Raw genomic sequence first — 72,089 nt, 5'->3', positions numbered from 1 at the left:
GGAACACGTAAGCAAATGCTGGTAACAAGGGATAAATCTCATTTCAGCCTTTCACTTGTTTGGGCTCTTTCCTGTTGAAAAACTGTAAGCTATGCACATAATTAGACATTCATGCTGCCACAATAAATCACTTTTCTGAACACACTGATGCACCCTGACACACTAAGCCCAAGCTGGCAGGTCCGCTCTAAATAAGGATCTGCTGAGTAGCTGACATGAACTTCTGATGCATTTCAAATAGAGACAGTGAGAATCCTCTAACAAGCATCGTCTCTGTTTTTCAAAGACTCCCACAGAGTCTGAATATTACTGATTTATCAGAACAGTCCTGTGCATATACTGTACATCAGTGGAACTATGTTCATCACAGCATTTTGCTGATGAACTATGACTCCTGTTCTCCTAATTTTCTGGTATTTGTTTTTATTTCCTGTAAAGAGTTTGCAGCATGCATGAGATGTTTCTATAAATGCAAATGCTTCTTCATGCACACAGGGAGCTCTTCAACCAGATGACACTCAAACCGAATAAAATAAATACAGCTTTGGAAAAAAAAAAGTTTAACAAATCTTTGAAAGCAAATACTGCAGTTAGAAATGTTGAGCATGATTACTTTCAACTTAGCTACATGAAAATCAGTTCAAGTCTTGCTCTGGAAACAAAGAAGTACTGAAAAATACATTCGTATGGTGAAATAGAGATCTAGGAGAAACTCTTAATGATACCTTAACAATTAAAGGTGTTGCTGGTGCCTAAGGTGTCAAATAAGTTAAATGCCTCTATAGGAGAAAAGGACCAAATGTAGTCCAGTAGAACAAAGGCAGTGTGTGTCTTTGTGTTCATAGGCCTTTCTTTGATGTTGTGTAGAAGAACAAGTGGAAGACTAATACCTAGTCACAGCTATATTTGGCTTCGCTAGAAGTGAGATGGGAAGACTGAACATATTTGCCAGCTTGGCATGTCATATCATATAATCCAGTTGTACTGCTCACTGATACATTGAGGCTATAATCAACCAAGGTGTGTTGGCTGGTGCCAGGCAGGTAGGTATGGCTACAGGAATAATAGGTGAAGGAGGAGGTGATAAAATGCAGTCATTTTAATTTGGAGGCACACCTTGCTATGTGCTGTTTTGTGGAATGACTCCAGATTTGTATGACAAAATGTATATTAGACCAGTTATTCTGATAATCCTTACGCTACTGCTGTTTAAGGATTAGTTTTTTATACGTTACACTGCTATTCCATCTCTCTGACCTGGAGACAAAGAACTACCGACCAGTTGTTCTAGCAACATGCTGCACCATAATCCAGACTGTATTTTTTTTGTCCCTGTTTGTCAATGTTCATCATGCTCAGTGTTTCTGAGGAGGCTCTTTCCCTACAACAACCTCCAAACAGGCTTGTAGCTTTATAAATCAAGGTGTATAAAAAACACGTATTAATGCGTTGATGAAAGAACTAAATAGCAAAAAATTTTGATATGTAGTTTACAAAAAGGAACAGAAAAGCCCATAGGCATTTTCAGAATGAGATTTCTTTTGATGCCGAACACCATTATTTCAGCTGCTACGTATCTAGTGATTCATGTCCCATTGTATTTTTATTAATTTTTAATTAACAACTTACCTAGACAACAGATTATATTTTGATCTAGGTTTCGAAATAATTTTCCAGAAAGTGTAGGTTTTCCTTATCAGCTCACACCTGCCTTGAAGGCAGAACAGAGTGGTGCAAATCATTTAATAAAGAAGAAAACAAAGCTACTAACCCCCTTTTATCTCATAATCTACAGTCAGATGGTGACTCTCGTCAGTGCTGGCAAGAAGAAATGAGGCTGACGGTTGATTGATTGGAGAATGCTTTGGCGATTGGACAGTGTTCTGAGGCAATGCGGCAAGCAGCTTTGGTCTTAATAACTTTCTATTACATACACTTCTTGTGGCACAAGCAAAATAAGGTTTGATTTATTTTTGATGGATCTTCTCCACACCAGTTTTAAAGCTCATTGCTTGGGAAACACCTGAAGTTATTTTATTGCTTCCATAAAAGCATTAAATGGTTTCAGGTGCAGAATCCCTCCATGTTTTATTGTTAGTAAGAGAACTCACTTGCTAAAAGGTGTTTTTCTGCTATTTTAACTTCAGACAGACACTCAGATAATCTGTATTTTTTGGTGTCCAGAAAGTAAAAAAATTGAAAATGCACAAGAGACTTGAGGTTATTTTGGCAAATAGCTGCAAAAATTTTCAGGAATCTTCTGGTTTATATTAAGGATCCATAACAATATACTGCTATTCTGTCTCCAGTAAGATGGCTTCCAATGAGCCATCTGTTAAGCTTTCATTTTTAACCTGATAAAGGTCTAAATTCTCAGCTTTGATATCAACCAATCTATGTCAGTTTATTCCAAAAGAGAATTTTATCTTAGTTTCACTATTGTGAACTGGTGGATTGCTTAACTGTCTCTATGTGAAATCCATACTCATGTCAAATGATACTTATGTTGTATAGCCTTGTCGAAACCTTACTTATGCTTATGTAGAAAATCAGCAAGGAGTGAAAAAAGAGTGCAGAGAAGAGAAAAGTTTGGATGCTGACAGACTGACAGGGAGAGGGTGACAGAAAATTTGTGTGGATAACCATTAGACACATTTGGAGCAAATAAAAAAGTGTCTTCCATGGAGTGTTGTCATGCAGGGTGAAAAAGGAGGGATGAGTGGCTTTCATTCCCAGCTAAGGCTGGGACTGCACAGTTTAGGAGCGGGGATGCTGGGGAAGCTCCTTCCCCAGGGACAAAGTGAGAGAAAAGCTGATGGGGACATGGGAATGAACAGACAAATACATTAAGCAGGAGGAGATTATTAGTGGAAGACTGTGGAGCTGAACAGATACAGAAAGCATAGCAGCTAACACTGGAGGAAGGATACAACAGGGCAGGACTGACAAAACTGTGACTCAAAGGATGTTTGCATAGGAATGGACCTGGGTGGAAACACTTTTACGGGGGATAAGGCTGAAAGAATCTTAACTGTTAAGATTACTGGCATCTGGATAGCAGCATGCAGTCCTGAACACACATGCTTTGATGCAATCCCCTAATTTACAAACACACAGCAGTTTTTCCACTCCCACATGGGTTCTTGGAATGAATTGGGGTATGAAGTAAGACCTGGATTTGTAGCCTTTGTACCCTTTGTCAGGTAACATAGACATTTTCTGATCTTTTTCACTAGTGATGGAGGAAATTAAGCATCTCTTAAAAATAGTTCCTATTTTAGGTGAGTTAAATAATCCTCAGTAGATGCCTATTTCCACGGCTGTAGAAGGTACCTTACAGTCAGGAGGCTACTAACTTGGCCTCAGTTATTACATACCTAAAGCTAGAAGTGATAAATCCTGGCCTGAATCAGGCTGTGGTTTCCCTCTCATTTGTGAGAGAAGCTGAAAGAAAGAGATCACCACAGGAGAAAAGACATAGCCTGGGGGATTAGATTATTTTCATTCATAGAGATCACTACTTATTTATACCAGATTTTTACAGCTGGACAAGGAACTGTGTGTCCTTCTGTCTGCATGACCAGCAGAAAGCTCTTGTTACCTGCTCTGCACAAGTACTGAGATGTCACAGTATGCATGAAACTGTGCTGTGAACAACCAGCTATTACGAGTCTCAGGTGGGAAGAACCCATCATAATGGTATATTTCTGACAGCTACATCAGAAGTTTTTTAGGTTTTGTATGCATTAATGGGCACTTAAATAGCTGGCTGCACATGGAGCTGAACTTGGTTCCAGACACTGCCCATGCCTGGAGCCAACTGGATGCAGAGTTTATGTAAACATAGCCCAGCACCGTGAAGCAAGTGGCTACCTTGGTGAGAAGAGCATAGAAATACCTGTGAGAAAGGTATATATTCTTACTTCTGTCTTGTGTGAGGATACATGTAAGAGGTGAAATACTCTTTGGTGAAAAAAGAAGAAAATGAATCTTCAATTTAATTACATAATTGGAGATTTATTTTCACAAAAATAAAGTACTGTGATTAAGCACACATGGAAGATTGTCAAAGAAGATTGTCAAACTTTACACAGGCAGTCCTAGTTGAAAGTCTGGACTTTCAGCTACTTGTCTTTGTATCGTGTGTACAATGTAGGAAATGTTTATGGTTTTAATATGCAAATTATTCTGAACATACAGCTACATTATAATTTTCTACCATGACAGCTATTGCTGAATTCCTCCACAATGTTCTCCATTTTATGTAGGAGAAATTTTAAAGGGAAGATATTCTTGTGCTCAGTTCCTAATTATGATACCTAGAGCACAGGGCTCTGATCAGGGGCAGCTATTTAGTGAGAGGAACAGTGGATACAGCCATCAGTAATGTGGCTCTTCCGATAACTGAGATCTTAAATCATATTTTTTATTGCTTATTTTTTAAAATATCTGTTTAGTTCACAATTTTCCTAGTGTTCCATTGATTTAATTACTTTGATTTATGCATGTTTTGATGTCTGATTAGAGCACTTCAAATACATTCGGTCCTCAAAAGTCCATTAAATGAGTCTTCAATCGATTAAATCAAATTTTATTGTACAAGCAACTGCCTTTGTAAATAAAAATAAATACGCAATCATTCCATTTAATTACAACTGAGAAATCAAGATAATATGGACCTATTAGATGGCAGACAAAAGCATTGATATGCCTAGAAAATACTCTTCAAGTTTTATATTCATATAAGGATGGAATTGAATTTGGTAGTAGGATTTGTCTTTATTCTGTAGAGGCAGTGACAACACAAATAACAGCCTTAATTTAAGATAACTGGTGATGGTGTGGCATGTTGGCTGTGCAGATAATGTGGCAGAACCTTCCTTTCAGGATGCAACAGAGAAGAAAACTTGTCCTAGAATTAGTATTTGTGGGCTTTGATTCAGTTCCTGCTCTGCCAAAGATTTCTTTTTGACTTTTGACTTGCCACATATATCCATACTCTTAATATCTATCGCTTTTTTAAGTAGCCAAATATTTGCAGTAATCTGGTCTTCAGTTTGTTCACCTGTTAAAAAAGGAGAGACCATCCACTAGCAAGGTTAATAAGATATAGACTGCAAGGCAGTTTAGGTATTATGATAAGAAGATACATATAAACATCATTGATTGAACTAAAGAATGGAAGGAAATAGTGTTGCTGAGGGATTCTGTTTCTCTGCATGAGCTGGAAGGTCAACCAGCAAGTACATTTCATTGCTGCATTTCGCATGGTCCTTGGTCTAAATTAGAACAATGTAAATGTGGATCCTGTGTTTCTCTATTGATGTCTCCCAAGAGCTATCACAGCTATGGGGAGTTAGGGAGTCACCCCTAGGAACAGGTGATCCAGCACTTGCTTTGGTGAGTGCGTACTGCCCAGACACTGGACAAGTGCTTTGAATGACTTGTCAAAGTGCCATTTGCATAACAGAGGCATGAAACATTCCTCATGCAGTCTAATTCCAACTGACATTTGCATTCTAATCAATATGAACTTCATATTTAAAGTCTGATTATTCATTTACTCTGCTAACATCCATATGGCCTTTGAGCATTACCTTTTATCTAGCATTTTGAATAATCATGTCCCATCCCTGACCTGACTATCTCTCAGTGTAGCTACAACTGTGACCATGTCCACAGCTCTGCTCCTGGTGACCTAAGCAGCTTCTTTTATGTTCTTAGCAAGAAAGGATGGCATATTATTTTCCCTCGTGATAAGTATTAATCACTCTGTAGTAAAGTGGTTACGGTGTGTGAAGTCACCTGCTGGCAGTCCTTGTGAGCAGTTTATCACTTTGGCTCCTGCTTTGTTAAATGTCGGGGCTTTCAAAAATAAATTAATCTCTTCGTTCTAATTACACATTTACATATTTGACTCTAAGACTGTAAATTCTGTGGGGCAGCAGAGGAAGGTAGCAGATTGTTCAGCACCCAACACTTTTTTAGTCTCTTTATGCACTGTGCTTGGTGCAAGGAGTTTCAGTTCTGGCTAGGGCTGACTGATGCTGGCACATGATATCATCCATTGCTCTAAAACAGAAAAATTGACATAGACTCAGCCTGTTCGCAACTAGACCTAGGTCTAACTGTGCCAGAAGTTTGACATTATTCATCTCCAGAATTTGAGTTAGATCTTTTTCATACAATGATTGAACTTCAGGATTCAAATACAAATATGAAATTACAAAATACTTGTGTGTGTGTAGGCAGTAGATAAGACTATAATGTACTAGGAGAGAAATGAATGTGTGTAGAGTGTGCTCAGATTAACTGAAGCAAGAGATGTGTTCAATTTAACTGAAGCATTACAAATGAAAGTTGATAGATAAATATAAGATCTTAAAAAATTATTGTATTACTTTTTTCACTAATGAGTTCAGAGTTTAGAGACCAATTGGTATTTTGAATGAAACTGGCTCCAACCAGTAAATCTCCTAACACTGCAAAGATGAACATACTAGTTGACTTTGACAACGCATGGTTCATTAAAATTACCAGCAATATTCTCAAGAATAATCCTAAAATACAGAGTTAAAAAATATAAAGCCTTGGGGCTGTTGTCTGACTTGAGCTAATGTGATGGATTCTCTTAATAGGAAAATCATCCTTGTCACTACTAATTTTCTGTGATTGATATCATGATTGATCTTGAAAGTAAACATAAACATTTTAACTTTTCATTGATACAACTCTTGTCACTCAGAACACTGAAGTCAGTAAGATTTTTTTTGAATAACAAATGGAATATGACTTAAATATGTTGCTCTTCTGCTGTGGTATACTGTAAATCTACAAATCACTGTACTATAAATCTATTTTTCTTGATTAAGTATCACCATAATTTGTTTGCTATTGTAATTTACATGCTGCAAGTACTATATTGAGTTATGTACCCTATGTACTTGCAAAAAAAGTGTAATTTAATTTAAGAATTGCTGTAAAATGCAAAAAAGGTGCAGAACAGCATAAATGTATGTAATAAAATGTAGTAACCGATGGCAATTCAATTTCAGAATCAGGTAATTAATCACAGTAGTTCAGTTAGGTATCTACTGTTCTTTGTATGCATAATATGGGACTGATCATACTATCCATTCACCAGTGGTGATGAGAGCAGGGTAAATGGATTTCAGTGGAAAGATCCCTCTCTTTTCCTTCCCTCCCTCCTTCCCTGTCAAATGAAGCCAGAGTGTCATTAAAACTATACGGACTTCCTATTCTACTGATATTTTCAGTTGAGGTTGCACTGTCCCCTACTTAGTTGTATCTTCATATTTGTTGCAGATGTGGAATTTCTTTGTAAGGCCACATCAGCTAAACATCCTGAACTTTGATGTCCGTCCGTCCCCCCCACCCCTCCCGCAGGGGTTGTGCTGGGATAAGGACACACTGACACCACACCCTGGGGGAGGCATGGGCAGCCAGACGCAAGAAAAGAAGCTGTAATTGCTGCCAGAGTCCCAGTACAATGATACTATTCCCTTAGGTTTCCAGGAGCAGTATGAATTCTTAATCATCCACATTGCACTTCCTCTGAGTAATTGGTAGTAGTCTGAAGCACTCTTCTGAGGTGTTCCTCTTTGTTTGAATAGTCACAGAAAATGGACATCCAAAGAAAGATCGGTTTTGTATTTTTCTCAACATGTGGCCTCTTGGGGTGACAAAAGATTTCCTAGACAAGAAAAAAAAAAAAACAAAAACCAACCAGTGAGAGTATGGTTGGTACTCCACATGTTAAAGTGTACATTTTCCAGAGGAATGGCTATCTAACCCCATTGAAAATCCTGCACCTGTTGTTACCAGTTGCTTTTGTAGCTCTTGGAACTTAGTTGTCCGACTGAAGATCCAAAAAGACTTGTTATTTACATAGTTAAAGAAAGAAAGAGCTGTAGGGTCTGTGATTATTTTTTTTTTTTTTAAACCAGCTTTGGTGAAGTTGTCCACTAAGGTCCATTGGGGTGTATGTGCTGATGCTTTGCTTTTCCTGCTTCAGGTTCCATGTGGATAGATAAGAAAACTTTTATTTTGCTGTATATGCCTTTGCTTGCTGGGGACAACAGGGCAGTAACTGTCTGTAGCCTGGGGTGTTCAGTTATTGGGTTTGAGAAATCTAAATGAAGGAATAAAATGCAAAGTTGTTTTTAATAAGCTCACTGCCAAGTCTCTAGCCACAGCCACTGTGATTTCAGAATGAATAATCTACTTCCCAAAAAAGCCTAAGGGATGAGTGTGTGTCCTGGTACAAGAGAAGAGAATTTAACTGTTTGTGATGTTTAAAAAGACAATTGTTTTCCTTTTTTGTTTGTTTGGGTTGAAACCACAGAGCTAACAATTTTTTCTTCTAATCCTGTACTGAGCTCAAGAACAGGAGTGGGAATTGAAATGTCTTTAAAGCAACTTTGTACAGACCTTGGCATCAATCAGGCCACTTTCACAGCTACTTTAACTTATTCCCTGCTTCCTAGGACCCATTATACTCACATTTAGCAGAGAATCACCATCATAGCAACAGCTGCACTCTTCCCTGTCATTGATGCTTCCATTTGGCCTACAAATGATCCTTTTTCACCAGGGTCCAAGGCATTGATTATACCCCATGGACTATTTTCTACCATTTTTATGACTTTCAGAAAGGCTCATTCCTTGGGCTTAGCAGCACTGAGTGTTCTGTCGTTGGTGTGTGAAAGAAAATTAAGACCACTAACTTCTGTACATGTAGGTGAATGAGAAAATAGTATAGATCCCAGTCTTTTGGCCAATATTCATTTTTCTTAACTTTTGAACAAACACTGACATTGAATAAAGTTATTTCTGTTATAGATCGGTAATTTTCATTTTATAAGTATCAAAAAGGAAATGTGAGAGAGGTTCACTGCTAATTAAAATGGATTCTGTGAAGCAAATATGGATAAAGATGAAAGCTCGTAAAAAGGAACTGTAGAAATGCAGAAAGGTACCTGACTTCTTGCATGTTGATGAAGATCCAAGCCCACTAACTGCATGTGACATAAAGTGTTTCTAAGTTCATGTCAAAGAAAATAAACAGCACCCTGTAGAAGGAACTTTTAATTATCTCCATGATAGACAGTGATGATTATAGCCTGGTCTTGTCTGCCTCTTGCTCTTTTCAAAAGGGAAAGAACTTTCAGATGAGACTGGTAAGTCACATAGATATACATCTGTTCTTGGAGTCCAGTGATTCATTCGCTGGAGACACAGTGTAGCCCTGATGCCTTTCAGCAACACCTATGTCTTTTTCTTTATTTTGGAGACTTCAGGTACATTGTAATGGTGTCCCTCTGTTTAGATGGTTTTGAGTGTGGGGCAGAATGAGTGAAGACATGGGTTGCAGGCTCATCATTCCCCCTCAGCAAATACAGGATATGGGTCTGGATGAACCTGCTGTGTCCGTGTTCAAATACATTTGCCATTGTCAAACACACAAGCCATTTCTCAGGCTTTGTTCCTTTGGTGGGCTGTTTCTAAAGGCCCACTGGACACCCCAGGAAGACAAAGTGCTGAAGTACTAAGTTATTTTTTTTACAAATCTGATGTTAAAATGTAAGGAATATTGACATCCATTCCTCATCTGGGATTTCTGTGAAGTTTTACAAGTGCTCTAAACACCTGAGGACAAGGTCACAGTTTGCACTTATTGATAAGACAGACTTTGAAGTGTCTGTTAAGAATAATGATCACAGTTTTTATAGAACTATCTTTTATGCGGAGTAACTAAGGGTGTTCACTTTAATTAAGCAACAGTATATGGGATGGAGAGAAAAGTGAGAGCTAAAATGAGTTCTGAGCTGAAATGAAAAATAAGTATTGGGAATAATGAGATAAAAAGATCATAAGAGACTTTTTGCACCTTATTCCATCTCAAGGAAGAAACACTAGCCTAGTAGATATAACATTACAGTAGGAAAAATTGAGCTTCAAGTGCCTGTCACAATGATTATTATTTGTATAAAGCTTCAACAGGAAAAGCTAGGAGAAACTCATTCCACTGTATTTCAGTTTCCTAGACAGAATAGTTAAGAAAAGGGTGATCTAGAAATGGTGAGTATCAGAACAGCTAACCAGAAATTCTCTTCTGGATCTGAAAACCCTTTGTTTAAAAATGCAGTCTCAGGGATCTTCTGTTGTCTATGCTTTCTGTGCTCCTGCTATCTATGTTTTTGAAAGATATTTTGTTTTTCACTAGTTGATATTTTCCAATATAAACTTCTTCCAGTGAAGAGTAACTCCCTATACTCTGTCAAGCCAAACTCTAAGTAAATCTGTTACAAATTTAGCTCTTCTGTATGGATGCTTTTTCTCTAAAAACACATAGGTGTTTTTAGTTGGTGGAATACAATCCCATTTGGGTTGGGTTTGGGTCTTGTTTGTTTCATTTTTTGAGTGTTTATTTTTTTCTTTTAAAATATGTTCTGGATATCCCTGAAAGGATGTGTTGGAGTCATGTCTCATGACTCATGTGTTGGAGTCTGAAAGAGGAAATCAGAATCTGTCAAAAGTGTTTTCACAATTTGAGAAAGCAAGCAAGCATTTACTGCATACCTGAGGATTTTGTTTCAGTAAAATCCCTAGTCAGCAAAGCTTTTAACCTCAGTTTTCATATCTATTACTCTGCAAGAATTATTACTTTGTAGTATTAAACATTTCCATCTTGCAGTAAGGCAATACTCAATATAAAAGGCTGGGACTGAGTCTGGAACAGTAGAATGCTATAATTGCTTGCCACAAAATTAAATGATGCACTGTTGAATTGAGTATGAGGCAGAATATAAAATAAATAATAGATAATTGGTCTTTTTCAAGTATTGGACTGTAGGATGAAAATTTTAATGCAGCAGTTTGCAGAAAGAGGAGAAATAAAATCACTACACATGATGTGTTTGTGCACATATATGTATGCTGATATACATGGGCAAATGTGTGCACACATTCAGGGACATATTTTGGTTAAAATGGTAAGCAATTATGCCATTTTTCCTGTGGACAAAGTTAGATAGGATAGTAGAATATTAGGATTCTCCCTCTCCCTCATATGTGTAAAAATGTCCACACTATATCTTTACATGAATGTGCAAAGGCATGTACATATTTCTTCTGTTTTCACATCTATGTGCATAGGTGTGCATATATACATCAAAAAATCCATAAGTAAAAGAAATACTCATGTCCACCTAAGTCTATACACATACAGAATATGTCCCAAAACAAAGATGCAGGCAGTAAAAGGTATCAGTCCTGACAATCCCAATCATTTTGCTTCTCAGAAGTTTCTTTTCTGATATCCTGTTACACAATTAAAAAAACCCATGACTGAGGGCTCCCAGCCAAGCTTGCTTCAGGGTTACCAGTGCAGCAAAGCTTGACCTTGTTATGTAGGAAATGTGTTATAAATTAGAGCTTGTTCATAGCACTGCACAACCCATGTAACAATTAAAGTTCTTGTAAGTGTAGAAAAAAGGAAAGGGAAGGAAAAGAAAGAAGGGAAAAGAGAAAACATTAAAGAGAAGATAATTTTAATTTGAATGCCATTAGTTATATTTTCTCTGGTTGTGTGAAGGTTCGCCCTACATTGTGCTTTAATTATATCCACCTTCCTGACATTTTCCTCAGTCTTCCCAGAGTCATTTGCCTCTTGCCAGCTGCCATAGGCCTGTGCCAAAGGAGTTGAGTGCCAGTTATTTCTTGTCTGAAAGTCAAGGCCATGTAAGAACTGTCAGGAAGCTCATTATACTCAGTGTCGCTGGCAGGTTCCTCCAGTGCAAAACATTACCACAAGTCACTTTCCTGACTAGTCATCCTCAGATATAGTGAAAGAAGGTGTAATATCCTTGTAATCTTTATTTAGTGCTGGTTAGACTTGTTATTTGTACTGGTTCCTTGTTCAGGTCTAGCTGCCGATGATAAATAAATTACTCCCCAGCTAATAAATTGCAGCACTCTCCTGAGGTGTGCGGAGCAAGAAAACAAAGTGATAAATTGGTAGCCCTAAGAGGTTTATTCATAAATATTCCCTCCATTTCATTCAAGACTTTTTTTTTCTTTTTTTAAATGTATTTACTTAGAGGTTTATTTACATCTTTGGTGAAGCTTTTATATGGAAGGAAACTATAACGTAATAGTCCTTGTAAGTATTATTATCAACCTGAGAAACAAAGTGAAAGAGAACAGTACAAGAAAAGATTGAGACTTCCCTTCTGCTGGGAAAAGAAGAGGATATTTAAAGTCTCTGCCCTGAATGTTCATTTTTTACCATCCAAAATGGAACAAGCATGCTTTCCCCCTCTTTTTTTCTAAGCTTTATTTTTGCCAGAAACATTTACGGATTTTCTGGGACCAGAGCAGCTCTCCAATTGTTCTTCTTTAGAGAGAAAACCAGAGAAAGTTCTAGTAGTCAAGGCTATATATCTTAAATGACTCAGACAATAGTTTTTAGTAAATGCCTTTTTCTTTTCATATTCAAACCCAGATCAGCAGAAACTAAAATGCCTTTCCTCTCTGACAATGTCTGAGTTCACAAGGGAAATAAATTCTGTCACCATGAACCAATTCCTAAGTGGGATAAAAAATTCTTGACTAAAATTCAGATACTTAAAATTCAGTTTACTGAGATGTTTTATGATCACAAAGCATAAAGCTTGGCAGCAAGGCTGCCCAGAGGATAACTGCATTAACTTTTATTCTAATTTGGTTTTGGGGAAGTAGTTTAGAAAAGAAGATTCTTTCCTTTTAGGCTTCTTGTTCAAGAGGTTAGGTCATGTTATTTATGAAATTCATGTTAAAACAAAAGAATTAATGGCAGAGATGAGTTGAATTAATGTATTATACAGTCCTATGATCATTTATAGCTACTAATTAGCAACATGCTCTTCTATTTCTCCTCTATGAGGCCAGCTGGGATTGAAGATCAGTTCATTCTTTCCAGTGAAATTAAAAAATATATTGATTTTAAAATTCACAATATAAGTCAAAATAAACACTTTCTTCTTCTTTAAGAGGATTACAGTAAATTGAAAATAAGAAGTCAGTCCAAGAGCTTCACTACAAATTCCAAATCAAATTTTTTTTTCTTTTTCTATAAGTCAGTGAGATACACCACAACAAATTGATGCTTGTCTTCACTGCTTTCACTGCTTTGCAGTTCGCTTTGTGCTGCTGTAAGCAATGCACAAATCAGAGCAATAAAAATCAGGATGCCTTCCTCTTCTTCATAATTTCTCTGTGTTTTATTGTGTCTTTTGGTTTTCAGCTCACTTAACTCCTGTTTTTTTTCTTCTTTCCCGTCATCTACACTGATGCCAAACAGAGTCCTTAATTCAATTATAATGCCTTACAAAATCCAGCTGTGCAGATACAAACTTAAAAAGAGCTGATTGACCTTGGGCCCTGTTAGTTTCAATGGAGATTGATAATATCCTTGTGTCAAAATCCAGCCATTTAAAAGTATTGATAAAAAATTCCCTGAGCTATGTTAGCTGATGATGGAGGGAAGAAAGGGTAATCTTGCATGAGTTTATTAAGGTTTTGCAACACAAGCTTAAAAAATGTAATTAAGCATATTTGGCCTAGAGGTACTGCTGTTTGAAAGTGTTGGGTGAGAATTGGAATTGGAATAGGAATATGTCAAAGCTACTGTGAAAGTGTCCAGGTATTGATTTCCAAAAATTTATTGTGATAATGTGCACTTCTGGGGGGAAAGAAAGCATGATGCTTTGGATATCTGTAAAAGTGAACAAATGCATATTGGACTGGGTCTTCTGACAACTATTTCTGCAGTCTGCACCAAATTTATGTGGAAGTTTGTCAGTGTCCTAGTGGGTTTCTTTCCCCTTTCCCAAGGACATTTTAATTGAACTAAATTTGGAGAAGAGTTCCTTATTCTCTTCTAATAAGGATTTAAATTTAAAATTTAAATATGAATAAGATTTTATTTCAACATATAGAGCAATAGAAACTGTCACCTGAATATTTCATTCTGTATCTTGTCTGTCTCTGTCTCATCATTTGTTTATCTGGTTTACTACTCTTGTGCACAAAGGTTGTGTCTCTGCCTTTAGTTGAAAACAAAGAATTATATAATGGACATAGACTCTGAGACACCCAAGATCATGTGAAAAAATGCAGGAGCGGAATGCAGTTTACATATCTGTTGATTTTGCCTCAGTATGTCTTCATTGTACATCGCCAGTCCATCAACTATGCATTTTCTTTTCCATTTTAAAATTCCAGAAGATGAATTTAATGCAAATAAGAAGCTACTGAATTTAAAGCAGAAAACTCTAGAAGGTTTGCGGTCAGAAGCCAGGAAGTGATGAAAGCTTCCCATCTGTTCCCATCCCCCTTTTTTCAGTTTTGTTGTGTGATTAGTTTGTATGTAAATGGAAGAGTAGCTTAATCGTATAGTAGGAAACACAACAAAAATCTCAACATGCTATTTTGACTGCTGCAGAGTGTGTGACTGTGGGTCTGGTGTGTGGCATTGCTTTCCTCTCATGTAACACAGTAGCAGAACCTCACGCACTGTTAGTACATGATAGGACTGGGAAACACAAATGAAGATCACTGGTATTTAAAAATGCAATTTCCTTTCTATTCTACTTTTTAGTAAAAGCAGGCAAGATTGAAAACTTTTGACAACACTGATAGTAAGATCCATAGCGGTGTGACAAAAGGGACATTACTTCAATGTAACTTAATGTAGTTTAACTAATTGTATCGAAGGAAATATTGACATTCATGTCAGGAAGCTTGATGCTCAAATGCATCATCTAACCGAGGTTTTACTTCATTAAAAAATGAATAAAGGACTCGAAACAAATAAATAAATTAATGTGACAAGTCCAGAAATGAGGCTTTCAACATGAGTCTAACATTTTGTTTAAGATTTTTCTTGGAGAATTTGAAGGTGGGCTTATTTATAGATGGTCGCTTATATTATTCTTAAGAATTTACAGGATTCCACAAGGGATTGCAAAAATCAGACTGCTTCCAGTCTGATTTGAAATCAAATAGATTCTTAGGTTTCATGGTGAAGCAAGCTTAAATTTTTGAGCAAGGCTTAAATATGGTTCATTTCCATGTTTCCTGGGGACTCTCTGTTGCTATTAGATCTGGTTCATCCAACTACATTTTAGTCCTCTAAAACTTAGATCATCATGTATCAAATTATCATCATATTCTAAAGTAGGTATTTAAGACAGGTGGAAATTCTCTCTGGGTGCCTGTCTCTCCTTACTGACTGTAAGGGGATTCAGATCACTCATTTGTACTAGGTAACTAACAATCTTAAAATTAGTTAAGTGAGCTGACTTTGAGCTTGGTGTATAACTCAAAATTTCTTAATAATTAATCTCAAGTATTCTCACATGCTTCTGGTTTTCACGTTCATGAATATTCTACTTAATGTTAATTAAATGTTCCTTTCATGTAGTGACACAGCCTGGTAATGATATAAAATTGGACATTCTGTTCAGCTACAATGGATAACTGAATACAGGTAGATTCACTCCCCCTACTTAGAAATCAGCTTTTGGATCTGTGAATTATTTTCCCAGGGTACTGATTAGGTGGGGAGGAGGATTTATCAGTATTTTAGGCCTGACATTTAAGAGTATTGTGGAACTGGAACCAAACTGTGAGATGTCTAGGCTAAACTGAAAGGCCTCTACCCAAAAGTTGACAGTATGGGGTATATAACACTGTAAAAGCAACATGACAGACTAATCCTGGCAAAGAGAAAAATGAAAAAAAACTTAAATTTTCCTTAAATCCTAATATGTATGTTTGAGTACTGCAAGACAAAACTGACAGTTGCTGCCAGCAGACCTGCAAAGACAGAGCACACAGGCCCTTTTAGCCCAGGCAGTCTGAAAAGAAACTCTTTGCAGCCTGGGTTGCAGCTGAAACGGTGAGAAGGCTTAGCACAGCTACCGCGCCTCAGCTGCTACCTACACCTCCCCTCTGCCTGAGCTGTGGGACCTAGGAGCACTTCTACAGGCTGCGCGTCGCATGTGCTGCTTCCTCTGCTTAGTCCCTCAGTTTCTTGGGACTGTAGGTAGATCGTACGGCCTGGAGAGAGGTTGTGCCATGCTCTGGTTAGGTTTGGATGATCAGGCAGCCTGCCCTGCAATCGCAGACAAGGGGGTTCACCAGGTTATTAGTCAAAGTAGTGGCATAGTTATAAAGAAAAGCTTACAGGCTACGCACCGAGTTTATTCTAGTGTCCAGATAAGAAGTAGAATTTCTTCCAAGTATTGTTTCACAAAAGATGATGGCATAGGCTGCCTGTGGGGTCCACTGCATTACATACATTGACTGTAGATAGTAAGTAAAGGTTACTTACTTACTTTCATGGAAAACAAAACAAAAAAAAAACAAGGGAAAGACACAGAGTGAAAGAAAAGGGAAATTAACAACTTTCCGCGGTGGCCAGATGGACAGAGAAGTGACAGAGTGCACTCTAATGAGTGTCCTCTCCGGTGCAACAGAAGGTCCCCAATCGTAGTTTTTCCTTAGTACTATATAGTTTTCACAGGGGCCTGGCCAGGCTCCCTCCTGGAGAACCTGTTCCTGTTCCTTTCCTGTTCCTGCTCCTGTTCCTGTTCATGGTGCTGCTGGTTGGAGCATGCTTTGGTCACAAATATTTTCTGCTACGTTGTTCACTAGGCCTCCTTTTCCTTTAGTATAAACTAGAAACTACAAAACCAAAAGTATGAAAAGGGATGGAGAGAAGGGGTGAGTCGCATGTCAGAAACAATCACTTCCCATGAGAAGCCCACTGTAATGTCTGGGTATTCACAGAGGCAAGGCCATGGGAACAATGTCACAGGAACCAGACAAAAACACTGGAACAGCAGCTGCAGAGTCCCAAGTCCACAGCTGAAAGGTTTCACAGTGTAAGTGGAAGACAGTGTTACCAGCTGAAAACTGTATGTCATACAGGAGTTCCACAGTAACATTAAAAAAAATGGACTAAACAAGAATTGTCAATATGAAATTAAACTGTAAAATGATGAATTGCGTTTGTTCCAAAAATAGGAGAAGAGAAAAAGGACAGTCTGTTTGACAAGTTTCACTTTTGCTCAAAAGATGAAATAAGAAATCAGCTGTCTGCCCCACAAACAATAAATATTTTGAGAAAATTACATAAATATTTGGAAATTGTCTTAACCAAGCTGATATAGAAGAATAATTATGAAAACAATGTAAATTCTTGTAACAAAATATCAATAAAATATTGACAAATGAGTGTTTCCAAGTTGCATTGTGTTATCATAATCCTACTTAAGAACTTGGAAAAGAAGAAAATATTTTAAAAATACTGCCTTATTTAAGGCAAAATGCTGCCATCAGGTTTGCTGTTATACTTATCTTGGAGTACTGACTTTTAAAAAGTCTATTGTGAGCCCAAATCCTGATACCTTGGGGGATTTTAGCATATGCCTCAGTGTGCCCCAGTACAGCAGTACATGTAGACATGCTGCTTCTTCAGCCTATGGGTCCTTATGGCTACCTCATTTTAGAAAGTTGAGTTCCAAGGCAGGCCATGATTTTGTCAAACGAGGAGCTTTCAGTCACAATTATTTGGTTTCTATTGTCGATTTGGCAATATTTTTTACATGGAAGACATGAACAAAATCAGTGCAGCTCATCAACATTGTGTGAGGACATGACACATAAAAGTAAGAGAAGTGTACCATCTAAAGTGAATGGGAAATTTAACAGTGTGTAATTGTTATGTGCCACAGGGCATGGCTTGGCAGCATACTACGTCTGAAAACCAGGCATTGGGCTAGGCTTTTTTGTCAGCATCAGCTCCTCCACACCTGTATCTGACTATACGTTGGATCTTTTCATCTTGGTAAGAGGAAATGTGCTATTAATAGGATATTGGACATTATATGTTTATAATTTTTTACTTACCAAAGATATAAAATGTATTGCAAATGCTTTTCAAAGTCACAGAGGAAGTGTTTACTGGTTCTTTTGTTTTGAGGGAAATGCAGACATTTTTCAGATAATCCTTCAATAGGTGAAAAAATATTTTCTTCTTTATTTTGGGAAAAAAATGCCAATTTTAATTTAGAAACAGCCTATAACATTCACAGATAGTGAAAAAAGGTGTAATTTTAAAGTTAGATATTGGATAACTTTTAACCACATGCTTGCAAAATGAGGATCAACGATCTACTCCCACATCCAGACACAAGTATGTCAGTTTGTGATAACAGTAAATATGTTGTGTTTAGCATCTTGCTGAACTCTGAGAGGTTTGGCACAATGCTATTTTGTGGACAGCTCCATTTGTTGGAAGTGGGAAACCTTGTATATAATTCAGCTTTGAATCTAACCTTACCTATTACGTGCACAACAGTGCAAACTGTGTTGATAATATAGATGATTTGTAAGGCTTTATTAGCAATTGTTTTTTGGGTTTAATATCAAAACAGAGATTAATAGATATTTGTGACATCTGAAAAGGTAATTCTATAACTTTCTCCCTTTCAAAGAAAAGGGAAAACAATGTAGGACTTAATATGTATTCTATAGACAAAGTTTTGTCTACAGAGTGTTTGTTTCTTGTTTTTTCTATGGAAGTTTGGAGCTCTGAAGTGCCTTTATGATCACCTCATATTATGCAACATGGTCATAAAGTGCTACATATATGAACACAACTGAAATTATGCCATCAAGGCCAAGGTTTTGTGGTTGAACTAGAGTGTGTCTCTTTGGAAAGGCATACATACCTGTGTTAAAAACTTCAGACAGAACAGCTCTGGATAATACTTGCTCATTGTCATATATGTTCTTTACTTCCATTTGAATTTTACTTCACAGAACTTAGCAGACTGTGCGCCTGACTATGCACCTGACTTTGTATGCCATGGCTGTTCTTGTTTATATCAAATATAGGAGAAAAAAAAATCATTTGGTAGTCATTCTCCAGCTATTGCAGATTTTTGCAAATGTAGTCTTATGCAAGGGTCTTATGTAAGAATCTTATGTCACATTAATGGCTCTTTCCACATGCCCTCCAGCAATGAAAGACATCTGACCCACCTATGTAGCATAATAGTCACTGATTCACTTTCTGACTGGAAGTAACAAACACAACTGGTTGGTATCCTGCTATAAGAATACACTCCTCTACTCTAGCATAGCATTATAGATCCTCACCCATCATGTGACCTGGCGTGCCAGATATGTGCATGTCCCACAGGTCCTATGCATGGGAAGAAGGAGAACTTGAGAGATGTGTTACTTTCCAGAAGAAGCTGGGTAGGAAAAAAAAAAAAGCACAGATATTTCACTGGGGCGATGAAGGTAAAAATATCAACCACATTCTGGGATATAAGAAGGAGAAACATGAGAAAAGTATGTACAGAAATAAAGGGAGAGTAAAAACTTCTAGAGCTTTTTTCCCAAAGGGAAATACAGGCTTGACAGACTTTACAACTGGTCTGAGCATAAAAACTTTATTAACTTAACAACAACAACAAAGGTTTTAAAACGTGTACTTTTTTTCCCGCAGATTTTATTAGAAGAAACACTTTAATAGTTCCCTCAGGTAACTGATAGTCATTGCTCAACATAAACAAGTGATAAGTTTTGGATGCTACAAATTGTAGTGATGTGTTGGATGTGGTAAACCAATTTCTGTTTCTTACAATGAAAATCTTTTGGTTTTCTGTGTAAGTACTTTTTTATTTCAAAATCCTTTTCATTTTCTGTTGCATACAGGAGTTACAATCCATAAAATACACATTCTATTAGTGCTATGTTCTAGCCAGCCATCTGACGTGACATTCCTGGTGATATTTCTGTATGGGATTCAGTTGTACTCTTGTTATATTGATTTTTTCACCTGCATGTCTTTGACTGGTCAGTAGCAGCTTTACCAAAGGATTAAGACATGGGGTGACAGTGGATGTGTTGTTCAGTGCCGCTCCCTGAACCATTTAGTTCTCACCTTTGCCTTTAGACTGTTATGAACCAAAGACTCTTTCTTCTATGAAGTCTGCCTCACATTCAAAAGAATGTGAGAGTGGTATTCAAGAAGCTGTTTGCTCATGTAATTGGCCTTTGCACAAGGCTTGGCCCTCTTTTTCTGAACAAAAAATCAAAGAGCTGATTGAGCTTCTGCTTTAAGCATGATGAGGTTCCTCCACCCAGCTTCCAGGCTGAGCTGCAGAGCTGAATTCCAGTTCTGCATGGGAACTGCCATATGGAAGGAAGCATGGCCTCCTTTCCTAAGACATGGGTGACTTTTGGTGCCCCGGATGAATCAGAATGAAGAGCCCATCATTGATAAAATTAAGTTTAGAGTGATTACGCAATAACATATTTTTATAGGTAAGCTATGCATTCAAATATATGCACATATGTAGCTTCTCTTCTGTAATCTTATAATTTTATAATCTTAAACTGTTTGGCATATAGAACAACACCAAAAATAGAAACCAGAAAGATCTTTGGAGGGACATGTTTGTTCTGTTACATAGCATGTGCTAAAAATCCCTTCTTTTTCTTCTTCTGAACAGTTATAAAAGTAGACGCTGTTAAGGCTTTGGACCAAATCTGAAATTCTCTTAAATCCATGTAGCTTTATCAAATTCAATACCATTACCTTGCTTCCCATACACTGAGAATTATCATTTTCCAGAACAAATTTCATCAGCCTGATTTGTTACATGTGTAAAGGACATGATAGAACAGGAAATCTTTTTAAGCTACTGTGATCTTTAGATAAAAGACACTTCCATAAGTTAAAAAAAGTATTATTATTATGACGGTGATAATTACAGTGTACATTTTATTTGAAATTTACCAATTTGATTGTAGTTTTGTTTTCTTAGTGAGTTTTTTGTTCCACAAATGTCAGCTTCTTCAAATCACAGTCCCTTCCATGGCTACAAACTATTAAAAACAGAGAGGGGTATAGTTTCGAGGTAGTGCGTAGGCAGTATTAGCACAAATCCTGTTATACATGAACAGATTTTAGCACATACCTCCCTTGCAGTGCTTTGAAAATGTATCCCTTCATATAAAAATATCTGCATGGATGGTAATATAGAAAACAGACTTTCTCTGTTTTGTTAGAAGAGCTTTGCATCTTTGAAGTGCCTAAAGTAATTCAAATTAACCCTTTTTTTAACAAACAAGGGAGAAGTCTGTGATTATACAAAAGTTCTCCAGAGATTTATTCAAAAGCCCACACACCTTAGGGTGTTTTTTTCCAGCTTGATCCACTAACCCAACAAACATTAGAGAAGCAATATTAAAACTAACAAAGAATATACAGCAAATCAACAAAAACTCAACCAAAGCATAGCAAAACATAAAGTGAGATCAATATAGATGTGTAAGAGACCCCTTTTACTTATTTCACCAGGGATTTTTGGGTTTGGTTTTTTTTTTCACTTAAAACATGTACAAAAATGCGACCTTTTGATGACGTGTTTTCAGCACATGATGAGAACATATAGATGCATGAGCACAATAATTGGGATTTTGATATCAAATTGGCAATCTATCAAAGGCAGAACCCTGTCTACCAAAGTTCAACATAAGATACTGTAAAAACAAAGATTTTTCTCTTCCTTAGGGTTAAAAATGATACAATAGCCCTCTCTGATAGATGTTTCTACCTAACATAATGTCTAGCTTTCCTCCAAAGCATGAAACTTCTGGAAATTATCTTATTGCATTTAATAGTGAACAGCGTTCATAATTTTCTCAACTGCTGCATAATTCTATCATCTGTTTTGTGTTCTTTTAATATTTTTCCAGAATAATATTTAGTACCCCTAAATTATACCCATACGTAAATATAATTTATATGTATATTTTTATATGTATTAGCTATAAAATTATTTATTATCTTATACATTTTACATGGGCTATCTTTCAGTTGTGTTAAATCTTGTATCTTGCATTCTGAGAACAAGGAAGTTAGAAAAGCTAATATATTTTTCCTGTATTATTTGTTACTTTATATAATTTTATAAGAATTTGTCTTTCTCAAATGGACCCAGAGCCAATATAAGACTTTGAACAGATTACCTTCATTGGCACTTATGATGGAAAGAAGTAGAATTTAGACTCCCAGATCAAAAAGAAATAGGCTATTTTAACACTCTAGTCAACCCTCTCATAGTACTTCCATTTCATAAAGCACTTTTTTGTTCCAAAAAAACCAAACGTCCATGCCTGTTGGACACATCCTTCCCTGAACAGTAGGACACCTGCCTCCTGCATCAGCTCTGCCACAATTCAGATGGATGCTCCAGCTCTGTGTCTAAGAAGCAGATGCTTGTCTTACATATAATAGTGTTGGTTGTCACACTCATCGTGTAGCATGAGGAAGCAACTGTCTTTCATTTGTCTGGATCTCCAGACAGAATTTAGCTAGAATCACTGCAGTTCCAAACTACTATTTGTTCAAGAACAAGGTAGGACCTACTGGTTGTTTTGGGAAAGACAGATTTTTTTATATCTGTACACAGTTCTTTCTCTTCCTGGTTTAAGAAACTTTGGTAGCCATAATATCACAGATATGGGGCAAAAATGGAGGAAGACTGCCACCAGCAGAAGCTCAGCTACTGTCCAAATCTGACATCATTGTTTTGTCTGTGAGGGATAGAAAAATGGCTTTCCAAGTGGGTAGGGTCATATTGATGCTTCTAATTGGGCATGCCTGAGGGAAAAAAGCACTTGAGGACAGAAAAACAAATGTTCAGAGGAGTGCTATACATATTTAACTGTATTTTAACAATCATCTAATTTGTGTCATTTATGATGAAATGAAATAAAAATATTTTCTGCCTCTTAGACAATAATGTATGACATGTAAGAGAGAAATCAACGTTTGTTGCAGTACATGTGGTATCCAAGCATTTTCTCATTTACTACATCTTTTAGAAGCTTTTATTCATACCATGGAGTACTGTACACTTACATCCCAGGGTGGGATTACCTTAAAGTTGAGCAGCTAGTCTAAACGGGTTTTAGGACTAGCTTAGGAACCTTTCTGAAGACATCTGAAAGAAGGATCCTATGTCATTTGCTTTTCTTTTTTACATCACTTTTAAAAAAAGCTATAGTCATGTGAGATGAATCTAACCCCAGAAGGTTTATGATATGCTTAGCTGTAAGCATGTGGGCAAGTGGATGCGTGTTCATTAGAGGACTTAAGGCCCTTGAGCAAGAGCTTAAGTACATACCTAACTACCTTGCTTAGTAGAAATGGGATTTATGCTTGTACTTGCAATCTTTATAAGGATTATTCTGAACACTTTTGTAGCAATATAATCAGGTTGCATAAAAATTAACCAGGAAACACAAGAAGATTTAATAGATTGCCATTTTAACTAAACAATAGAGTACTAGAGGACAGATATAATTCTCTATTAATATATTTCAGCTGATGCAACACTAAGTGAGAATAATAGTTCACTTTCACACTTTTGTTGTAAAGCAAGACACAGGGGTTTATTGCATTTCTCTCCTCCCTCCCTCCTCCCTGTAAGAAGCTTGCAGGCTCATCGCATTCAGATATGCAAACAGACAAAAGTGATCCTCCTGGCTACCTAATTCTAATTCAAGCTGCTTTGCACAGCTACACTACTAGAAGGCCACATTCTACCAGAATGATTGCCTTTTCTGCATACTTATTAGCTAGCTGGGTGCCTGGAAATGTTTTGTCCTGTACTGTATAATTATTTTTGGATGCCCTTCTTGAAAAGAAACTGCAGAACAGGCCTTACTGTCATCCAACCTAGCACATCACCTAGGTTAGACACACCTGATCACTGTGCAGTGAATTATGCAGAATCTCCTAGTCCTTTATGGGATGAATCTCATGTAATTTAGCAGAACAGTACCTTACTACAGAAATCATAAATTAACTTTCAGGTGTTTCTGTAGGAGGAGGACAATTAGATGTCATTAATTGTTATTAATAAAAAGAAAAAGAAAAGAGAAAGAGAAAGAAAACATCCTCTATTGAAACCTATACCTTACTTAAATTATTTCTATAAGAACATTTCTGACTTTCAATCCTACATAATATTATAGGAGATTTCTATTAGGAACACATAACGCCAGTTCATATAGAAAACTACAGAAGTACCCAATCCATAGGTACTGTTTAAGCATAGGAATAATTTTGGATTATTACCTCCCTAGTAGGACTTGGGGAATAATTTGCATCAAATGGTACACTGAACAAATTTGGCCTCTTTGGCTTGTGAAATTGGAGTGAGCTGACTGGGATTCCCTTTGCTTTATTCAGTATTTGTAAGTACAGAATTGGGGGGGTTGTGTGTGTGTGGTTAGTTGTTATTTATTATTTTTATTCCCTCTATTGACATAATGGAAGGGAAAAGCTACTCTTTCTTTGTTTATATAGCATAGCTGAAAGACAAACACTGCTTTACCTGGTGCACTGCTCCTCTTGTGTTTCTCTTGGGACTCTGACTGCACCAGCAGCAGCTTTGAAGTGTGTTTAGAAAGCTAACACCTAACCCCAAGTAGTCACAAGTATCCACATTGACTAGTTCTTTCATCCCTTCCTCTGCTTTAATTGTTGCACCTTGATGAATAAGATATAAGATCGCATTTGCCAGCTGTTAGTCTGATCATGTTGTTAGGACCCATTTTATTCATCTTATTCAGCTGGCCACATGCTATGAAGAACTTCAGAAATATATTAAAAATTACTGAAAATGTTATCGGCAAATCATTAATTCAATTATTTAATTTCCTCTGAGGCATAGTTCTGGAAAATACTTTACTGATATCCTCTTCTGTTGGGAAACTGTCCCATCCTGTTTAAAACAAGTGTTTCTGTCATGTTCCTTATGGATATGCGCCGTGACTGAAACCTTTCCTGAGCTTTTCCTTATATTTCATAAGAAGTGAGCTCAGACTGCAAACTTTTCATCAGTGGACGTGCTAATAAGAAACACACAGATTCAAATAATTTGTTGGAATTTAATATCTTAGTAATTCTGGTTTCAGTGGATGGAAAGGTTTAAAAGTTTTTGAGCACGTATGTGTAGGAGGGAGGCAGATACTCAGATATACCTGAACACACAGAAGCAGAGTGTGGTTTTGTAAACTTTGCATCCTTGGAAGGGTTGGTGGCTAAGCTGCTGATTGTCACAGCGCCTGGGTGGAAGTCCCTCTGTGTCAGACTACAAAAAAGGAGGATAGTGAGGATGATCCAGGTACTTAGGATAAAGTTTGCAAGTCTGTCCAGTTATGTGTCAGTGCAAGGAAATAACATGGAATATTTTGAATGTGAGCACTGGAAGGCACGTACACATGCCTGAGGTAAATTTTTCAATTCCTTTTTAATAGATGAAATGTAAAAATTAGAGTCCTCTCATCCAAGTGTATCCATCCAGAAGTCAGATATTTATCGAAAGTTATTCACAGAGGTTCCTTCTATATCTGATAAAGAAAATAACTTCCAGAGCGTGATTCATCCCATTTGTCTTAAACATTTCTTTTATGTTCCTTCAGAGGATATTAGGTACTAGCTTGGCATAGGTGGCTGAAGTTAGGTGGAACAAATTCCACTCACTGATTCTTATTTTCTGTATCACCGTCTATATTATCCTTAATCTCTTTCATCTGAAGCAGGTTTCTGCCAGAGACTGGATGATAAGTCTAGGTGGATCCACCCAATGCAGCGTTGTTATCACAACCATAATTAACATGGATTTTTTGGATATGATTTTAGCAGGCACTATTAAAATATCTCTAGGAAACCTGAGTAGATTCCTGATGAGTGCAAACCATATCAGAGATTATATTATGAAATTTAAGACACACATTTTAGTGTTCCAATGTTTCTGGAAGTCTGGATGATGCAAGTGGAATTCTGGATGTATGCAGCATTGAGCCCTCTATGAGCTAAACAGAAAACATTTTCAATACCAAAGAGAGATTTCTACCATGTTCTTCTTATATGGAGTTATCTACGGATTGTCATCAAGCAATAGAAAAATGGGAATTCATCACAATGATAGATTTATGAGATCTATAGCAATCCAAATTCTTACAGAGATTGCCAAGGATTTCTGTTTTAAAATCTAAAAGGCAACACCACAGAACCGGCAGTATATTGGAATAGCAATGACGAAGTTGCTCTACATGACATTTCATTTCTCGATGGCAGCAAAGATCAATGTACTTGCTTACACCTTCTGAATTAATATCCCTTGCTACCAAGGAATAAAATACTATTACACAACTTCCTGCTCTACATTGCAAGCCTCTCACTGTAATGAAGTAATAATGCATGAGTTTCAATGAAGAAGATTCTTTCAGATTAATATCAATTTATAAAATAATTTGATATTATGATGTACTGAGTTGTCTGCATTACTGTTTCAAGCAGTATTTTTATTGCTAAAAAGCTCAAATGCCAATAAATACCAAATGCTGTGCTGCAATGTATTTTTCCCTTAGTGGTTGTGTATACAAATGAGGGGCTATTCATAGTTATTTTATTAACTCATTTGAAATCTCTTAGAATAAAGGCCAGACTTTTTTTTTTTTGACAAGTTTTCTTGGAGAAAGATAAAGATGCTGCACTTCAGCATTTTGCAAAACAGCTCCTCTTTTGTCATATAATTCACTTAAGAATTTGAAAAACCTCTTTTGAAAATGTTCTATATGATGAACCTATTATTCTTTTTCATTATAAACCATTTTCATTTAGATTCAGATTTTTTATTCTGAAATAAGCTGAAATAAGTTTTTCTAAATTTCTAAACCAAACTCTGTATAGAAAATATTTTTCTCTAGTGAAACTTATTTTTTAAAAAAGCTTTTGGCTTCCTTAATATAAAAAGAATATAACTTTGGATCTTCACTATGTCATATTTTTTCTGTGACTTGACTTTCAGAGCTCCTGATGAACACTGTTACACTAAGTTGTATGAATATAAAGCTCTATATGAGACATAACATTAAAAGGGATTTGCTTGCTAGTGTATTTGTAGGTTTAAACCATCTTTTATGGAAATTTGGACATGCTAAACACCTCTCCCAAGGTGGGCAAACAAAAGACTGTATTGCAAGCTATAAAACACTACAATAATCTAAGCTTGTTCTCTAATTGTTGGTTATTTTTTGTGATGATCAGAGGAGTGCTGCTGTATTTAAATACAGTAGGAGAAAAAGTTACAGAACAAATACTGTGGTTTTAATTGAGCATCTTCCTGCACACCCACACCATTTGAACTCCTCCTCCTCAAGTCACATTTAAGCAGCCTGAATTGCCAGAGCCTGGAGAGAAATAGCTACTCAGCATCAACTCCCCCGCCTCCTTTAACAAAGGATTTGACTGTTAGATTTTTTTGCTGCTTGTGTTAGCTAGTGGGGCAGCGTGTAAAGATAATGAGAGCTGGAAAAGGGTCTTGAGCTATGAATGGAGTCTGTGAGAACTCAAAGGGGAGCAGGCAAGCTTCAGAAATGATAGAAAGAAGGAAATTTCCCTACCATCTGCAGGAATGGCTGTGGTATAGTTTATTGGTACCCAAGCAGCCACTGAAAATTGCTGGGCTGAGAGTAAAGCCACAGCAAAGTGAACACTCCTTCAAAGACAGGGTGGATGGGGAAGACATTTGTTTCTGAAGTTTTAAGTCTTTCTCACCCAAAAAATTGTAGTCTTCTCCATTTAAAGAATTAGCTCATTCTAGCACAGTATTTTGTGACCTAAGGAAACCTTCCTTTGCAGACAGTGGCCAACTTCAATGTCTTCCAGTATTTTGTGTTTTGGTAGCTCATAGTAAAGAAAATGTGCAGTTAGTCCAATTTACTGGTAAATAGAAGGTCTTTTCTCATCTCCCTTACCCAGTGCAGGAGCTCAAGGACTGGTAAGACTCACACTTCTCCTTCCCAGTGCCTCCCTTTGCTTTTCAGACTGGAATGGGAAGATGTGCCAGATGGAGACCTTAGACCCACAGTGTTCTTCTTCCCCTTCTCCTGGTCTGTGATTGTTTTGAGCTGTTTTCAAAGTTACCATTCAGTCCTAAAAAAACAAGTTAGTTTTACATGGGATATTGTTGTATGGTTTTGCTGTTCTGACAGGATAATCTTCAGCATGCTGTAATTTGTTTTTCACAATCCACTAAAATCTGGAAATTCCTCCCATTGACTTTAATAAGGTTTACATCTAGGCTCTTAATGACAGCAAATTCAGTGTGTTTTGACATGTGCAGTTTATGGCAGTGTTTAGCTGGTTAATGAATTTTCCAGTGTTGGGGAGCACATAGCTAAATTACTGAATTTTCATCTGTTAGTAGTGCTTACATAATATGAGGCAATATAATCTAATGGGATCTGACCTGAAACCACAGCTTCCTAATGTTACATCACACATTTAGAAAAGCAGCAAGTATTTGGAAGGCAATGAAGGGTTTCTGCTCTGTTAAAACTCACTAAATATCCCTACTCAGTGCAGTTAATGCCTTAGGTGCATTAGATTACCCTGAGCACAATCTTTTTTTTTTCAAATTCACATTTCTATGAAGTTATTTAAAATGGCATCAAAGCCCTGTACTATAAAGGGATCAATTTAGATGACTTCAAAACCAGTAAAGTTTGATTTAGACTTTAATTGAAAGTTTAGTACTTTCCTCTCCTCTCACTGATACTAAATTATTTCCTATTAAAAAGAATTTTTATAAAGACATATAAAAAGTGAAGTAAAAGCTAAAGAATATCTATATATACCCAGGATTTGTAAAACATTTTTTAGCATGAAAAAGAAGGGAGCAAACAACAAGCCACAGCCACCAATATCTTTATGGTTATCTGTTAGGCTGGTCACACAACACATCCTGCTCATCCACAGCCCAAAGTCATGCTGTAAGGGCTGGCTGCTAAAGGCAAACAGGTGGAGCATGAAGGTTTTCATATTCACCATTCTATTGGAGGGCTACTGTCCCATAGCAGGCCTTTAGGAAACACTGGCTACAAGAATGGTTCACATCACTTTTGCACTCTTTAGAGTGACTTCAGTCATTTTGTTTCCACATTGAAAAATCTCTAGCTCTTCATTAGTCTGCTTTCCAGAACTGGTATTCTCACAAGCCTGGATGGGAGCCAGGCTTGCCTCCAAATTGCCTTCTGTAAATTTGGTGCAATAGAAGAAAAATATATTGCAAAATCTGTCTATGCCTACCTTTATAACTTACCATCATTGTCAACTTCATTTTAAAGGCTTGCAGAGCTGATAGATTTCTGGAACTGTTCTGTGGTGCACTTTTCTTTCCTCATTTAACTATGCAAAACTGATTCTATTGCAGGAGCTTTAAAGACCATTTTTTTCCAGAAAAGAAAGATTTAATAGCTGCATTAATAGGTGATCGTGGCTGAAGAATTTGATGTTAGTATAATGCAAGGAATAAGCACACTGAGGGTAGAATCAGCATGCAGGCAAAGGTGTGGTCATGGTTTAACAGCAACTAAGCCCCACCAGCCACTCACTCACTCCCCCCTGGTGGGATGGGGGAGAGAATCAGAAGAGTAAAAGTGAGAAAACTCATGGGTTGAGATAAAGACAGTTTAATAGGTAAAGCAAAAGCTGCACATGCAAGCAAAGCAAAGCAAGGAATTCATTCACTCCTTCCCATGGGCAGGCAGGTGTTCAGCCATCTCCAGGAAAGCAGGGCTCCATCACACGTAACAGTTACTTGGGAAGACAAACGCCATCACTCTGAACGTCTCCCCCTTCCTTCTTCTTTCCTCAGCTTTATATACTGAGCATGACGCCATATGGTGTGGGGTATCCCTTTGGTCAGTTGGGGTCAGCTGTCCCAGCTGTGTCCCCTCCCATCTCCTTGTGCACCCCCAGCCTACTCGCTGGTGGGGTGGGGTGAGAGGCAGCAAAGGCCTTGACTCTGTGTAAGCACTGCTCAGCAGTAACTGAAACATCCCTGTGTTATCAACACTGTTTCCAGCACAAATCCAAACCACAGCCCCATACTAGCTACTATGAAGAAAATTAACTCTACCCCAGCCTAAACCAGCACAGGTGTTAACCATGGATAGAATAGGAAGAAGTTTAATGTGAAATAGAATAAAAAGAACAAAGGGATTGTTATAAGATGATCAATAACATAGCAAGCTATGTTATATAAAAATAATCTAGATGGCTTAGACTAGATACCTAACTTTGAGATATCTACTGTTAGTTGCAATGAATCAGAAAGTAAGTAGCTGTAGAAATCAAAATTTTTAGGAGATAAGCATTCATAAGCATGAAGACTTTTTTCTTGTTTCCTAGTGAAGATTAAAAAAAAGACTTATTGGTCTTGGTATAGTGCTGCACAGGTTAAGTATTATTTCATATAAGTTCCAGAAAAATAATTTGTTCTGTAGATGAGATTAATACATAAGAAGCTGTAGGTGGAAGTATACTAAGGTAAAAAACAGATGAGTTCAAGAACTTTCTGTCATGTCGATACAGAAATAACACTTCTATAAGTTTTTCTTCCTGATTTTTCTTTTTTTTGGTATACAAACTGTGTATAAACTATTTTTCTCTACTACTTACCCAGTTCTGATCACTTTTGAGATAGGATTCTGAGCACGATAGAGCTACAATCTCATCTTTGCAATCACTTTGCTCTAGCTTATATTAATATGTTTGCATTTATACTGGCCCTTGTACAAGGCAGTGTGTGCTGAAGGTATCTGACAACAGTGTCCTGCAGCCCTTGTGAAACACCAGTCACAGCACAGTCTTACAGCATCTTAAGGACTGTAGTAAGTTTAGACTGGGCATCTACATCAACAGCAGGCACCAAGAGGCTCCAGAGTCAGAGGGAACCTCCTGGGCCCACCCAAAGGCTGGTGGCTGTCTAGGCAGACTGCAAGCTGCCTGTAAGAAAGCTTGTAAAACTGAGATGGGTGCTTTCACTTACATCTTGGACTCTGGTCTTGGCTTCAGCAAGGTAAAGAAGCAAATGTCACAGTTATGTCCAAGACACAGAAAATAAGAACTTAAAATGTTGAACTTTGCAACCAGGGGAGAAACCAGGATGTAGTACTTCACTTTCAAGCAAAAAAGCAAAATAGCAAGTGTTTAATTAAAATAAAAGCAAAGCCAAAACGTTTCTCATCAGTTATTTCCCCCCTCTGTCTCTTTGTACTTAGCTCTGTCTCGAGGCTTATTCTTAACTTGAGTGGAAAATTCTAAACAAAAATGAAAGCTTTGCCCTCAGGGGGTTGTTTGCAGCTCATTCAACCATGGCAATCTGTAAAATTCCAGCAGCAAGAGAGAAGGACCAATTAAAAGAAAATACATGTGTTGTGATTTAGCACAGACTTGTACAGGATCTATTGTTTTTCTGGTATAATTCCACAGTTTTACTGCAGTTACATCTATTGCAAATTCATCCCCCTATAGCTGTCTATTTATTAAGTCACACAGGCTCTTTTGAACATGGCAGTAAAATGTAACTTGAACAGGATCTTCATCTGTGTCAGATGAGGCTAAGGGGAATAAACTCTCTTCAGTATCTCTGATACTTACTTTGGTGGGACACTGCCTCTTTGTTCATTTGAAGTGTAAAGAGCTGACAAAGAGAGATATCTAAAAATCCAAAAGCATTTTTTTGCATTATTCTTATGTATTTTGTTCTATTGGATAATTAAAGAGGCCTTTCTATGATCACTGACTACTTTTTTGTGTTTGTTCACCCAGCTACTTGAGTACAATTAAAGTACTGTGGACCATCTTAGCACTGTCTATATTGAAGCGTATCACATTCATTTTTAGGCATCTGTTGAATTCATCGAGACATTACTTATGTTCCCAAGTTTAGCTGCTTTTAGTTGCATTGAAATTTCATACCTAACAGTACAAGTCTTTAACTCCTTGCAGGTGGTCACCTCACCTGCCTTTAAGACACAGAAAAATGATACCTGGTTTAAACTAGTCAGCTATATTCCCTTTATAGCAAATCAATGTTACTCCCAGAGGGAATTTTATTCTTGAGTGGCTATTGAGAGTACCTAAATATCTGGAAGTCTACATTTGACCATGGAAAGGAAGGAATTTAATTGTGTTTTTAACTTTCAGCAAACACCTAATTGCTGATTCCTTTTTCCTTTCTTTGCTTTGCTATTAAAGAATCTTCCTGGTTCCTGTTCAATATTTTCTGTGTTACAATATTTGCAGTATTCACAGTGAATGAGCCATGTCTACCAATCTAATACAGCAAGAACAAAATCACAAATTCTTCTTGGTAGGGGTATGTCTGGGCTCAGGCGACAAGCAAACATTTAGAGCTGACTGTTCCTATCACTAGTGCTATGCTGATGTGGAGAGACGTGTTCCTAATACCTTCTTTATGCCTAATGAACTGAAAAGACAGCAGGGATGTCAGTTGCCTCTCAGTGACCTACAAGAAGACAGGAGAGATTGTCTGTACTTTTTATTCAGAGCTACAACTAATACAAAGAGCTAAAGCTACATGCTATCTAACCTCTGAATGGGACACTAGGTAGCGGTATTCCCTGCAGCTGTTTTTTTCATTAAGGAAAACAATGCTTATCCCATTACAAAGACAATTTTTTAAAGGAATAAGTATGTCGGCCTGTCTTCCTCAACTCCCCGTTGGCGACAAGCACGGATCTTCAGGAAGTGTAAGTTTTATAAGAATAGGTGCCTGTGAAAAGGAACAAGTTTTTAGTGATCAGCTGCCTAATGGTAAATCTCTGCAGTGCCTGCAAAAAACAGCCAAGTTGGTAGTTTCTGCTTCCTGGAGCTTCCGTATCTTTCTGTGCAAGGCTGAGGATCTGTTTCCCATTGTGTCCCCAATGACACTGTAGCTCACTACCTCCTTTTTCTTTTCCAGAATCCTCAGCACACATACAGTATGTATGTAAATTTGTGTCTGGGCTTCCTTCTGGAGTAACTCACTAGCTTCCTATGAGATTAAATTGTTAAATTCTTGCTGATGTGAGAATCACAGTTTAGCATCTCTTACTTATCCCACTGAAAGCTCAGCCTTTGGCAATCCTTTGCCTATAGTCTCAGATTCATTTCTAACAAAACTGCAATAAGTGAAAAATAGTTCTCTAAGGAAGACTCCCCCTATAGTGACTTTCTGCATAGTTCAATTCATAAAATATTATTTATTACTTATTTTAATTAGAATAAGATCAGTTGTAAAGTTGTTATTAGGACTAGATTGTGCAGGCTTATACTTAGGTGCAAATCCATATTAATATAAATTGTCCAAAAGAAACAGAGGAACCCATTGAAGGAAGTGCATGTGATTTGTTTCTGTAGCATTCAGTCTTAATTACTATATCCAAATGCAATCTCATTTATGAAGTTAAAAAAAAGACGACATGACAATTTTCAGAGTCTGAAGGCCTTGAAATTGCACATCAGTTTTGGGTCTCATATACATGGACCGCAGCACAACATTGTTTAGCTCCACTTGCAATATCTGCAATTACAAGTACAAAAACTCAGCTGTCAAACAAATTAAACCAAGCCTTGCTGCATAAAGCATGTTATTTAATCTCCACAATCTGTTTGCCACCCATTGCGATACCACTACATTAATGCATTAAATTAAGTGATTTTATTTTACTGCTTGCATACAAATCAATACAGCAAGTGAGGGAATATTAACTAACCTAAGCCCTAAAGGGCAATGAGACACTGATGGCTGCTTTATCTTGACATTTGAAAGTTATTTTTTTAATTATTATCTGAGGTCAGACAAACTTTCATAATCATCCAGAATATGCAGCTATTTGAAGTATTAAAATGTTACACCTCATATTAACAGCCTGGGCTAAGGATAAACATATCTGCAATAGGGACAGAAAGTTGTGAGTCTTTTAGCAAGCCTGTTAAAGATTATCTAACAAATAGTATTTCTTTGTATCTTATGTTTTCTCAAACAGCATAGCACACAACTTATTTGTGTTTGAAAAGAACTAGAGAAATAAATTACTGGTGCAATCACTGTTTGCTCATTACTGCTTGTAAATTTTGCAGGAATGCAGAGGTAAAATTAGTTTTAAAAATTTTACCATACAAATTGTAAGTTATATATTTTTATTGTTTCAGAGGGGAAGTTAAATGAGTTTCTCACTTCTTAAATATCTTACAGCTTCAAATGTGTTAGTGAAGGAATCTAAATACCTCAGGGGTTTACTCCTCTTATCTCCAAGGTAGAAATTTTCTTTCTGCCCTGTTTAAGCAAAAGTGCTTAAGTGTGTGCTAATTTTTTTAATAGCCTTTCGATTTAAGTGAAACCATTCTGTTGATATTAAATGCATATCTGTTTTGCTAAATTGTTCATCTACTTCCTACCCTCCTAGTGATTTCTACCTCTTGAACTAATGTCTAAAATGTGCCAGATGAAAATGTGCTTTAGCTCTGTGCAAAACTAGCAAAGCCAAATTAAGACAGCATGGCATATAGGATCCCCTATGCTGTAGACACATTCTTCATTGGGTTGCACAAACTTTAGGAGTTACGATGAATGAGGCAGTCTGTCAGTCTTTGGGGGTTTCAGACTCTCAAGAGAAGACAACACAAATTAGTTATACAGTTCACATTTACAAGTATTTCTCTGCATCCTTCAGAGGTAAAAACATGAGGGAGAGTATAAATGAAACTGGGACTCTGATTTTTGTGAACCTGAGTACTGGCACAGTCCTGAACTGCTAATGCTTTGCTACTGTCCTGGAAATCCCTTAATTTCTGGTTATTCCACATATCCTAAGATTGAGATTGAAGTCAGTTACGTAGCAAAAAAGATTTCTTCACTTCTAACCCATTCTGGCAGTGCCACTGCCACAAGGTTTTACCATCATTTTCTTATGCTTTTACAAGCTCAGTACCTCCTTCTTACAAGACTGCCAAAGGTCACATTAACTTTTTGAGGGAATCTTTATGAAGTCAATGAAATTATGTTGTCCACTCTGCTACCCTTGATCTCTATGCACTTCATCTCCATGTGTTTTTCCACATGCCAGGTTCATTAAGTACCTTTAAAGGCATCCTAAGCTGAAGAAACACTGCCATTGAGTTGGCTAAGCAAAATGGGAGTTTGAGGATAGATATCTACCAGCAAAGGTGAATCAAAAGAACACAGTCCATCCTTTTCCATGATTTTAAAAAGTAGATTCATATTTTCTTCAGGAAAAAAAAATAATCTGTTTAGTAGTGTGAAGGCTATGGAACATAAATCAATAGTTTTACTGGTATCCCTATTCTTTTTCAAGTTACAACAGCAAATAGTTATTTTTACACAAAAACACCCTCTAGTCTCTCTTGATTTACAGTGATAAACTGACATACTATACATCTTCCAGAGTAAACTGCAGTCTTTCCTCAGGTTATCATTTTCTTGTCTCCTGTGAGAACTGAAGTTTCCTTTAATCTACTTTTTTTTCACAGTTCAATCACATTTCCCTTACATGTTAGTTCTAGTTATGCCTATGTATGTACCCTAGGGTTGAGCTGAATACAAAGAGAAGTAGTGTTATAATATACCTTTAATTAACAAAATCCCGATAACTAAAAGTTTTGAAGCCAGTCCCCCATCTGCATTTCATACCTATTTTTGTTAAATGATGACTCAAAACATTGTACACTCTTGATGAAACCATGATGTCAATCACAAACATCTGAAATGGGATCAGAATTTCTCCCATGCTGAACATGTAAAAGAGTATTATACTGATTTATTTCATCTACCACAAACTATATTATAGAAAAGTTGACATTTCTATTGAATTCGTCTATCTTTTACTATCGCTATTGTCAAATCATATGTAAGGCAACCACATATTATCTGATCCTGTGATGAAAAACTAAATTATAATATATAGATGTAAAAGGGAGAGAGAAAGTTATCATAGCTTTAATTTTTTTCTTGTACTTCAGTGTTAGATTCATGAATTTTTGGATGCAATCTCTATTTATTTGACAGTGGAGATAGAGGGACAGACAGAGAATGAGTGGGGGGGAGAAGAAAGAAAAAAGGGGGGAGAAGAAAGAAAAAGGGGGGAGAAGAGAGAAAGAGGGAGAGAAAGAGCGAAGAGAGAGAGAAAGCAAGAGTTAGTTTTCAGTAATGCTTGCAGTGTTGCACAGAGAAAGTGCTTGACGATCAATGTTTTTGTAACAGTTTACCTCTGCAGCTTTGATTACGCTTAGTTTATGAACTCTGGGAACACAATAGCGTGGCATATCTGTTTGTTACTGGTTCAGGAAACCTAACCAAAAGGAATGCAGATCAATTCTGGGATCTGACCATTGCAGTCGGTATCAGGCTGTGGGAAAGTCAGGTCACTCCAGAGTGAACTTCTCCCTCGGTGGCTGCCCTCAGGGCTCAGGAGACCCAGCTGGCAGCCTCACCTCCCAGCGAAGGGCATGGGTTCCCCTTCGACTCCTTTGGCTGCCCCTGACAAAGGAGGAAGTGAATTGTCCTTCAGAGTGTGATTCAGAGGGTGCAGGTGAGGAGCCAGCATCACGCTCTGCCCACTGAGGAGTCTTGGCATCTTCACTGTGAGCAGGGGATGAGGCTGTGTTTGCTGCATCTCAGATGCCACCGGGACACTCTCTGCCTCTCCTGGTGGGGATGCAGGGAGGAGTCTGAGCTAATTTTCCGTGAAGGCCTCTTTTGTTCCATGCATCAGAAATAGATAGTCCCTGGGATGCAGAAGAGCGTTAGCCTTTGTCAACTTCGCTTTTGTTTTGGAACTGTGATTTTAAAACAAATCCAGTTCTCAGGTTTAAGGATCACTTAGTAAGTTTTCCTTTCTGGCTCTCACACAGGTTTTCTTCAGTGTTTCCATGGCTTATAGGAAGGACAAAGAGGCTGTAATTTAAATATAAATTCGTTTTTGAAACAAAAGTGAAAACAAGAGAATGCTATAAGCAATGAGCGTGTGACAGTGTACATAGAAAAATGACAAATTTTAATTGTCTGTCTATTACAGGATCTCTGATTTTTCACCTCATTTTCCATAATGCTAAATATGCCGGGAAGCTTTTATCCCCTCTTTCACTCTGTAATGTAAAATTGTCTGACAAGGACTGATAGCCACTATGAAATGTCCTAAGTCTCTGCTTAACATTTCTAATAGCAAATAATTTCATTTCAAATAAAAGGAGTTGTCCAAGTATAATGAGCATTTCCCACATGCTTTGATTCCATTGCATCAGGAAGTCAGTATTCTATTTATTGTATTAATTAAACAACATTTCCTTTCACCATGCCACTGTATTTTAGTAAAATATGTCAGAAGACTTCTTTTTTTTTTTTTGGGGGGGGGGGAAGGTTAAATTGTCAGTTCAGAAAGCAAGTAATCTATGACATTTCCATGATGTTATATATTTTTCCCAAATAACTATGAAAACATGTCAAATTTATTTAATGAGATGGGATTTAAACAGGAGCTAATGTTTAATTATTAAGCTATTTTTTGGAATAACCCCTTCCTTATACCTTATATGGTTTTCCTGAGCTGTTCTGGAGTCTAAGTGTTAATCTTCTATCTACCAAATGACTGAAAAGAAAATATGACATAGCATAGGCTAGTAAAAATGAGATGTCTTGCCTTATGCCTTGTTATTTTCTTTCTAAACTAGTTCCAGTATGAAATGAGAAAGGAATGCTGACACATGCAGAGTCCTGCCACAGTACCCTCCCTACCTACGGAGCATTGCTTCGTTTCACTTAAGAAAGGGAGAGCACTGCACAGCGGCAGCACTGTCTTTAGGGTCATCACATTGACTCTATATCACCCAAGTGACCGTGAGTCCTAACGTGCTGCCGTCTACCTGATTACCAGCACAGCACAGCCATCACTAACAGATAGTGCTAAACATAGCAGAGACCATAAGGTCAAGAAAGCAAACTGAAAAATGTAGTTGTTAATTCAAGGAGAACCTTTTTTTTGCTATCCAAACAGTTGCAACAAATTTTCTCAGCAGACTTCTTCATCTAGCATGAAATGTCATCAATGCTGAAGAGAAAAACAAAAATAATTACTATTGGACTATTCTGTAGTTGCATGTGAGGTAAATTATTGAGCTGTATAGGACAGATGACTTGGAGAAACTGGCAGAGGCACTGAATATTTAACCATGATTGAGAGATCTATGTAAGGTGAATTTGTCACTATCTGCTTTCCCCCATTATTGCCATTTATCCCCATGTCCCCTTACCTCATGACCTGTCATAAAGTTGGATAAATGACATGCAGAGAACTATTATATAGCCACCAATACTAGAATAAATGAAGATAGCTCACTGCAGAAAAGCTATTAAAGTGTATCATAAAATAGTATTGTATTGAATATAACAGTATATAACATTACACAAAGAATTATATACAAAATTTTAGAAATTTATAGAATAATAATAAGCATAATCTGAGGCAGTATGCATTGTTTCCTTAGAAGAGATAACTGGAAGGTTATAAATGTAGGCAATAAACTGTTGTATGGTAAGACTCTGTATTCTTCTGGTGATTTTTACTACTTATTTATATTCAGGCTATCAAGATCCACAAAGCAAAATACGTTAAATAACAAAAAACAACAACCACACGAAAATAAATAGAAGTTGCCTTGTATTTTCTTTCTACTGAAATGAAAGACAAACATGCTGTTTCAAAGAGTTGTGAGGTCTGTCTAAGGTAGCAGGCTTTTGAATATCCATATAATAAAGAATTCGAACAGCCTGACAAGTCTTTGTTCTGCTGAAACACAGTGTATGCTCCTGGATTTGATCCCTGAGGTCACTCACTGAGGAACTGAGGTCCTCTTGGGCATGGTCAGGTTATACCCTGCTGATGTGAGTCCCACTCCAGACAGCTAAGAGACTTAGGATCTTGTCAGATCTAGGTACCTGGGCCCACTCCAAATATCAGCAAAAATAACTGAATGCCACTAAAAGGTGAGTTTTTCAGCTCAGTTTAGGCACCTGAAAGTTATGAGTTTAAACTTTTAGTCTAGTCTTTTGTTGTCAATAAGAAGAAATAGATGCCACTTAAAGTAAGCATCTCAGACTCACCAAGGGATGCCTTGCTAATAAATGCATTCTACTTAGGTCTCATATTATGGAGCTGACAACAGACCAGAGAACAGTATTTCTAGATAAAATGAAATTATATGGCTTCTGTTATTCAGGAGTTCAGATTATATTGTCAGAGCAGTTTCTTCTGCCTTTAAAATACATGAACCTGTTAATTTTAATATTCTTTCATACAGTGTGTAGCTGTAGGACAGCATAAGTTAGTCTCATTCTTTGGATCTTACCTTGCAGTGATAAGGTATTTTCATTGCCCTGTCAGCTTCACATTTTAAAGATGTTGTCAATTATAAATTGTATAGCTCTTCTTCCATTTCTATGCATCATGAGCTCCAGTCAGATTGGTCAGAAGCCTGAGATTCACTGACTCACAAGAAAATTAAAGTGATAACTTGTAATGTACATTCTGTTAGTTGATTATAGTATTTGACAGACCTGCTAAAGTAGTTTTTGGGGGATTTTTTTTGGTACTGTATATGCGATTTCTATTCTTGCCATTATCTTCAGTTCTTTCATGTTGCTATTATGTTTGTTGAGGGTTTTATAAAACTGTTAGGTTTTGGGAGAAATGTAATTCCTAGTCACAGAGAAAGTTCAAACTCATAGTATGGCCCAAAGAGCTCATTTTAAGGGTTCTTACTCCATTGGAAAGGTGCAAATTCTTATGCTCCCTTTTCCCATGGTAATAGAATCTCTGCATGTCCTCAGAGTATCTTTGGGTTTCTTCAGCAATGTAGCCTTAGCTATTCAAATCCATCCTCTTTAATTCTTCCTGCTTTGACCTGTAGTATGGGGAGACCCCTGCACTGTTCTCAGATTGTGATTGCTGAACCCTACACACTGCCTATGAGTGGCAGCTGGCCTGAGTGGAAGGTCATTATCAGGCAGAACTCAGAGTGCAAAAAGCAACTGGGTCCTCTTTATAAAACCTTGCGTTATAAACTCTATCTTACAACAGCAAACTCTATCTTACAACTAATAAAAGCTATGCCTTTATCAGTCAGACAAAATGTTTAACACAACTTAACAGGCAAAAAAGAGTTTTACTTTAAACCTTGCCTTTCTCCTGCAGTCACCCTTGTCCCTTTAACAAGCCTTTAACTGACACAAAAATGCTGTACAAATTATACTCAGTATTTCAAGTCTGGCAATGGATGTGTGGAACAGTACTAGTATATAATTTAATAGTGTTCTTGCTCTGCTTGCTCTATGTACAGCAGAGGCCGTCTTTCAGAGAAAACAACTGATAGTCAAGTTCCTCGCTTTTGTGGTGCTCAGCCTGAAATACTTGGGCAGGACCAGTGTGGACCATAAAGTGTGGACCATTGATGTCATAGGACCTGTTCCATTTGATATCAGGAAAGTAAATATTGTACCCTCAAATGGCATTAAGTACACACACACACACACACAAAAAGCAGATATGTTGAATGAATCAGTTTCAGACTTATGACTACCTTTTGAGAGTTGCAGAGTAGTGGGATATGTAATACCAGCCTGGCAGTAAATGTACACTTAAAAGTGCACTTAATATTTCATAGGCTTTTTTGTTTTGAAAATTTAAAAAGTTTCATATCTACCCACAATCCTCACTAGTTTAATAATAAAGAAGTAAGAAGATGTAAATCCTTCATTCAAATCCAAAGGTTACACCAGGTTATGGAATGATGTGTCACTCCATGTACTGTTAGAGACAATATGACATAACTCATTTTGGCATTAAACAATTCAATAAAAACCCTTCAGGATTTATTCTTGCAGGAATTGATATATTTGGGGATTTAATGCTTGACCCAAAAGTGAGGGACTTGCCCTAGTAGACCTGAAGAGCTGGTAGGTAGCTATAAAATCTTAATTAGCAAAATAAAGGAGACATTTCCTGCAGCACAGGAAACACAAAGACAGACGATGATAATTAAAATAGACTGGACATCAGAACTTAGGCCGTAATTCTTAGTCCAACATGCATGCTGCAAAGGCTGTAGACACAGTTGCTGTGTTTGCAGCGTCAACTAGGTATGGATTTATTGGGAGAAGTTAAGTGGGATAAAGGTGAGAGATATATACATTCTGTAAAACTGACATCATTGAAAACATTTTCCTCAGAAGATCCTGAAAACAGAAAAATGGAACCAGAGAAGTAAGTTTAAAAGTTTAGAGGAGAAAGGATATGAAAATGGAAGCATTATTTGGATACTTGCAAGGAAACAAAGGCAGTGATGAAGAAGAATCAGTCATATCTTTGTGAAGATAAATTTTTCTGCCTTTCTGATTTGTATCCTATGAGTCACTAAAAAATTTCTACAGGGTCATACATGCAGAAAAATTGTTATAAAGATAGCTGACTTTTCTTTCAAGAGGAGTGTCCTGGTTTCAGCTGAGATAGAGTTAATTTTCTTTATAGTAGTTAGTAAGGGGCTATGTTTTGGATTTGTGCTGAAAACAGTGTTAATAATACAGAGAAGTTTCAATTGTTGCTAAGTAGTGCTTATACTAAATCAAGGACTTTTCACCTTCCTATGCTCTGCCAGGTGCACAAGAAGTTGGGAGGGGACACAGCCAAGGTAGTTGATCTAAACTGACCAAAGGGCTATTCCATACCATATGACGTCATGCTCAGTATATACAGCTGGGAAAGAAGAAGGAAGCGGGGGATGTTTGGAGTGATGGCGTTTGTCTTCCCAAGTCACTGTTACGTGTGATGGAGCCCTGCTTTCCTGGAGATGGCTGAACAGCTGCCTGCCCATGGGAAGGAGTGAATGAATTCCTTGCTTTGCTTCGCTTGCGTGCGCGGCTTTTGCTTTCCCTATTAAACTGTCTTTATCTCAACCCACGAGTTTTCTCACTTTTACCCTTCTGATTCTCTCCCCCATCCCACCAGGGGGGAGTGAGCGAGCAGCTGGGTGGTGCTTAGTTGCTGGCTGGGGTTAAACCATGACAAGGAGTAACAAATCAAGTAGCAGGGGTAAATATTTTTAAAGATAAATGAATAAGGTTACAGTTTATATATTTCCTACAAAAAGATGGTGATGCAGGAAACAAATGTATAGGTCAAATATGAGACAGAGAAGGCAAATATCAAGTGAATAAAACAGATATGTAAAAGATACAGATCCCCTGTACCTAAAGATTTCAGTCCTTTTGAGATGTACAGACATGTCTACAAAGCAGTCCAAGATGTCCAAAGTCTACGCTCTGTATTGAAAACCTCCCATTTAATATGTATGCCCTATTTTTCTTGTACAGCTGAGTCTGCCTTTTGGAAGAAACAAGTGGTTTTAAGTGTCTCAGTTCAAACCAGGATCACTTTCATGCAATCAGCATAAATTGTTTAGCGGTTCCTTGAGATATACTTTGAAAAATGATAGCCACTTGTTAAAACACAACTAATAAGAGCAAAAGTGAACAAATGGGAAATTGTATGAGGTACTGAAAGAGGACCTAAGAAGAAATGAAACTTCAGTTTGATATAAAGAGGGAAAATACCAGAGGAACTCAGATTATAGTGTCGGAGTAACAGCATCAGTGGTGAATAGATGGGATGACATCATCACCTCCATGTTGCACATCCCAGATGAAGGAAAGCAGATATGTTTCTGTGTGAGAAAGATACCAGATAAGAGAAGGCTATGTATAAAAATCCAGATGATTACAGCTGGAGCAAAATGTCTGACTGTATACACAGAAAAAAAAGATCAACTACTTTTTCAGGCTATTATAGACCAGAGGCACATATCTAGGTACATCAAATTCAAAGAGATGAAAGGAGTTGAAGATTTGCACAATTTATAAGCCTACCTGACAAAGAAATCAATGTTGTCAATGGTGAAAATAGGAAACGTCTGGTAGCATTTGGCAAATGTTTTTTTTGTAAAAGCCTGCTAATTTATGGTTCATGTTTCTCTCCCTCTTTTGACCATAACTGAAGATGAGGAACTAAAAAAGGTTTTATTTAGATCTGCCTGTCTTAATGTTCTCCTTCTTTCCTTTCTTTCTTATATTTTTGGGGAATAAGAACTTTTTAAAAATGCTTTGCATCTTTTTATCAGTGCCTTCTTAATTTCTGTCTTGCCTTTAGAAGTGTCCTTAATCTCACCAGTCTCACATGCATATTGAAAACCTTTTATAAGCAATCTTGATGCCCTGATCATGTTGCTCTAAACAGTTGCTGACATTTAGATAGCTCTGTTGCATCCACTGACAGTTAAATTTGATTTTTTTGCTGGCTCAGTTACACCAATTTTAATTATATTTTTATAAAGTTCCTCTGTATATTGTTAGCCTAATGTGTACCTTCCAGTTTATGAAAAAACTGAAGTTGATGACACAAATGGCATCTTGTCTGGGATGCTAAGAGCTAGCTGCCTTTGCCAGAATGGGTAACATAATGGAGGAAGGGGTGACATCCTCTGGTGCAATTGATTTGAATACTTTTATCTCTTTTAAATTCAGCAATAATTCCCCCCTCTCCTCCCCCCAAAAATCCCTCTGTAATTAATAACAAGGGCAGAAGTTAAACAGGAAATTGAGGCTCCTTGTTCTTTTCCTGTGTACTGGAGGGAAAAAAAAATATTTGCTTTTACAGGCCATGTGAGGTGCATAGCAATATGGCTTGGGTTCTCTGTGTCTACATAGTAACCTTAAATTAAATCTTCATTCCTTTCCTTTTTCATCTTCATCCATCCCTTTTTTGGCTTCACTACTAATGAATACCTTAAAAGAAATGTAGCAAACAAAACCACTTTATTGCAACAAGCTTAACCTGTGCACATTTTCACTTTCTAGAAATAAAAATTCTCTCTCTATGCTTCTCACCCCTTTATTTATGTGTAAATATTCTCAGGATAACTACTTGCCTTGGAGCAAAGTCTAAAGTCATAGTAGCAAGTTTTTGACAATAGTAAGTTCAGAACTCCCCTCCTAGATTTAAATTATACTTTTTACTTTCTACTTTATCATTAACACTGTTTAGGTAAAAGTTAAACCATATGCTGATATGTAATTTCCTTCCTGTTGAGGTTTTCTTGCTTCCCCTCCCATCACCAACATTCATTTGAAATCACTGTTAAAAAGGCCTGCTTATACAAAATAATTAGATATAACAAAAAATAAAAGGAAAGATGGAAATAAATCTTACTTCTCTGACTGGTTCTGTGATGATTTACACACATTGAAAATCTGACTCATATGTTTAAAAGGAAAGTCCACTGTGGATTAGAAAGAGAGAGTAAACTTCTCAACCAAAAAGATTTTTATAATAGCCTTTGTCTCACAATGATGTTTCACTTGAAAGACTTTGATAACCAGCACTTTCTTCCAAACCTATTCTAACCCTTTCTTCAAGCCTACATGGTATTTTAGAAGTTTTGCATGGATTCTGCCTCTGAAAAGGGCAAGGGGGGAAATAGACTATGCAATTGGAGGCTGACCTGTCATTACTGACCTTTTCAGGGAAGAAGAGAAGGAAACACTCTCTAATGACAGTGCTGTTTCTTTCCCTAAAATATCACATGCCTGGAATCCAACATCCAGACTGGCTGGGAGTATGGTGTGTATGCTCCAGTTAGATGGGTCAGATGATAATGTTGTGTTTCCACACTTCTGCTATCAGCTTTCTTGGAAATTCTAACTGAAAAGCTAAATACTAGTCAATCCATTAAATACAAAATTAATCTCATGTTTGTTTGGTTTTTCATCCCTTTTCATTGCTTATAATGTTGCATTCACACGATATGGGATTAGCATCTCAAGACTGTTGCCTGTTATAGTACACGTTGGTATCTCAGCCTTTTTCCCACTGACTTCAGGATGGCAGCTGGAAAAAAAAAAAAGAAAACTTGAAAAACAGACAAGCAAACAGAACCTGTGGTTCATGCACTTTTAAGTGATTGGGGTTATAATGGGGTTAATTCACAGTTAACACTGTGAATCCTACCAAAGCTTGACAGCAGTCCTTTTTAGTTTGAGATGTTATCCATTTTCACATCTGATACAAACAATGGATACTCTTGCAGTAAAGAGTGCCATGCTAAGAACACACACGAAAGACACAAAACTGTTTTAAAACGTAATTGCTATTCCAAGACCCTACAACTAAATGAGATTGAAAGAGGCTGAAATAAGTAGGAGGCAGAAGTAATTAAGAACTTCGAAAGAGATTTCCAAGAAATACATTTGTTCTCATTCAAAGGATTGGTTGGTTAAGGGCATGATGAGGTAGAAGGAGGCATGGGACCGAATGAAAGTGATGACACATGAGATTAGCAGCGAAGAAAAGCAAACAGAAAATAGCGTAGGTGTGATCATGTGGTCTGTCCCATGCATGGAGGGTATTGTAACTGTAACCACTGGGACTACACACAGGTATACATATACATACAGATATGCCTAAATTAGTTTTGAAACAGCTAGGTCAGGCATTGCTTGTATGTTGTAATATTGGTATAAATATGCAAGAAAAGAATTATAGGGAGTTTGGAAAAATCAGAAGAAAAAGAGCTACGTTGAGTACAATCATAAAAGTGATCTGCAGAAGTGATAAGGAGGGTAGGAGTATATTTTGAGGTCTACAACTCCTATAGAGTGAAGATAACAGAAACATAATGTGCATTTATTAATATCATACAAAATGAGGTTATCGTTTCTGTTCTGGAATTGGTATTTGGAGAGTTAGCCAGTAAGGTAAAGTTAGATTCCTAAATTTACTTCTGGTTAAAATATAGCATTCTGTCTGTCAATATTAGCTACCTGATGTGAAGTATACACTGAAGTGAACCCAAGTGCCACAGCTCTACTGTGCTTCTGTGCCTGTCTATGCTGGTGGGAATTTTGCAGTTTCTGCACAGTCATCTCCAAACTCCTGGAGCCACTTTATGCTACATTCACCTCTATGCATTGCTTAAAGAAACACACTAGACAAACCCGTGATGGTGTCTGTCAGGCTTGCATGGGCAATGCTTTGTGCTCTGTCTGCTCACAGCAAGTCATGGTTATCTAACGACAATGTTCCCGTAGCAGTGCTGATCTTGAGCCTGATGAGCATCACTCAAAGATTGTTTTGGCATGAGACAGTGTATAATTTGAAATTGTTGCTAAACAGAAAGTTTCATTCTAATTTCAGTTTCTTTCTGAATTCTAGAAAAACAAAACTAAGAGAAAAAAGGACTGAGCATTTTTTCACAGTGATTTCATCTTCAAGAAGTCATTATAAGACCCAAAAGGAGAACAAAAACTTTAAGCTAGAATACTTGACACTTCACATTTCTAGTAAAATTACATCAAGTAAGTAAGCTTAAACCTGCGCAATTAACTAAAGTGTGGGCTGTGAAAGGGATGATGCTGTGAAAGAGACAATGTAAAATTATCCCTGTTTTGTAAAAATAAATACAGATAATTAACATAATTCGGAATAAATTGGCTGAGAAGGGTAGTGTTACTCAGAGCCTCTTGCATGCCTGTAACAGCAGGGGTGGCTGAAGGCAGAAGTTGTGCAGAACAAGGGCTGCTGCTGAAGTACGTGCCAGACCACTTAGAAAGATACGCAGGTTGGGGCCTGCTGTGATCACATTTACATTTACATCTGCCTAACACCTGTCCTGTGTGACATCCATGGCAGGATCAAGGCAAAGACAGCAGCTCTGCTGACATGTCTGAGCTAGTTTTAATGCACATGGTCTAGGCACTGCTGGAAGTTCAACAGGTGCTACTATTCATTCAGTATTGCCAATTCTTAATAATTTCATGTAAGACAAAGACTATTTAGAAATCTTAAAATATAAATGAGTTTGGAGAAAAGATTCCTTCTGTGAAAATATTGAAAAAAATATATGAATAAACCCTAAGAATGCAGAAATCATAAAGTAAATCAAATGCAAAAGATACTGTTTTATAAAATCTTATGACTTTTTAAGACAGTTATAAGCCTGCTTATAACTTTTGAATGCCTGGAACTTTCAGTATTGTATTGAAACACTAGACAAAATATTGCTTTGAAACAATTCTCTGATGAGGACCCAAGTCAAGAACTATCTGATTGAGGGTCCATCCAGAGTTCCACGGTTTAGATACGATTGACTCCAATAGGCACTAGTGGAATCAATACAGCAATTGGGTTTTTGCCTTTATGAAAAGCTTCGATTACATTCTTTTATCACTTGGATTTATTTTGCAGACAGTACTTTGTTCTTGTCAAACTCAGATATGTTATACCAAAAAGTCTGTTTACTACATGAAAATCCCCTGTGCCATTCACTGTGCAGCTACTTTGATGTGGCTTAAACATTGTTTTGATATTTGAAAAACAAACTTAGTTACCACACGTTTTTCTTCCAAAAAGAGACATGATGCACTTATGACTTCATAAATTGAAAGGGACACTGTCTATCTGCGGCATAGCAGTAAATGTCAGATGCTATTAAACAAAGGTTGCCCTTTATGGATCTCACAAGATGATGAAGAAATAAAGATGGCTACAGGCAATCTGTGAGATGATTATTTTAAAACAATTTTAGTCTAAGTTTTTCATTAAATTAGTATTCTAAGCAGCCTTCTCTACTTTCCCTTGACTTCTGCTACTGGGATCTTTAGATTAAACAGTTTTAGGATGTCGTATGTTGACTTTGCCCATACATTTCTTTAATGTATCAACTAGCAGAGATCTAGAAGGCGTTCACCTATCAATTTATTCCTTTGTTTGCAATGTTCAGTAACAGGGGCCAAACTCAGAGTTTACTGCTGCATCTGTGTATTCAGACCACTTATCAAGAAGGGCAAGGCTTCGCAAGGTGTATCTGTTCTTCAAGGCATGAGGTTTGACTACAGATTTTGTTCTCTGTAGAATGGCACTTAATTAGTGGTAAGCCAGTGTTGGGTGGGGCGGGGGGGACAGGCTTTCTTTGTGATGTTTTCCTCAGCCCATTGCTAAGCTGGAGTGGCATAATGAAAGCTGAAGTGGGTTGTGTGGAGTACCTATCCAGGCATTTTTAAACATAAACAAAATGAGTTTTTGAATGTGCACAGAGGATGTGCTTGTAATATTATTCAAATATTAAGTCCAGTCCTGATCAACCTGGAGAACATACGGTTCCTTATGGACCGATTGACATAGCACTGTCTAGCACACGCAGATTTAAGGCACAAGATTCATCTTTGACTTTGTGTATATAAAGTGTAACACATCAGAATCTTTGTGAGCAGGACTAGAAGGCTGCCATTTCTGCTAGCACTTAGCGCTACTGCTAGTGCTACTGTTAATAGACACAAAATTCTCTGGAAAATTAATGGTGAAGTAAACTGTTGGAGCATAATACTGAAGGAGGAGGAAAACATGAAGTCTGTTCTTTGTCTCCATTCACATGATCCATATAGTCTAAGGAACAATTTCTAACTTAGTTTTTCCTGATTTCAATATACGTCTAAAAATAATTTTTTGCCTCTAATATATGTACTGGAAGTCTAAATAATGCCATCAAGTCTCTGAGATATAGATTATCTTTTTTAACATTGAGCTATCCTTGTTTATCTTGACGCCTCAGCTTCCAACTTGATACATTTTGGAACGTCTACCTAATGGCTGCTTAAGAAAAAAGAAAAGGGAAACTTTATTTTTAAACTCAAACTAATTTTATACTATTATTTAAATTTTATTTAATTAATTATTTTAATACACAAACTAATTAAATAACTGTTTCTTTTAACTGTTCCTCCATATCAGATTGTTATAGTTTTTTAAACAGTTTCCTTTTATTTCTCTCACTGTTGAGGTTATGGTATGAGATATAAAATATTGCGGACTGTTCCTATTAAAAGAAGTTTGTGACTGTTCTCCATTTTAGAATTTTAGTGAGGGCTAAACACAATTCACAGAATGCAAATTTCCTTTTACCTTACTGGGTTCCTTATAACTGTGAACAACATTTCTGAGTTAAGAGGATTTTAGTTCCATACTGACAATTATTTTGCTGCTGATACACAGAAGTTTGCTTCAGAATTCCAGAAAAATGTTAACCTCTGTAAACATATATATTGGAAATGAAAGGGAGGAAATCTAGTGTTTATTTCTTGGAGACATCTGGACAGTAAGTTATTTGAATGAGGATTTTTTAAATTATTTCTGCTGCATTTCTGATGCATCCTTTCTTTTCACTCTTTATTTGTGTTTTGTCTTTCTAGATTGTAAACCCTGTGGAGAAAAGTACTTACGATTTTCTCCACAGTACTTACAATCATGAAGATGCTGTATCAGAATAAGTAACAAATAATAGCATCTGTTGTCAGCATTCAACTAGATGAACGTTTTAAGATATAAACTTATAAAAAAAAAATAGAATCACTATTGAAAACAACATCTCTTTTACTTATTTAGAAATAATACCCAAAATAGCACCACATACACTTTCTTGTTTCAGGTTTTCTCTCTGACTTATAGCATTCATTTATGTCACATACATAATCAGAATGTCTGATATTTCTGTGACAAGATTTTATAATGCCAGTTTAAGTTCACTTATTCAGTGCAAATTTTCTAAAACTAAAGTTATATTTGCATTTTACTACAAATGATATGTGAATGAGAGGGACGAGCAAATATTCATAGCTTTTTCATTTATGATTAAAATGTATGGAAAAAAAATTTTTGATAACATGACTGGAAACTGGGTTTTCATTCAAATTGTCTAAAGATAAAGATAGATGGGTCTGTTTTCTTACTGTTTCTATTGATGAATATTTATAAAGGATTAGATTGATTAAAAGACTGTTATTTAAGTATATGATTAATTATCTGGTATGAAGACAAGCGTGTTATTGACAAGGCCTTCTAGTAATATGTTCATTCTGATCGATTAATGCCAGTAACATGAATGTGACAGCTATCGTTCTATAGAAAAGCTTTTAAACAGTAAACTGTTATTTTGTACTTATCCCATGTAAAATTTGAAACTTTTTATGAGTATTGAACTGGAGCTTCAGATAAGGACTTTTAAAAAGTATTATAAATAAAACCAGACTAAAAATAAGTAAAACAAAAATATGTTCAGGTTAATCTCAGATGATTACCGGCTAGCTGTGACCTTGGGAAAGACTGAACTTCCTTATACCAGCTCTGCCACTAAGCTTAACTTGCAAGTAAATAAGGCACAAATGTCTACTTTTATTATTCTGTAATAATGTAAATGTGGCAACTTCCCCCCCCAATTTTTACTATTAACTATTTCTGAAACATGTAATTTTTTTACACCAAAGTCCTTTTTTCTTCTCAGACTATCAAATCCCGGTACATAAGTTTTAAGTCTGGGAATATAGCCAGGCTTCTGGCAGATCATTTCAATGTAGTTCAATATGAAATTGCCATAGGAAATAATACGGCCCCAAGTCTTTAGTTCTCCTAATTGGGCCATATGAGATGGTAATGCCTTTTTTGTCAGGGCTTATTATTTTAAAATGTGAATATAAGGGGAAAGTCATCAGGATCCATTTTTATTTTATTTAATTTGTCTGGAGTGTTGTCAGCACTGAATAATTCAGTTTAGGTCCTCAGGGAACAGACCTTATTATCTACATAAGCAGAAAGTAATTTTTCAGATACTTGCAATATTAAGCATTAAAAACTATGGGAAAGAAATATGAATATTAAGGTGTACGGAATTTACAAAGTATCTCTGATTTATATAACGAGTGTAATGAATATTACCTTATATTTCTAGGTAGTCACAGCTAACCTTTGATTTCTTATGTGAAATAAAAGAACAGCTTTTAAGAGTCTACCATCTAATTTTAGCTGTAGAATATTTGAATGATGAACAATATGCATTTTTCTTAAATGAATTAATAAGAATCTATATTCCTTCAATGAATACTATGTTAATCTGTAACAGTTGCCCTCTTAACCCTTTAAAATAATTATACAAATAACCTCATACAGCAATTTGTTCATTAGACCTCATGTCTACTGAATACAGATCTACTGTCTCCTTGTTGTAGTCTTGTTTTGGCCTCAAAGTTAGAGTATGCATGCATATTTATTCCCTAAACTCTGTTTTTTGTTGTGCCTTACAAATTCTGGTGAATGTTGGCAGCGCCATTGGCACAGGTGAACTGTCTGATCAGTTCTGCTTTAGGGATGTAGATGCCTCATGGTGTTCTTGATGCAGCCCTTGCCCACAAGCTGCTGCTCCTCAGGGTTGCAATATATTCAGCAAACTCTGCTGGTGAATACAAACCAGACAGAGATTATTTCTTGGACGCGTCTTCCCCATTGATAAACACTAACTTGCTCTTGTCAATAATTATAATATTGTCCTAAATGTCACAACAATATTTTTTATTTTGAAATCTGTTGGAAATAGGATGCTGTCTGACAATGTCAGCTTGTATGAAACAATAGCAATGAAGGATTTCTAGTCTTCATTGCTGCAAAGAAATAAGTTCTTCCCTTTTATTGGTTTCTTATAAAAATCTATTAATATAGATGTAAAATAAAGAGCCAGGAAACAGTGTAAGATAATGTACTATGTATCAACTGATCCGGAATATATAAAGAATATAAGAATCTATTTATATTCTTATAATCTACCTTTCTATATAAAGGAAGGGCACAACAGGAATGAAAAGGAATCAAGAGTGACAGAATGCTGGAATACAGAGCCCTTCTGATCCTGTAGAATGTAAATTAATATAGCTACTATCCAACATTTGAATAAAACAGCAAAAGCTGAGTGCTGCACAGCAATTTTGTCATTCAGTTCAGGAGAAATAAAACAGTAAATGCAGCAAAGGAATCCAGTGAGAATTTCAGCAATAAGGAACTGTTCACAGATTCCATAAAGCAGTTGTCACAGTAGATGGGGTGAAGATTGCTGTACTGTCAGCGAAGTGGAGTGTATATAATGTCTGCCAACAATCCAGAGTTGGTAGTGACAGTGGATGTACAACAGAGGTCAAAAGTAGACATCTGAATTTCAGGCTAAAGGAGACAAATAAAATTCAAAAGTGACAGGAAGCCTGTTATGATGGCTAACATTTCCTACTTTTTAATCAAACAGGAGTGTTGGTGGTTGAAAGAAGAACAATGTGCTCAAAACAATCTTATTCTGTCTGAAAGAAGTAGATGTACCAGAACAAGAGGTCACTCATCATATAGCTGGGAATGGGTTCTGAGCCAGAGAAGAAGAAACTGGAGAGGAATGAGACCAAGCATTAAAGAATTGATATCAAACAGCAGATGGTCTTGTGACATAATTTCAGACCACAATCTTGGATTTTTATATTTCTCACTCTACAGAGAAACTATAAATTGACATGCCTAAACACCAATTTTTGTAACAATGAATAAACTGGGAGTGGAGGCCTGCAGCATTTCTTTTCTTCAAAGGAGATTTGTGCAAAAATTTATGTGTTTCACAATTCCATACATAATAAGGCTATAAGGAGTCCTTTAAACATTCATCTGAGCTCCTGTGACAGTGACAAAATTGTATCAAGCTTGAGTATAAAATTTAATTCAAACAGTTAAGTCTTCTCTCCTCCATTAAGACAAGGGGGGGTGGAAAGCATTTCCAAAATGAGAACAGGAATGATCAAGCCACAGCCAGTGTCCAGAGCTTTTGCAATAGCAAGTGATTTATTAGGGGATTTAAGGGATTGTTAGCAGGGAAGGGTGTAAACAGAGAATTTAAAAATTAGAGGCTTTGCTTTAATTTTAAAAATAAGTCTCTGGTCTTAAGGGAACTGGAGATTTGTGATGGTTTTGGCTGGGATAGTGTTAATATTCTTTATAGTAGCTAGTGTGGGGCTATGTTTTGGATTTGTGCTGAAAACAGTGTTGATGATAACACAGAGATGTTTTAGTTGCTAAGTCATGTTTACACTATTGAAGGACTTTTCAGCTTCCCATGCTCTGCCAGGTGCACAAGGAGTTGGGAGGGGGCACAGCCAGGATAGTTGATCCAAACTGGCCAAAGGGCTATTCCATACCACATGACGTCATGCTCAGTATATAAAGCTGGGGAAGAAGAAGGAAGAGGGGGACATTCGGAGTGATGGCGTTTGTCTTCCCAAGTAACCGTTCCGCGTGATGGAGCCCTGCTTTCCTGGAGATGGCTGAACACCTGCCTGCCCATGGGAAGGAGTGAATGAATTCCTTGTTTTGCTTCGCTTGCGTGCGCGGCTTTTGCTTTCCCTATTAAACTGTCTTTATCTCAACCCACGAGGTTTCTCACTTTTACTCTTCTGATTCTCTCCCCCATCCCACCAGGGGGGAGTGAGCGAGCGGCTGGGTGGGGCTCAGATGCAGGCTGGGGCTAAACCACAACAAGATTGAAGAAAGTGGCTATCGTGTTAATTATGTCTTTAAATTAAATTAAATTAAATTTATTTTTAAAAATGTAAGTATTAAATACAAACTGTTCTTGCATCAAAAAGAACTTCACAGTGTATATGGAGAGATGCACAGCTCTTCTACAGGAGCAGTGGGCTTTGCACCTAGCCCACATCTCCTAGCAAGCCCTGATAGAGAGTTCCTCTCAGACTGCTGCTGTTGTAATCCAGGCTTCCCCATTCTGGCACTTTAGGCTGGTACGAGAACATTAAGAGTCAGCAGCAGATGGCTGCAATTTTGCTAATATGTCAATATCCATCCTGTAACTCCGTGTGTGTGACTATATCCACTTTCACAAGATGGTGCATTCCCCTGGAGATATCATCACTGTTTCTGCCTTATGCTGGAGTAATGGCTGCAGTCATCAATACTTGGTCACTACAGTCGCTAAGCTTCCCTTTATACCTAGTATTGGAAAGAATTGGAGGGCCATGATTTACTCAAAAAACCATATGTATTATCACTATTAATAATAAAACCATTTCATAGGGCTATTAATTTACATGGCACTTTACAAATTTGTTTTCCTGCCCAAGTAAAAGTATCCTGAAATGAAAATTAACAGGAAAAAAATAGGACATGTGGGCTAGATGCCCTTTCCTTACCAAGTGAGAGTTGAAAAGGGAACAATTAGTCAAGATAGAATAGAGATGCTACAGGTTTATATTTCACCCAGCTTATTTTCACTGTACTTATTAATGGACATCTACCTATGTAATATGATAAAGGAGGACCATAATGTCTATTTCAAATTATAGTAAATGGTAAAGGCAAAGGTGTAGTGTGTTTGAAATGGGCTTTGAGGCAAGGGAGGGGGAGTGGGTTTTGTCCAACCGGCTGCATTCCAGTCTGGCACCTACCAGCCTGGGAGCCTTTGGCCCACTGTACGTCGCAGCTGTACCACGGGTTGATGGGCATTGAGAGATATTATAGGTAGCACCAGCAACATTCATGGTGGCTATTTTTCAGGCAATATGAGGGTGTATCATTTACAAGTGTTATAGGAAATCTTTTTTCATGCTATGAAAATATTGACCATATTAATACAATTGTATTCTACAAAACCTTGAAAGACTGTTATGCTTCTTGAAACACAGAAACTTGCTGATGACTGGTGTGTTCTTGGAATCTCAGCAGTCACAGATTACATTTAAATCATGATTCAGTATATTTTTAACCAAGAATTTGCTACTAGAGCTACTTTCATTCGTGTAAATAATTACAAGAAGGTGATCTTTTATCAATTTATGATTAAATGGGTTTTAATTCATAATGGGTAAACAACTACATTTTATAAAAATAAAAAGCCTCAAAAGCTATGGAATAATTTCAAATCTAATGAGATGTACAATTAATATTATATTTGTGAGGTGCACCACATTTAGCAGCACTCATAAATGCATGTAAGCGTATTTTTAAATGATCTCTAATTATCTTTCTTTAATGCTCAACTAGAATTAGCTTTATTTAATCATTTAACAGAACTATTTTTAGTGCTGTGTTATGTAATCATAAGTGTGCTTGGAAAATCCTCCAGAAAAGCAGCAATACATCTACAAAGAAATGAGTCAATTTAACCTAATGCAAATGCTACTTATTTGGTTTTATTGCTAAAGCTACAAATCCTACTTATATTTATAAATATGAATGGTGGGTCATAGTGTTCTGTTCAAATTTTATAATTTTTAACAAACTTGTATTTAAAAGAAATAACTAGGAAGGATTTCTGTAAGTAATCTGAGCCAGGATTTTTTTATTATCGTTGTGACAGCTTCTAACTTTACTTACTGGCATTCCATTGCAATCAAGCAAATACGTTTGTGATTTCTTTAGCAATGCTTCACAAACTTGGAAAGAGATGACCATAAATATCCATGAAGACAACATACATAGTGTTATTCATAATTTTTCTCCTTAATATCCTGGTCTTTGACAAAGTATAAAAAAAATCCCTGTATGCCATTTTGCTGACCACTGTGATGACAATCAGTATCATCCTGTTGTAGCCCTGTGCTCATTGCTTTGTTTGTATGAATCCAGTGCTGGTGTTCTTTCCAATATTAAGCACGTAGGATCTCTAATGGCCTGAAGTACTACTTTTGTTCTGTTTGCAGACAGACAATGAGATCCTGTCACAATGTCCTCTGTAATAAATAGTACTAAAATAGCACTATTATTATTTTATTACTAAAATATTGTAATTGTATTTGTAATTAAACAAGTAATAAAAAAAATTCCTGCACAAAGTAGTGGTGGTGAGAGGCTGTGGGAAGAAAAGAGGATTAAATTCACCAGGTCATACAAAGAATGTATTAATGAGCTACGGAAATGTTTTAATTTTGATGGAAATCTAACAAAGTTGTGCAGTGGCCAGAACAAGGGCTATGTTCTTTGCAAAACACCATTGGCCACTATGCCAATAAGTAAGTGAAGTACACCCTTTATATTGTTTGTCAGCACAAAGTTAGAATTCATTTTTTGTACATTTTCTACTGCTGTGTCAGCAACTTGTTGAAGAGAAATATGATTGTGTGAATGCAGACAGTCCCATTCTTCATTTCAGTGTCCTTTGAGGTTCTTTTTTGCTGAAATAGGGATGTAAATCTGGCAGATTCTCTTTTATTATTAAAGAAAAATCAAACTGATATTTGGACAATCATCTTTGTACATCCTAAATGTATTTCATTTTAATGTGCAATGGGAAAAACTTCTGCAAGGTTATAAATCAATGCAAGAGTTAGCCAGTACATCTTTCTCAGCCCAGCAATGATGCACTTGGCATATAGCAAGATATTTGACATTCTCTTACAACTCTTATCATTTTGGCATGGACCTGGCAAGTTATCTAAATTCTAAAAGTGGTAAAGATTTACTGAAAACAATGCACTTGTTGCATCCCTCTCCTCCATAACGTAGTCTCAAGAATCCTTGTGTGGACCTCCTGAGAAAAAAATGGTGGGGTGAATATAGAGGGGCTGAATATGAATGAGAAAAATATCTGTCACTGCTTGGTTGGAAAATTGCATTCTAGTTAAAGTTCAAACACTGAATCTTCCCTGACCCCTTCTCGTGTTAATTAGCTCAGAAATTGTATTTCAAATAGCTCTTGGACTAGGGAGACAACCTTTTCTCCACCTCTTAAACTTTATACATAGTGGGACATTCAATGAAACCCACATAAACAAAATATCATTATTTTTATGGATATTTATTTACTAATGTTAGAATATTCCCAAAGGAAAGAATTAACTTGAGCTCTGAAGATCTAAATGTCCCATATCCCTCCCTATACGACTACAACAAACCAGAAGTAGCATATCAAATCTACATTACTGCCTATCTACCTAACTTAATTTGAAGATATCTTTAATAAGAGTCTGTGAATGGAAATACGCTTAGATAACTCTAAGTTTATGTAACTCTCACATGTATCATAATGGGGCTGTTTTTGTACATAATATGGAAAACATCAGATTTTTCATTTTGTTCAAGTAGATACATAAATATTCTAGGAAGCACTAACCAGCCTTCGTTATCCACCATTTTTATACTTAGAGACAGTGTTTGTTGATGATTCTACCATCATTTTTAAAACCCCATGGAGAAGAGTGAGTATGGGTGTCTAAGTGCCAGCTGTTTAGACTACAGAGCTGCAACAGGAGGAAGTTGAGCATCACTTTTTATATCCCTTGGAACAGTAGTATGCGCAGCTATTACAATGATTTAACATCCGTGTAAACCTTTCTTGCAGTCATTGCATAACACACTTTCTGGCTTTCCAGCCCTGTGAATGATGGACATTAAAAGTCAATTCTCTCCTAGGTTAGCTGTTTGTTGTTTGCACGTTTGAGCTTGTGTTCTTGCCATATCTCCCTGAAATAGATATGCCTTGACTAGAAAAATTCCCAAAGATTTAGCAGAAATTAACCAGAGTATGAAGAAGCCTTTGATTAAAGACATTAATAGGTTTTTGGAACAAACTAACTTGATTTGTGCAAATCATGCAAGAGAGGAATGTCAGAATCCAGCTCCAAAGCAACTACCATTATAGGTTTTTTTTGGGAAAGATCATGCTTAAGTACAACCACAGGATTTCTTTTTTAATTACTCAATGGTTCATTTGAAAAAATAAATATGCTTCTGCCCTGGTTTCAGCTGGGATAGAGTTAATTTTCTTCCTAGTAGCTGGTAGAGTACTGTGTTTTGGATTTAGGATGGGAATAATGTTGATAAAACATAAACATACTGATGTTGTAGTTGTTGCTGAGCAGTGCTTACACTAAGTAAGTCAAGGACTTTTCAGCTTCTCACACTGCCCTGCCAGCGAGGAGGCTGGAGGTACACAAGAAGCTGGGAGGGGGCATAGCTGGGACAGCTGACCCAAACTGGCCAAAGGGATATTCCATACCATATGACATCATGCTGAACAAAAAAACTGGGGGGAGTTGGTCAGGATGGGCATGGCCACTGCAGGGGAACTGGCTGGGCATTGGTCAGCAGGTGGTGAGAAATTGCATTGTGCATCACTTGTTTTGTATATTCTTTTATCAATATTATCATTTTCCTTTCCTTTTCTGTCCTATTAAATTGTCTTTATCTCAGCCCATGAGTTTTACCGTTCTCCCATTCTCTCTCCCATCCCACTGAGGGGGTGTGAGCGAATGGCTGCATGGTGTTTAGCTGTCTGCCGGGTTAAACCACAACAGCTCCTTTTGGGAAGCACATGAAAACTCAACAGAAGGCCATGTTCTCTTCTATATAACCATGCTTATGTTTTCTGAATGTGCCTAAGGGAATAATTTTGTCATTTATTTTAAATTCTCAGTGTAGAAAATGACTATGTACTTCTGACTTATGAAAAAAAAATCTGTATGTTATGTGAAGTTTGTTTAATATGACCCTGTTCTGTGTTTAATGAAATGTGAAATGACCTGCTCACATGATCTCAGAATAACACTAGGACACTTTTTGTATATGCCTGTGCACACCTGGGTGCATACACACATATATTGGTGCTAATGAGATCAGAAAAAAAATCACTTTCTTCCAAGTTTCCACTTGCTTGCTTTACTGAGGCATCCCCCAACCCATTTCAGCTGCCACATAGTAGAGGATGACAGATGTTCCTTGTGGGTATGGGCTCCAAGTCTCTGCAGGAGTCCTTTCTAGAACCGGGCATTTATTTTTGCACCCTAAGATGAATTTTCAGTCATTGTTAAACTATGTGCCTATTCAGACTGAAACTGTGAATAGTGTTGACTGGAAAATTATCCAAGCCTGGAATCTCAGATATGATGAAAGGGAAGTTACCTTCTTTCACTTAGCAATTAAGATTTTTTTGCACTCTCATAAGAACTAAGACAGCAATGATTTCTTGTTCCTGAGAATTTTTCGATCTAAGTCTCTTAGAGCTTTGGTAACTGCTGTAATTATTGAGATAGCAGGTATCTTGAGAGGAAATATGCATACTTTATATAAAATATTGAAACGGACTGGTTATCCAGCCTGATGTTCAAATCACCCTTAGAGGAAATTATATACTTGCAGATCATTCCAGTCCTCACTGAAGTAAACAGTGTGAGCTTTTGAGAGGGGAACAAGATGAGCTCAAATTGTCTCAGACAAAAGAACAAAAGAAAGTTGGGGGTTTCTAGAGCCTGAGTTTGAATGAAAGACATTTTCTTAATCACTGAGCTCTTGGACAATGCAGAGTACAAAGAACATGCCTCTTGTGATTTGTGGAATCATTATTTTTCTTAAAATATTTGATATATGAAGTTGCAGATTTAATTCTGGGTCAGACAGATAGAAATTTGAGTATTACAGAAAGTCAAGTACAGCAGCGTGGGCTGTGTATCAAATTCATTAAGAAGAAACAGAAATAAAAAAAGTTTCCTCAGTTTGGAATTCCATTCTTTCCACTTCTTCTTCTAGGCCCATCTGTCATTCACGGGTTTGAAACAAGATGGAAATGTCATATATACTCTATAGGAAAGAACTTAGAATTTCCTCCATGCTAGTATTAGCTTGGGATACATTAGCAAACTAATGTAACATCTTTTAGCTAGAGAAAATATTTTAGTACTGCTATTTTGTTGTCTATTCATTGAAGTTTCTCAAGATTTTTTTTAAATACCTGAATGCACATGGCAGCAGATTTAAAGTAATGTGGGATGGTTTTTTTTTTCATTATTATTTTGAATGTATTGCTCACTTTTGCTGAGGCCAATATCAGAGGCAGCAAAGCTGATGATACACATTATTCCCTGGTAAACTACTGGGAGTATAAAATGGCATTATCAAAGATGGGGAGCTGACACAGAGAGCTGGACTGGGGAAGCTAAACAAGGAAAAGAAACCAGAAGTGGTTTTATAAAGGGAAAGGTGGTTTTATAAAGGGTTTGATAGGAAACACTGACTTAACTGAGGTTATTGTAGTTATCCATCTTCATCACTATTAGTACAAACTTCCCTTGCTTTATTCAGAGGTTCAAAAGCCAATCCTGAGCCTCTCTTCCAGTCATATCAGCATCCAAATTATTTCAGGTTTTGACTTAATGAAACATATCCTAAGGTGACAGCGAACAGATGATGACTGAAGTCTACTACCACACATAGTTCCCTATGAAATCTATTGCAATCATCCCCTGGTATCCTTACCAGGCTTGGTATTAAAGAGTTTGAGTCCCTTATTGTCATTCTCTTTCCTGAATAGGCTCTTCTAAAGAAAGCTGTGTGTCTGTAACCATCCCTTCTCAGTGGTGGGCTCATTCTCTCTTTGTCCCTAAGCAAAAAATGAGAACAAACAAATCCTTTCTATTCAACTTTGGTGATTTTTATTATTATTGCAGAGAGAATGAAAAGGAAACAGTGCAGCACAAAAAAGGGAAACAAGACAGCATGGGATGCACTTGGCAAAGCATCACTTGTCCACAGCAGCTGTGTATGTAATTGTACTAAAGATGTCATCAGCTTCATGAAAAAAGAATAGGCATTTTTCCTTGTTGCCAGCTGAAATTCACTTATGGGGAAAGTAGCTGAACGATACCAAAAATAGCAGCCTTTTAGCACAGGGAGCAGGTTTGTAGGGGGGCAAAGTTTTGGCACACAAGATATCTCACCAGCAGTAATCTGGAAAATTATTGCCATTTGATATTAGGCTTTATCCCAGCTGTGGTTTGTTTGGTTTTTGGTTTCTTTTTTTTTCCTTTCTTTGTGTTAGTTGTGTATAACTCTTGTGCTACAGGGTTCTTTGGAGTGTTTAAAGTCTAACATTTTTACCTGTAGAGAAACTCATTTGTACACCAATCCCAGACTTGGAGAAGCTAGCTTGATTCAGATCCAGATGAGGGCATTGAAAGAATTGACTGATATGATTACAGGGCCAGTATTAATTATCTGTGAAAAAGCATGAAGATTGAGAGAGGTTCCAGAAAAAAAAAGGCTAACTCTACATTCATCTTTAAATATATTGAGAATAGGACTTGAGGAACATGGTCAGTCTCATGGCTCTCCCTAGAAAGGTCTTGGAGTGGGTGTGCCCTCTTGGAATACACTTCCAGGCATGTAACGGTCAAAGGAAGCTGGACTAGATGACCTCCAGAGATCCCTTACAACCAACATTTCTGTAGTTTGATGATTCTATGATTGCAAGAGATGATAGGTTCACCAGGACATATATGAAAGCTTTTGTACATATCTCTTTGGAAAGTGGCTCTTTATAGTATGGGAAATTTCAAGTATGAGAAAGTAGTGGAGTTCACTCATCTGTCTTTGATCACTTTAACTTGTTTCTTACTCACTAGATCCTTCTAATTGAGAAGTACATTTAGGAGTGACAAATTAAGATGAGTAGGAATGAACACTCGTTTTATTTGAGCAAAATGAGCAAGCTCATTTTGTTAGGCTTTACATTTGAGTGTGTCATTTGTGACATCACATAGTGAATTCAATGGGAATGCAGGTGCCCAAGAAGGAGTCACATTTTTAAGCACATCTGGTGATTTGGATTCTCTGTAACTTCCTTTTTCTTTGGAGACAGAAACATAAATGGCTTAAAGAAAGAAATTATTAAAGAAAGAAATTTGTTTATATCAGTTTGGGTTTAGGATATAATTTCATGATGTGACTTTCTTAATGTATTGAATACTGTGTAGTTTTGAAAGCTTTTTAGAACATGTTGTGATTTAACCAGCCAGGCTGGCAACTAAGCACCACACAGCTGCTCGCTCACTCCCCCCTGGTGGGATGGGGGAGAGAATCAGAACAGTAAAAGTGAGAAAATGCAGGGGTTGAGATAAAGACAGTTTAATAGGGAAAGCAAAGGCCACGCATGCAAACAAAGCAAAGCAAGGAATCCATTCACTCCTTCCCATGGGCAGCCATCTCCAGGAAAGCAGGGCTCCATCATGCGTAACGGCGACTTGGGAAGACAAACGCCATCACTCCAAACGTCCCTCCCTTCCTTCTTCTTCCCCCGCTTTATATGCTGAGCATAACATCATACGGTGTGGGGTATCCCTTTGGTCAGCTGGGGTCAGCTGTCCCAGCTGTGCCTCCTCCCAACTTCTTGTGCACCCCCAGCCTACTCGCTGGTGGGGTGGGGTGAGAGGCAGAAAAGGCCTTGACTCTGTGAAAGCACTGCTCAGCAATAACAAAAACATCCCTGTGTTATCAACACTGTTTCCAGCACAAATCCAAACCGTAGCCTCATACTAGCTACTATGAAGAAAATTAACTCTATCCCAGCCAAAACCAGCACAGAACATACTTACAAAACCATGTTTGGGCAATTATTCTCATTATTACATTTTGACTGGAATCATGAGTCTACACGGCATATTTTCTACGTTAAAAGCTCCTTTTCACTCTAGAAACATGACATTTGCCAGCTTGACTGGGACAGCTTAGTGTAAACCTTCTCTTTCTGCAGTGAGCTTGGAAGATATTTGTTCCACTGTGTCCTAAAGCATAGACAGCATGATACTCTTGAGTGTTTCATGCTCTTGTAAGGAATGTAAATGTTATGTCGATGCTAATATATATTACTCATGTCTACTGATTCCACTTGTTCTCCACTTCTTGTCCATCAGGTTTTTTTGTTAGCATAAGAAGTTAGCACTAACAAGTAACATAATCTGTGCTTAAGAAAGCATAAAACCAGGAAGCTACAGTGGCAATGCACAGGAGAGCTCAGGGGCATAAAATATCTTCACCTTACTAACATAAAAAATAATTCAAATAAACCCTGAGTAAACATTTTTTCCATGAATTAACTGAATTATGATTATGAAGTCAGGCTCATATTTCCTCCTGGATAGTTTAGTGAAGATGAGGGATTCTTATAACCTGAAGAAATCTTGAATTGAGTGCACTCTGTGCTGGCCTCGGAATAGAAGTGAGGTTCATTGTGTTCTGAACACAATGGCACACTTCAGCCATTGCGCAGAAAGCTCTTCTCTCGTTCTTACCATAGGGAAGTATCTGCTCAGCTAGAGCAATACAGATCTTTAGATATTTTTGCACTCAGCAAAATCTGGAGAGAAATATATGATTAAGTGCAAAGCCATTGGGCCCTGACCCTGACCCGAACATAAATGTTTTGCTAGTATATATCACGGCCACTTCCTCATTGTACAACTAGGATTAATTAAATGGGTCATTCATATTCCTTAAGAGGGGTCTTTAATTGAAAGAAAGTCATTGTAATTTTGTTACCAGAGCACAGTGTCTCTATTTTACGAAATCACCAAAGCATTAGCCAAGGCAATAAATCAGGAAAGCATCTCAGTGCAATAATTACTGTTATTTTAAAAGGGGCCCTGAATCCTACAAAACCCTTGGAAATGAAATGTAATCAAAGACAAAATGTGAAGCAAAATCCACAAAGTAGTAAATCCTAACGTAATATTAAATCATTTGCGAAGTGATTTAAAGTACAAAAATTAAAAATAAATTTATGATATAATCATAGTTTAATAGTATACATTTATGAAAATAATAGTTCATTGACATATAATAGCAGAACTTTGGAACGAAGAATATTGCTGAAAAGAATATATTTTAGTAATCCAAAAAAACCCCATCATGTCATGTCAGGCCACCTGTGGCAATGCTGAGATGGGAGCTTCAGTCCTTGCCTACACAGCCAGGACACTGTTGATTCATGAGGGCTGCCATACCCGAGTGCTGAGAGTCTGCCATGGGGCAAGAGGGGTGCGTGGTGGCATGGGGCCAGGTGCTCCTGCTGGGCCAAGGGCAGGGGGTGGCCTCAGGGATGGATGTAGGCCCAGGGCACCCATCTTGGGGTTTGGTGCCTGATGGTGCTGGGGCCCCCAGATCCCCAGATGCCCCACGAGGCCACAGGGATGGGGTGGGAACATGGCCGAGCTCAGACCTGGCTGGCACGGTGGGGTAGGAAGGACAAGGCATGTGGCTGGGCCTGGTGCAGTAGCATGATGGCCAGTACAGGGTCATGGGCAACTGCCCTACCTTTAGTTTCAAAAATGCAATAGTTTGTAACAAATGTATTTGTAAAAAGAATGTTTTTGTCCAATTTAGTGTGTATAGCCATTGTCTGTATGCCAGCGCTGCACTATGGACACTTCAAAAAACTGCAGTCTCCATGCTAGAGTTTCAGAAATAAAATTTTAATCTTATTTCCTACATAATATTAAGTAGGACTTAATACTTATCCCAAATCCTTTGTTTCAGACAGAAAGTTGAAATCCTGGCTGTGGGTTCTGAGAATTTTGATGGATGAATCTATAATGATTGAGTCAGCTCTTTAATGATGAAAGAATGAATACTGAGTAGTTACTTGTTCCTTGTCCTCAGAAAGACAAATATTGACCATGGTTTTCTGCCATTAAATTTGGTCAGGATGGTAGAAGAAATTCAACCATATTACAACTGCACATGTAGAGAATGATTAAACCAACAAAACATGATGCTGTCCTCTCAAATCACTTCAGTGTACACTTTAGATCTACTTATCCAGAAGCTGGAGACAAGTCCTCAGTGTTTGCTGTTCAATATAATAGTTTCATTACAGATGACAGACTATCCTTGCAACAGTTCTAGGTAAAAAGTCCATCTTTACTGACATTCCACTTTACTGTATATGTTATATTATGTTTATTTTCAGTTGAGCATAAAAAGAACTGTGGCAGTATCTCTGTATATACACTGCTGTATAGCCACTATTTGTAAAGACTGATGTTCTAGAACTGGCCACTGCTTTTGTTCTTGAGAAATGAATCATCACATAAATTGTTAAGTTGTGGCACAGATCTCAGACCAGAGTTATTTCACCTTACTGTACATGTGTCATTAGCATTTCACTTTGTACTTTGCCAAGAGCTACCTTTGCCATTTAATCTTGAGCTCTACTCTCAGACCTAAGTCAGATGCTTTTTATGTGTAATAGAACTGTATCTAAAATTATATTTATAAATGTATATTACGCATCTTGATTCATAAATACACAACTTACTCCAGTAGTTATGAGCATTCGCCCTCTCTTTTTCCCCTTTTCCTCCAAATGTAATGTATCCTGTTCCCTGTTAATGAAGGAAATGGATGGAATAATTGTATTGCAAGAAAAAAATATGTTCACAGAATGTTGAATGTATTGCTGTGATGCCATCATAAAGCTTATTTCTCACATCTATTGCTTTGTTTTATGAGAGAAGGGTCCGTTTTAAAGACTCCCTGAAGGAATGTAAATAAATATTACTGGAGAAGTGTTAGTTAATCCTTGTGAAAGTACAAGATTATCTCCTCCCTTTACAGTTACTTAGATGATAGAAATTTTTCGAGCTGTTGTCATTTTTAACTTGAATAAATGAGTAGCATTGGAGGACTGAGTATGCAAAAATGTTTCTATGAAGACTGAACCATGCTATCATGAAATATACATGTTCAGCCAAATAATTTAAAATAATAATAATAAAAAAAGTAACAGTCATTTTGCATTCCCTTATCAGTAAGTTCTCCAGTCCTCTTCTTCGTTTCTCTGGTTTATCCAAAATTCCCTTAGGCAAAGAAAATGTGATATCACTTATATTCTCAAGAGAAACATAAAGTTTTACATTATTTATCTTCTTAAGAGCTCACACTATTATGCTCCAGTGTTATACAGATGCAGTGTGTTCATGTAATATAGATAATAAGATAATATTTTATGATATGGGACCCTTTGACATGTTTGTTCATAACAGTCCCTACAAGAAGGAAAATGTTAGCCATTTCCCTCTTCCAAAAAGTTTTTGTCTGAGTAGAAATTATGGCATGGTCCATACTCCAGTATATCAAGAAGAGTGATTGTGCAGTAAATGCACAGAAGTCTTGTGATGCTTGACATCAATGTGCTTTTCTGCAAAAAGTATCTGTGGAGTGCCCTGAAGGAGTTACATGTCTAAATGGAAAATTCACAAAAGACTGCAACCTGAATAGAAATCCATAAACGCTGGTGAATGGGAAGTGCAAGGAGGAATTTACTGGAGATGATATATTCCAGTAGGTGGGATGGTATTAAATTCATGTTTTCCTGCATACTTCTGGGACTAAGCTACTTAATGTTATAGCTAGGGATTAGAGAATTCAAACTGTTGCAGATATGTGATAGGATATGAATATCTTGATGGCAACCTACAACTGTGCCGTCAAGAGATGCATCCAGAGAGGCAGGAGTCCCCTTCAAGTTTTGTTCCATGAATAGTATCTACATGATCTAACAGTGAGTTGTAGATTAAAACTACAGGAGATCTTGCTTACCAAACCATTTTTCTAACAGCTTTATAATATACAGAAAAACACTGGAGCTGTTAAGTTTGCTATTGAAAAATGCAAGATGGTTTCATATGAAAAGTATATATATTTCCTATTTATGGATGCAGACTGTGAAGAAACACAAGAATTAATGTAAAGTGCTTTCTGCTTTGTAGGAAAAGATACAGAAGTTTGAATGGCACATGAAATCACCGAGACAAAGGAATCCTAATGAGGTTGTACAGAATGTTGCAATGAATCTTTACTCTAAAGGGGAAGTCCTACAAGAAAGACACAATGAACCGCTACATGAAATGATACAGAGATGGAAAATGATGTAAGGCAGCGAAATATTGTAGCAAAGAGGTAGGAAAAAGGAGAGTAAAGAAAGAAATATGTAGTAATTTAACCTTGATAGTCACAAAACCCATTTTGTTCTGGAAAACAAATGGTCAAATAAATTAGAAAAAGAACACAATGAAGTCAGGAGAACAACTGACCACAAGCTGAACGTTTAAAAGGAGGAAGTGAAGGAAAGAGAGAAAAAAGTAACTATAGTGACTTCATCACAGTTAGATGTCTGAGTCTTAGATTAAGGAAACAGAGTAATATACTGGCCTCTGCATATTAGCAAAATGATGTCACAGTAATATGCAGGATATCTGAAAGAAAATACCTGTAATGTGAGTGAACGACCCAAGCAAAAATACCTGATATGATTAAAAACCTCTTCTGGAACCAAAAAGGCATTTTGTGCTAGGGGCAATACAAGTGACCTTCACAGAGATGCCTGAGTTAAGAAGGGCAAAGAAGAAGAGTGATATGAGAGCTTTTTTGGTACTGAAACCAATGTTGTAGAGGAAAGAATTTTGCCTTCTTCAAAGAACACAGCAAACATTTCTCAGACGATGGCTTATCATCTTTGCTTTCAACAGCCTCCCTGTAAGAAGAAGTTGAACATATTGTTCAACTTACAAAAACTTACAAAAGGACTTACAAAAACAGTTGCATCAGCATGGGGGCTTAACGCTGCTGAGGGAAAGAGTTAAAACCATATATCTGAATTTAAAAAAAACCCTGGAAACCATGTCTACTGCACAATGTAAATGAGAATGTAGAGAATTTGGTAAACAAGCATTGGGTTTAGAGAGGCAAGACACTGAAGCATTTGTACACAAAAGTATAATAAAGAAGACTAAATGTGGTATTAAATAATGTTAGTTATGATTCTAATGTTGGAAAAATAGCCGTAATCCAGTAACCAAGCACCTATACATGGACTTTTTGTGATAGCAAAATCCATGTAGAAAGCAGAAATTCAAGAAAAGGCAGAAAATTAGATTTACAAGCCATAAATTAAAATATCAGTGAGACACAGAACAAAAAGGGATAGTGTTGGCAAAGTTCCAGGGGTAAGGATAAGAATTCTTTCTCCTCATCATACCCACAATACCAAATCATGGGTATTTGCTAGGGGCCATCAGGAATAGCAGGCAAACTAAACAACTAGTTAACAATAGTCAATATAATAAAACAGCAAAGGAGACCAAGTGAGAGAGAACATGTTTACTAAAGAGGAAATGCTCCATTTCTTACACATAAATTGGGTAAACATTTTCACTGTAAAAAGGTGTTTGGAACTATCGGTAAGAACATAATGTCCTCAGTTGGACAGTAGAGGTTGACACTTATGGAAGAAAGATCTCAGGCCAAAGAGTTTTTCTGTTGTCCTGTAAAAGTACATTCTGAGTTGCTGAACTGTAAATAATAATTTCTTCCTCCTTTGTTTGCATTATGCAAGACATCTTTGGCAATTTTGGCAAAGTAATAGTAACAAGAAAAGCAAAGTGGGTTGTCATCACAACCAAAGCAACAAGGACTAACAAAAAGCACACAAGAAGACTTATTCAAAGAGAGTTAGTAATTAGACTGGAATGAAGTAGGTATCTCAGGTTTGTATTCACAGTTATAACCTCTGATCTCAAGCTAGGTTCATAACACAGCTTGCTTTTCTGCTTAAAAGATATGATAAAAGTTGTTGGGTCATTTAAAAATCACAGAGTCAGGGACAATGATGGTTAGTGTAGACACATGTGGGGCTGGCTCCACTCCCATTTCAATTAACTTTTTTTAAAAAAGTACAAATCAGAACATAAACAGGAAAGGAATAAAAAATTCCTTCAGGAATATCTTGGGCATCCCAGTGGCTGTCTGATTCTCCGGGAAGACAGGAGACACTGTTTCAGACCACTGCTCCAAACAAGGTCAATCCAAAAGATTTGAGGTGGCCTCATCACTCACCTATGTGAGTACTCAGCTGTGGAACAGCTTGCTTTGTTGGAGCACAGGTAGGTAGAGAGGACAGCTATGCAGCTGTGGGGTCACACAGGCAGGATAGTTGATGATTGCCTTTGATTTCAGAGCCTAAATCCCTTTGATGACTCTGATCCTCTCTTCACAAGTGTTTTCCTCTTTTTCTTATCTCCTCTGTGGTCTACTGGCTAATGCTATAGTACCTAAGCTTTCAGCTGATGAGGGACAGATAGCTGTTTCTGGTGTCCATTGGTAAATACTTAGCTAGACTGAGCCATGTGTCTTCTGATGAACTAAAGCAGCACTTCAGTGAAGAGGTTCCACCTATTTTTCTTACCCCTTCCAGTTTGCTGTCTGTTATGTTAGAGCCAACTCTCCCTGTGGAATTTATGATCCTGGTTATCAATATAGGTGAATGAACACCCAATTTTACTCTTCTCCATTCAACCTTAAAAGAAGCTGACAACCTTCTTTAAAATTAGCGAAATGTCTTGCAGAAGATTAATTTTGAAATGCATGGGAAAACAGGAAGATTGCATATGACTGTGATGCAGAAACCTTAACAGGAAATGGTAAAGGCAGCAAATAGAGTGAGAGAAGCTAGGTTGCTGAGGTCAAAAGATGATCGTTTGCCCTCTATTCATGCACTAATGGAAAAAAATGAGTTTTAAGTTTGCCCAAAAGGATTGACTTCAGTTTACAACACAAAACAATATAACCCCAAATTAATCCTGGGAGTTGCTATGAAGATGCAATTTATCCTTTTCTAAATTTGGTGCGTTTTGTTCATCATTGGTGTACTTGAATTTTTAATTAACTGTATGTCATAAATGAGAAAATTATTATGAGTTTGAGATGGAAAAGATCTACCATAGTGCCTCTGTCTTCCCAATTTAGGATTGTTTCTGTGTTCTTGTGTATGCTGTCCAATGCAAAATAAATGATTCCTGTAATGGAGACTTTAACTCTCCCTTTGAAAGAATGTCCTTTAGTAGTCTGGACATTTTGGGTATTTTTTTATGATATTTAGCACAGATTTTCTACATTCAGTTTCATTTTGACAGTCTGGGATAACTCAGTGGCACTATCTTTTGCACCAATCTTAGAAATCCAACAGTCTTAGAAATCCCACAAATTACCATCCAAGAGAGGCAAAAGAGGAGAAAGGAGTATATTCTTTGTGATTATCTGTTATCTACAGTCTCAGAAAATTAATGATAACAGATTCCTCTGAGACACTGCTGAGTAGCAGCAATAGTTGCTTGTTTGCCGTATTTTGGCTGCAGCCCTCTGGATCAGGAAATATCATCTGAAGTTCCAAATTCTACTTTATGCCTTTACAGAAAAGTGTGCGGCATAAGCCAGGAAATAAAAGGTAATGCTGTAGGGAGTATAAAATCTAAGGATGAGAATGCATTTACTTCCACAAGAGCTTTAATATTCTGGAACATAGTGAGAGATCTATACACTTAGAATAAAATCCTGATCTAAGGAAAAGCAATAGCATACTTTAAGGTAGGTTAATAAAGCCTTTCTGTCTTTAAGATAGCTCTTTTAATCTGTTTTCATTTTGTTCAATGGTGCTAGGATTTTCAAACATGAAGTCTAGAGGTGGTAAGTGTCTGTCACACTGGCAGGCCTCAATAAAGAAGTGTCAAAATATGAGTGTAACTTGTATTGAAAATGGTGGCCAGTTTTTTTAAAGTACTTAAACATTTTTCTCAGTTGTCTTGGTGACGGAAATGGTATGAATAATTGTTTAGATAAGGAGATAGTTTTTGAACTATATACATTATATATAACGTAACTTTTTAATTTAGATTCCCTTATTGAGTAATAAGTCATGTTCAGGATAGGTTGGCCATATGTTACATTTATGTTTATGATTCTATATATGTGCATGAGAAACATACTTTGAACTGGCAGACAGTCCCAGTCTGGACTGAATTTTTTCATTACAGATAGATGATTTTTTTTTCTTTCAGTGATTCACAGTAATATTGCATTTGTTCATTTCATGCCAGGTGCTCACAACAGAAGCAAGCAGTGAGTTCAGATCCACTTGGGGATATTTCTAAAAGAATTGAACTGCGGCTTTTACCTTCAACCATGCTGCAATTTCTATTCCAGGGAAATTAAAAGTCCCCTACCCACTTCTACATGTGCTCACCAGTATTCGGTATTCAGTCACAGAAGAGTTTTAATAGAAAAGGAAAAGGGAAAAAAATCCATATAGATACGTAAGCCCGTAATCTTAAGTATATTTGCAATTTTGTGGTGCAATTGGATGCTAGTAGAATGGGGCATGACTGTTTCTGGCTAACAGGAATGCACTGTTCCAAAACAGATAGCATGCAATTTTCCTCACATAGCTCTGACAATGGAAGTCAGTCCAAATTTCCTACACTTTTGATATTCAAAGACTTGGGACCAACTTTAAGCAAAGACTGGCAATCATGTTTAGGTGTTTGGTGGTTCAGACAGGTGGAAAATGCCCAAATACTATTTCTAAATTTCCCAGTTGAAGTGCTGTGTATTGCAGTGCATCATGTCAAGTCATTTTGTATCACACTGTCTAACACAATGTGACTGATGCTATGCCTCAGAAATAGAAGTAACTGACAGTGCCTAATCTAATTCATGAAAACATGACCTTCAGAAGATGTACTTTGAGATATATGCCATGCAATATTTTCATATACTCTTTCCTTTAATTTCTGTTGACCTGACCGCAGACTTTTCTCAGGGCCTTGTCCCTCATGACAATGTATTTGGTGTTGCTTCTTTTCAGAAACCTCTGTTAATTTCCACAGCATTTGAACCAGGATTTCAATGTTTTTCCACCTTGCAATCACCTGAACAGTTTATCTAGGAATATTTCAGAAATTTGGAAGTGGAATTCTTCATTTTATCTTTGGAATTATAAGAGTTTAAATGTGATAAACCATGCTTGTATAACCATCAAAATACAAATATGTAGTCTGCACACAGTTTTATTTCATACATACTTATAAGGTGTTATATCTTTAAAGAGCTCAGTAAGTGCAGTAAATAAATTCATAAGCTGTAAAAGATTTCTAATGATTTGGCTTCAAAGGGAAATTAAATGAAAAGAATTTTGGATAATATATTTGATTTAACTGTATTATCCTTATTTATTATCTTCTCAATATTTTGTATTCTCAAGAAAAAATTTTAAACAATGTGCTGACACTTAAAGTTATCAATAGGTATGAGTTATTCATAAAACAAGCTAATAAGCACACAAATACTTCATTCATTCTGCGTCCTTAAGTTTAGTGTTTGATAGAAGGTGATCAGTGCAACTGATTAGTTGCAAGTTATTTATTCAGGTTTTTATAATTATGAATAATAAAATTCAAAATTATAGGAAAGGTTTCCACTAAATAATGAACAAAAATATTAATATATTTTGGGGTTTAGAGTAACCTTTTTAACTTGAACATCAGATAGTGTCA

The sequence above is a fragment of the Ciconia boyciana genome, chromosome 1 (assembly GCF_034638445.1).
Source record: "Ciconia boyciana chromosome 1, ASM3463844v1, whole genome shotgun sequence".
NCBI classification, from domain to species: Eukaryota; Metazoa; Chordata; class Aves; order Ciconiiformes; family Ciconiidae; genus Ciconia; species Ciconia boyciana.
The sequence above is the reverse complement of the archived record's forward strand: the minus strand, read 5'-3'. Positions refer to the sequence as shown.